The sequence below is a fragment of the Cupressus sempervirens genome, chromosome 7 (genome assembly GCF_028749045.1).
Source record: "Cupressus sempervirens isolate cs-2001-9-10 chromosome 7, ASM2874904v1, whole genome shotgun sequence".
In the NCBI taxonomy this organism is placed as follows: Eukaryota; Viridiplantae; Streptophyta; class Pinopsida; order Cupressales; family Cupressaceae; genus Cupressus; species Cupressus sempervirens.
The window spans coordinates 224,868,734-224,940,822 of NC_143124.1; the positions used below are offsets into that span (position 1 = coordinate 224,868,734).

General features: G+C 34.3%; 1 protein-coding gene across 1 annotated transcript; it reads right to left on the reverse strand.

The window, feature by feature from the left end:
* Positions 1–35,490: 35,490 nt before the first annotated feature.
* LOC149546312 (cysteine-rich receptor-like protein kinase 10) lies at positions 35,491–39,512 on the reverse strand. Its single transcript, XM_089794563.1, has 7 exons — positions 38,777–39,512; positions 37,538–37,672; positions 37,324–37,454; positions 36,726–36,933; positions 36,362–36,596; positions 35,956–36,106; positions 35,491–35,865 (listed from the first exon to the last, which is right to left on the reverse strand). Exons 1-7 carry the CDS (start codon positions 39,510–39,512, stop codon positions 35,491–35,493), a joined length of 1,971 nt encoding a protein of 656 aa, XP_089650689.1.
* Positions 39,513–72,089: the final 32,577 nt, after the last annotated feature.

The following is a 72,089-nucleotide window of genomic DNA, read 5'->3' on the forward strand; positions in this document are numbered from 1 at the left end:
ATTGCAATGTTCACATAAAATTTACTTCTAGAATCCAACTCCATAATGGTCAACCAAATTGTTTTTTTTTTAAACAAATGTAATGTTTATGATGTATTAGAAAGTAGCCGATGCAACAAAATAAAGATTAACCGATGGTCATTTAGTAGTAATTCAACCTACTCCTTCTCTAAACACCAAAAAACATTCAATTTTTCAAAATTGATTATCATCTATCATCCTAGCATAAATGTGAGTCCTAAACATGATATCCCAATGTTCAAACCAAAAACCATAATAGCAATAAATTCTAAAGATCCTACTATACTTTATATAATAAGTCAACTTATACATATCAACCCTTCTAGGTGAAGAGTTCATAATCAACCAAAATATAACGAAAATTGGAAAGAAAAAAGCATAGGAGCTATATCCCCTCTTTATTTCCTTGGTCATCCTTCATAGCTTTTTTTCCTCTTCCTTCATGGGTTTATCGAGCAAGGTCTTGAACTTGTCATTTTCTAGGAAATTATAGAGTGAGTGTGCAATCTCACTCTCCTTTCTTGCCTTTGGGTAGTCTTTGTTAACCTGCAAAAGATAAAGAGTTGTGGCCACCGAATGCATCACCTTGGCGGTGTACTCTATAATGTAGTTGAATTTTTGGTGCAGGGTCTCTTAATTTTTAGCCAAATCCTTGAAGGAGGCCTCCAACTTACTCAATTTGACTCATAGTGATGAACCAGAGGTCGTTCTTGCACAAACCTGTCTTGTTTGGTATTGAATTTCTTTTAGTGGAGGAAGGATCCCTAGTTCTTGCCTCCTTGTTTCCTCCTTTGTTTCTTTTGTTTCTCACTTGGTCTTTCCCAGACACCGTTTGGTGTCATATTGTCTGTTGCTTCTCTGGTTGTATGTTCTCAGTCCCTTATACCCTTGGTGGTCTTTTGTTGGACATTAATAGATTTATCTTATCTTATCTTATTGTCTATATCATTGCCTTGTGGGGTTCCCTCCATCTTCCTCCCACCCTTCTCCACAGTCCTCACAGGAGATGTGATATCCCCACCCACAATAAAATTATCAAGTGTTAGATTCAAACTATTTAGGGTATCAAAAACATGGGAGGGGATGGGGTTACCCTTGCTCTCAATCATAGCTAGTGTGCACCATTTTTATTTTCTTCCTCTTGATAGGTTTAGTCTTCAACAAATGTAATGTTGTTTTCAACAACCAATTGTACTTGGCAGATATGAAATGAGTGCATACAACATACAACATCATTGACATTCTATGATGCTCCATAACTCATTGATATACCTTCTAGCATATATATATGTCATCACTAAAGTGATATAGAGAATTTTATATAACAAGTTTGTGAAGTAGATAGTATTTATGTTGTTGATTCATAGATTTTTTTCATTATGGTTGCAGTCCAAGTTACAAGGGTCTAAAATTATTTAATTTATATTAAGAGCTCAATTTTACATTTTGAAAATTATACATCAAAAATTTTCTTCCACAAATAATTTAAGTAGTTGATGTTGTTCATACAGTCTTTCATATATTATGCTTAAAAGTTTACAACTAAACAATCCACTACAACAAAGAGCTCAAATTTACATTTCAAATTTTTATTAATATCCTAGATGACCTTCCTCGACTTTGTCAAATAAGTGGGTTGTGTAAAACTTGTGGACACTTATAGATGATAATTACGGTTAGTTGTCCCATTGACTTTATAAACATTTTATGCAAACTTAGAACTCAAATGAATCTGACTTTGTCGATCGAGTTGTTAGAATATGTAAATTGTCAACTCACATGCATGAAGGAATGTGTGATAACTTGACCAATAATAACGTTGCCAACCTATGCTACCTATACACTGACAACTAGACAAGTAGCCTATTTTGACTACACATGCAAGGGGGTAATAGATTAATGAAAATGAATAGAAAAAACACTATATACATCTAGCCACATTAATTATAAGCATACATAACAAACCGAGCATCAATAATCCTCAAAGTGCAACAAAAGAAATCAACTTCATTGATGTAATCTAGACATTCTAGTGCTAACATCTCTCTCTCTCAATGGGCTTTTATAGAACATATTAGGAATCTATTCTTGTTGAGGGCAGGACTATCACATCATTACAAATGAGCTCCTTAGATAAATTTGGCAGAATAGATATACCTCGGTCCTTAATTCTAAGCCAGAGAAACTCAGCTTAAATCTTTGATTCTTAACTTAAAAAGTTCACCTAAAGATTGTGTTATTGCAATTAATAATTAAAATGAACATAATAATCATCATCATCAAAAAAAAATCCAACTTCTAAACAATATAGATATTACCACAATTATTAAAACATATGATAAAAATGTGTGAGGATTATTCTCTCTCCACACATCCATACTACAATTAGAAAATAGTTACCATCACTCTTTTTTAAACATAATGGAATATAAGCTATCAAACAAACGAATTGATTGTTTTATCTTCCATGTGACATTGAACAACATTTTTTCAAACAACAAACCATCAATACGTGAAGAGGTATTAACTCATAATCCACCATTCTCTTCTATTGCCAAATTTTCTTTGTTCGGCTGTTTCACCCACTTCTTCTTTGCTTCGCTATTATGCCCACTTCTTTGTTGCTTTTATTCCACGGCAATGCTTCTATCTCTAATATCAAATTTTCTTGCCAAAAAATAATCCAAATTCTTATAAATGCTCTAATATTTGTAAAATCTTATTCATATATAAATGAAATATCATATCCAAACAATATTATTATACATTGAGAAAAATAGCGACCATACAAAGTAAAAACGTTCATCACAGCCATGTAGTATATATTTTTTAATAATATAAAGTATAAAAAATCACACAACAATTTAAAAATGATAGATTTAGAGTAAGTAAATATTTTTATATGTTGGATAGGCTTCAATTCAAAAGAAATGTCTTAAGTTTACAATATTTATTTATTTTGATAGGTAATCGAAGCCTATATTATTTATTATTTATTTTATTATTATTGTTAGATTAATTATTATTATGTGTTAATCTTGAATAGGTTTGAATCCAAACCTCTCTGATGAGAAGTTCACAATTTACCGATGCTTTGTAGGCTCTTGCCTCTTAAGTTTACAATATTAATTTCTATGAAAAAAGAATTTTTAACATTTCAGAGACTACTATAATAGTTTTATTAATAAAAATATTTTTTATTACTTCTTACATAAATATGTATGAATTCCTCAAACAGTATAACTTTAAAAAAAAAAAAAAGCTAGAACAAATAACTAAATCATTTAAACTTTCATACAAATAATAGGACTTTCAAACAATTAATATCTTATTATATAATAAAATTTATATACATAGACATGACGTTTATATATACACGATAATTTTTTTGTAATAAAGTCTACTATTTAAAATAGATTCTAGTGAGCTTCTTCTCTCAAAACAAATAGGCTACAAGTCATATGAGAAACTAAATTTGATTACATAGAATTAGTGTTGGAAAGTTTATTAGTGTTCAATTGTAATAATATAATATTAAAAAAAGTTTACCAGGCGCATTTTAAAAAAATAAAAAAAATAAAAAAAAATTTAAAATTAATAATGGATCAAATCTAATTGCACATAAGATTGTGATTTTTTGATTTTGCAACACTTGTTTTTTTTTCATGTAAAAATAAATAATTTGATGATAAATATAGTTTGGGTTTATTTTTATGGTTTAAAATATTTATTTTATTTGTATTTTATGAATTGTCATTAAATTGTTTAATGTTTTATAAGAGAAAAGTTAAAACATTTATATTAAATTTGTGATCATGTAAAAAAAAATTGTTGATATTAGACATAAGTTATGTTATTTCAAAATATTGTGTTCTGTGTTGAATTGTACACCATATAAATTAAATTTGTTTTGTGTGGTTTTAAATATTTATCTTGTTATTAATAATTTAGTGTTTATATAAAGTGAAATTAAAAGAGTTGCATAAATTTTTATTTGGATGAAGAGTATAAGATTTGTCATTTTATTATAGCAAAATACATTTGTTTATATTACCGTTCTTCAACTTAATTTACATCACTTTTTTTTGTTCTTTTAATGTGAGGTGAATCTAAAGCTATCTTAATTGCCAATTAGCACTTTTTTTTTGTGAAAAAAGAACTTGTGAACTATATTTCCAATGTCATTATTGTTGCCATCAGAAAGAGAGGATTAGTAACAAGATTAAACAATTCTATTGTACAAAAATTATAATATTTTATAAAGGTTTTTCTAAATTTAGAAATCAAACACTCTAAGTTTAGAAATCATGTAAGCAGCTATTGAGTTTTCTACATTATTAAATATGTTAATTATACATCAAATTTTATAGATATAGATTGATGGGTTAGGAAGAATATATAGAAATGAATATAATTTATAGTAGATCATTGGAAAATGACTATAACAACTAGTATATTGCATTAGAAAAGACATCCAAAGTTGGAGAACAATGTCATTACTAGCTTGGAATTAAAATAGGAGAAATAACATCCATAGGTTTGAGCAAAACAATAAATAGAATTCAAAAAAAAATGTGAAGCTCACCATCCAATGGGGAAAGGATATGTTAAAGATACATAAGACATTGTTGGTGGTGAATGGAGAAGTTGAACCTAAGAGAATCAAAATGTATGATTGTGAGGTATTTATTTTGTTGACTAATTAGTGTTAATTAATGACAAAAAAATATAATGATGACTGTAAAATGTGAATCTATATTTATTTTTTTACAACTATTTAAGTATGAATATTTGAAAGTTGGCAATTTATTATTGATTCATTTGCTTAAGTGACTTTTACAATGAATCCTAAAACAAAAATATAGAAAAAAGTTGGAAATATACTAAATGGTAGTCTTCTTGATTGTTCGAAGAAAAGCTTTGATGATAGAGTAGATAAATTTAGTAGCACCACTTTATAATTACTCTTGATTATTGGAAGTAAATATTTCCAATTAAAGTAAAGACTCAGAATGTTCTAAGGTTTGAAATGTTGCTAACATAGAAGAGTTCGTATAACGATCACCATAAAATAAAAATGTCAATATGTTTGCCAATATTTATCAAAATCTATAAAAAATAATTTTAAAAATAATCTATACACCTAACAAATGGGATATTATGTGACATTTTCTATATTATATGAGAAATAGAGAGGTGACAAGACTGATAGATATTAAAAAAGAAGAAGGAAGGGCAACATAGGGAGAGAGGCTTTGTACATACATGGATCCAAATTAAATATCAAAGTGGGGGACAACTATGAAAGGATATAAACATGAAGAAGAGATGGTGGAGACAAAGATATAACATGATAAAGATCTATGGGGTGATACATGGATAATATTTAAAAAGATATATAAAAATATGGATATATAGATAGATAAATAGATAGAGAGACAAATAGATAGATAGATAGATAGATAGATAGATAGATAGATGGATACATATATAAGATGAATGAGAAAATAGAGTAAATATAATATGGATGGAGAGAAATGAAAGGTAGAGAAAGGGCTAAGATATGATAGCGACAAGGGAGAAAGAAGTATCCTCACCAATTCAAATTATTATTTAATCTTTAAATTTTATTGATATAAAACATAATCAACCTAAATAAATAATAATTATATTTTTAATAGAAAAATAGCCTAATAAAATCAACAATAATATTATACTAGAAACATTTGTGTGATGTTTGGCAAATGAGAGCACAAGAGATAGATTAGGGTTTTGAGTGGCGATGGTGATCTGCATGTAGAAGATGAAGGGGATGAAGATCCATATGTTTCTTATTACTTTTTTCTCTACAATGGTGAATCTCTTTAGAATTATAGATGGGGGGTTTGGTTCTCTAATGCATTTCCCTTTTCAAGTTCATTCTAGGTGGGTGATGGTGATCCCTATTGTCATTTCTTGTACACCAATGGTGTAGTTTGTAGAGGAGGTTTCCCCTTTGTTTTTTGTGAAATAGGCAAGGGTTTTTATAACTTCTATAGTTTTTTCCTTGCTTCTCCATAGGTTTTGAGGGTCTAATGCTTTTTTTGTGTCTGATGCATCTGTCGATCAGGCTTTTCCCCTAGCCTATTGTGGGTATCTTTATGTTTAAAGGGTGAGGAGAGGCTCTATCTCCTTTATTTTGAATTTTGGATGCCTACCTTTTGATGCATGATGGTGACTATCTATTTTCTAGGAGAGGTGTTTGGGTTTGAGGAGAGGTTGTTGGGTTTTCGTTGCACTATGCTCATTCTTTATGGCAAGAGTGTTACTCTATGGTTGTGGTTTGGGGATTGTTTAGCCCTCTTTGAGGTTAGGAACCCTTGCTATAACATGAGGCTTTTTAAATTCTATCTGAGAGGACTATCATAGGTTTGGCTTGTATGGTTTCAAGGAGAAGGGTTCATTTCTACTGGTGATGGATGTTGTCTTTTCTAGTATGGCTCTTGCCAAGTGTCGATGGGTGCTAAGGGGGACTAGAAGCCTTTTTCTAGAGGCCTACTTGATACCCTATGGTCTTTTTATTTTTGTTTGAATAAAACCTTGGCTAAGATTTTCTCTAAGAGATATAGACATTACCCTTTGTGGGTTGCTTGCGGTTTTCTCTTATATTGCAAGGTTGTGCTTTTCAAGTTTTTGGATTTTTTTCCTTTAGTAGTGTTTGGCCACTCATGGTAATGTTGGATCCCATTTGAAGATTACTCAAATGGCACCATGAAGAATTTTAGTGGCTTCTTTGCTATCCTTCCTAGTTTCTACCTCTCAAAGATGGGAGATGTCCTTTTTATTTGATATCTTCTTGGGGGTTGTTTCTCTAGTGGTGCTCTGGTTGAAAATCTAAAGTGGGTTTTTTGTTGGGAGAATTTGGCCAAGGAAGTTTATTGGGGATGAAGAACATTTTAGGTGTTGGTCTTTTTAAATGAGAGAGATTTTTATTCTCCACTCCCTTGGTCAGAACCTAGTGGTGACCCATTTTGGAGAAAGTGTTTTTAGATCCACGAGGTTCTTTATCCTCATAGATATGGTTTGGTTTATGTTCAATTTAGAGATTTTTTTTTCTTTTTTTCCTAGTAAGGTTGTTATTAAATGACATGTTTTTTTTCTTTTTCCTTTTAATCTAGTTTTGGTGAGTGTGGAAAAATTGCAGAAGGCTATAGCATAAATCTTGGGGGAGAAGGAAAACATTCAAGAATCGGCTGCACAACCTCTCATAGCCACAATAGATCAACATAAAGAGCAAGAAACACAAGATAAAACTACTAAGCTTGATAATACAGTTATAGTCACAACATTTTTCATGGAGCCAACAAAGGAACAAATAGGACAAGATGTTCCTACTGTACAAATTCAAGGTGCACCTCCTCACATCATCATTATTGATCAAGGAAAAAGAGAAGAGGAGAAAGAAGAGGAGAAAACCCCAAAGGCATAAGAGGCAATACAAACATTGGGAAACTTACCTACCTTGGTGACTCCTACTAGGAATTCAAGCAATGATGTAGTACCATTGCAGATTTTAGCACCAGGCTCAAGCTTCACCAAGGTTGCAAGGGTACTTCACTATGGAGACCCTACACTTGATGACGAAATAGTCATACCTAGCTATGACTCTAGAACAATGAATTTAGGACAAATAAATGAAGTGCAAGAGGCAATTGAGAGAAAGAAGAAACAAGAGATACTCAGAAGTGAGTATAGATAGAAGCAAGCACTTGTGGAAATAAAAGACATATTTCTTGATGCATTCAGCTTGCAAGTACCTGATGAAACCCAACCCATCATGGAGCAATTGTCCAACATAGTGGACTAGGTATAGAATGAAGACCTTGACACTAATGTTAAATTATTAGAATGGTTAGAAAAGAAGTTTCAAATGAAAGTCAATGAAAAGATATCTAGTGAAATAGCACTTTCACAAGTAGAATTGGCCAAGAAGGTTGAAAAAGTGAAAATAGTACTTAATAATGTATTCTCATTGTACTCCAAGTTGTGTGATTCATCATATTTCACACAAGGAACTAGCCAAAGGATACTAAGCTTGGAACAAAATCTCAAGATTTCTAGCACACGGCTACTAAAAGATCTAGTTCAGAGTGAGAAGCATTTTGAAACTATGCTTCACACAAAGAAAGAATTAGCTCTATTGACAAGAGAAGAGCCCAATATTAAGGCCAAATTGATATAGAATCAATCCTCCATTACCCCACATCTGGAAGTACACCATAAGGAATAGGCTAATGCAAAAAAATGTTGTAAAGAAAGATCCTAATCTTTCTATGTCAGAAATTCCAATACATCTTGCAGCAAAGATAACCAACCAACACAAGTCATTGGAAATTTCTTTAGATAACTGGGATGCTTCTCTCAAGATGATTATAGAGGTAAATAAAACAATTTTGGTGAAGTATTCTATTCATTCTTAGAACCCTTTGACATAAGTTACAAAAAGGGGAAGATAAGCATTGTGTAAATAAAAAGGGGGAGATGTGAATAATAATGAGAGATAATACATTCTTTGATGGAAGTAATAAAGAATATCCAAAGGGGGAGATATTCAAAATGACATTTTGAGGAAGTAATAAGGGAATAAAGCCAAAAAGGATGTAAAAAGGGAAACAGATATAGAGTATAAGCAAAAATAGGGTACATAGAAATAGAGGCAAAAGAATTATAAGGCAAACAAGGTAAAGAGTATCAAATAAATCAGCATGAGACAGATTCAACACAAGAGTTTTGGTTATGAAAATGGAACATCAGCTTAGGGGCAGTTACAAGATTTTGAGGTATATAAAAATTTTGAACAAGCTTTTGAAGTCTTGTATATATGCTAAAAAAAATATGTAGTATACTCATAGACATCAAATTCATAATGTTTAGTTAAGTGTTTTTACCACTCATGTCAAAAGAGGAGATTGTTAGTCTCAAATTGGTTTTGACAAATGAGTGTCAAAACACTTAACCAATTCTCAAGATGATGTCGAATATAATACAGAAGTTGAGCTATAGTGTGTGCCGAGCTAGAAAATTCAATAGGTGCCGAGTAATCTTTAAGTGTCGAGTCACTATAGATGCCAAAAAAAGTATAAGATGCTGAGTGAAACATAATTACTATAGGAGCCGAGTGAGCTAGTTTTCCTATATGTGTTGAGCATCAACAACTAGTAAGTGTCGAGTAACACAAAATCAACATATGAGTTTGTGCTTTCACAAACTCAGATGTAAACCATTTTTGAAGCTAACATAGGATGAATCTCAAAGGATCTTGAAAATAAGATCAAATCTTTTGCATTACGTATGTAATCAACATGCAACCAATAAGAAAAATGGAGAAGGCATGCAACCAATAAGAAAAGTACAAGAATTGAGTGGGAAATGAAGATTTAATATTGGTTGTAGATTCATACCTAACCCTAAGTCTTTGAAATCTTTAAAAGGAGGATGAAACCCATTATGCCTATGCATGAGAAGTGGATGTGAGAAGTGTATGGGTCAAATTTAGTGAAGTGCAAAAGTGTGTAAAGACTTAGAGAAAAATAGAACAACATTGTAGAATCTAGTTGATCAAGAATAGAGTATCACAGTTACAAAGAGTGGCATATTAGATCAAGCAAGGATCAAAGAAGATAGAGTAGAACAAGGATTTGGAATCAACAATTGAAGATTGCAAGTTATCAAGTCAAGACTTTCTAATACTCTCTAGTAATTGTATTAGGACTGAAAATCCTATGGACTTAGGTTGGCCTAGCAGTCATTTGTAAAGCCTTTAATAGGGTGGCATTCCAAGTGAATGTACTAATGTCCTTTAACCAGGCCTACTTCTAGCAAGGTATTTAAATCCTTTAACCAAGTCACTTTTAATAGGGTGTAAAGTCTTTAATAGGATAGGAATTTCATAGGGCAGTCCATTGGAAGTGGTCAAAACTTTGTAACCTTGAACAGTTACATATCACTGTCATGATACTTTGTGGGTGTCATCCCCACCCCAATTTTACCTTCTCATTTTGGAGGGTTTCTAGGTTACCAAATCTTGTGTTATCTATTTTCATGCATGGCTTTACTTTGATATTTATTAGATGAATTAGATGCATGTGGATGATATTAGTTAAAATAATTTGAAAAAGTTAAAGTTGGGTACTTCTGATTCACTCCCACCCCTCATCACCCCCCGCCCGCCCAGAAGTAAATCTTCCCACATGTAAATTCAAACAATTGGTATTAGAGAAAAGTCCTCACAAGAAGGAACTTTACAGTTTGGAGAAAAGATCTGCAAATGGATGTTTACAAACTTGGGAAGATCATAAAGAATCAAGCAATTAATATATGATTTTCTTTACATGCTTTGGAAGAATCTAGAGAAGAAATTAGAAAATTCTTAAGGAGAAGAAGATAGATTTCCATAGCTAAGAATAATACATAGTACAAGGAGATTGACACCTCAAATCTATTTTCTAATGGAGATTCCAAAGAATTTGATGCAACAATAGCAGACTTGATGGAGAAGAATAGAGCTCAAGCAGAAGAAATCAAAACACTCAAGCTTGAAGAAGAATCACAATCCATGATGCTTTGTGAAGTGATTAAACAGAAGAAAAGAGCCATTGAAGACAAGGCTATGCTAGAAGAAGATAAGAGAAATCTTGCCAATAGACTGGAAGAAAATTCAATTGAGCTTTCAAGAATTTCTAACATGCAGCTAGACACCCTAAGTCAGATGATGAATGCACATCATGAACTGAATGTCAAGGACATTGAGATCTCTACACTGAAGATACAAACTAAACAACTACAAAATGACCTAAAAGAGAAAAAGAGATTGCAAAGAGCTTCAACAAACTTAATGAGGCCATCAAATACTTTGAGTAGCTACTTAAATCACCAAGGGCTAGCAATGATACTTTAGGACTAGGATACATCAACATTGAACAAGGAGAGTCATCCAAGACTATAGAAGAAAGGAGTAACAAAGGTAAGAACACTAAACCTACTTGTCATTTATGTGGTAAAAAGGAACATACTTCTAATGCATGCAGGGTCAAGAAAGCCCATCAACATGACAAGCCTAAGAATGCAAGTCATTGCTAGAAGTGCAAAAGGCAAGGACATCAAGCACACAACTGCAGGACTAGGACTATCAAAACACCAAAATTTGAAGGTCACTACTACAATTGCAAGAAGTATGGATATAGAGATTTTGAGTGCAGATCAAAGCCTATGTGGTTTCCAAATGAGACAGCAAGGGAAGGTAACCATGGACATCACTATAATTGGGACTACAACACTAGGTATAGCTATCATTACTGTCAGGAATATGGATACATTCCTCAAAATTGCATAACACATTTCAGAGGTAACTATTATTAGATTGTGGTGACTGATCAGGAAAGTACTGTACATACTGTACATGGTAGCCGACATGGTAGCCGACATATTATGGCCGACATATGGCCGACATGTTATAACCCTAAAGTGGTTTAATACTTGTATAAAAAGGGCTTAGGGTTGGGTATTTTTCATATATGTGGTGATACAAAATTGGTTCTTGTGGCGGTATTGAGCTGTAAGGGATTACGGATTGTAATCAGGTTGTAATCACTGGATTGTAATAAGATCGGACTTGCTGTTTAGTGGACGTAGCCCAGGGATTGGGTGAACCACGTTAAATCTTGGTGCCTTGTGTTCATTTCTATGTGTTCTATTATTTTTGTTATTGGTTATATTTGCATGTAGTTTATATTTCTATCCGTGGTTTATCCTAACAAGTGGTATCAGAGCATAGTTGTTTTTTAGTTATCCTCTGCAAGAAAGTCTCACGGTTAAGTGGGAGTCTCACAGTTGAGTGGGAGCAATGGCAGATGATGGTAAGCTGAGGGTTGATAGGTTTAATGGGCAGAACTTCCAGTTATGGAAGATGCAAATGGAAGACTATTTATATCAGAAGGATTTATGGAAGCCGTTGGAAGGAAAAGCCAAGAATCAGGGAACTATGTCAGAGGCTGAATGGGATCTTTTGGACAGAAAGGCACTCGGAAGCATTCGGTTATGCTTGGCACCATCGATGGCATTTAATATTACAAAAGCAAAGACGACAGAAGATTTGATGAAAACCCTAGCGACACTGTATGAAAAGCCCTCCGCTTCAAATAAGGTATTTCTCATGAAGCGTTTATTTAATATGAAAATGGCAGAAGGTTGATCTATTGCAAATCATTTAAATGAGTTTAATACTATTACTAGTCAATTATCTTCTGTGGGTATCAATTTTGATGAAGAAATTAGGGCTCTCTTGATTTTGTGTTCTTTGCCTGAAAGTTGGAATGGCTTGGTAATGGCGGTGAGTAATTCTGTTCCTAGATCAAGTACCCTAAAATATGATGATGTGATCAGTGTTATTTTAAGTGAGGAAACTCGTAGAAAATCCTCAGGTGGATCTACATCAGGAAGTGCTTTAAATGCACAAAGCAGGGGCAGAACGATTGAAAGAGGAAGTAACTCTAGAAATCATGGGAAATCAAGAGGAAAGTCAAAGGGGAGGAGGTCTCAATCGAGAGGACCAAATGATTGCTAGTACTGTGGGAAACCAGGGCACAAAAAGAAAGATTGCTGGACTCGAAAGAAAAATGAAGGAGATAAATCAGATGGAGACAAAGAGGCAAATGTGGTAAGTAATAAATCCAAAGAGGATGCTTTGCTTCTGTCTTTAGAGAGTGTTGATGATTCATGGGTTTTAGATTCTGGTGCTTCTTTTCATTCTACACCTCACAGAGGTTATTTCACTAATTATGTCCAAGGGGATTTTGGGCTTGTTTATTTGGGGGATAATGAACCCTGTCAGATTGTTGGAAAGGGAAAAATTAAGATTAAGTTGCAGAATGGGAATCATTGGCTACTACATGAGGTAAGACATGTTCCAAAGCTAAGTAGGAATTTAATTTCAGCAGGGCAACTCGGTGATGAGGGTTGTGTAATTACTTTTAATGATAAAAATTGGAAGGTTTCAAAAGGTTCCCTTGTAGTAGCAAAAGGTGTGAAAGTAGGCACCTTATATCTTTGTACAGGTCATATTGTTCCTTCTACTTTGATTGTTTCAAAGAAAAATGAATATTCAAGAACAATTACTGCAGTTGAGCAGGGAGAACAAATAGTTGCTGTAGATTCTGGTACAACGCTGTGGCACAATAGACTTGGGCACATGAGTGAGAAAGGTATGAAAGTACTTCATTCAAGGAAAGTTTTACCAGGTCTAAAATGTGTGAATATGGATTTCTGTGAAAGTTGTGTGTATGGAAAACAAAAGAGAGTGAGTTTTGTAAAGACAGGGAAGGAAAACAAAAAGGAGAAATTAGAGCTTGTGCATACAGATGTATGGGGACTGGCTCAGGTATCTTCCCTTGGTGGCTCTCATTATTATGTTACATTTATTGATGACGCAACTAGAAAAGTATGGGTTTATATCCTTAGACAGAAATCTGATGTATTTCAAACTTTTAAGAAATGGAAATGCTTGGTTGAAAATGAGACTGGTAAGAAATTAAAATGTCTCAGATCTGATAATGGTGGTGAGTATTGCAGTCATGAATTTGAAGATTATTGCTCCACTAATGGTATTCGTAGACAAAAAACTGTTCCAAGGACTCCATAGGAAAATGGAGTGGCTGAACACATGAACAGGACTATAATGGAGCACACAAAGAGCATGAGGTTGCATGTTGGGTTGCCCTTACACATGTGGGCAGAGGCTGTCAATACTGCAGTATATTTGATTAATAGAGGTCCCTCTACTCCTTTGGGTTGTGGTATTCCAGAGGAAGCATGGACTGGTAAGAAGGTGAGTTATTCTTTTCTCAAGACCTTCAGTTGTGAAGCTTTTGCTCATATAGACTCTGAAAATAGAACCAAGCTAGAAGCTAAATCAAAGAAATGTGTCTTTGTTGGATATGGCATTAATGAATTTGGCTATAGGCTTTGGGATTTTGAAAATCATGAAATTATAAGAAGCCGGGATGTCATATTCAATGAAAAAGTGTTGTACAAAGATCTGTTGCAACAACATGAGAAGAAAGAAGATGATTATGTAGTGCTGGATGATACTCCAAAAGCTGATGTTCCAGCCATTCCTCATGATGTGCAACAACTGCAACAACAAATACCACACACACCAGTGCATGTTAGATGGTCAACAAGGCCAATTAGACCTCCACAAAGGTTTTCTCCCTCTTTGTATTCTATTTTACTTACTGATGCTAGTGAACCTGAAAGTTATGATGAAGCTGTGCAGGTGGATACTAAGATTCAGTGGGAGTCTGCAATGAAAGATGAAATGGACTCTTTGCTGAAAAATAAGACATGGGATTTGTGCAAGTTGCCTACAGGTAAAAAGGCTTTACAGAATAAATGGGTTTACAGGTTGAAAGAAGAGGAAGGAGGTAAGACAAGATTTAAGGCCAGGTTAGTTGTAAAAGGATTTGCACAGAAAAAGGGAATTGATTTTGATGAGATATTTTCTCCTGTTGTTAAAATGACTTCTATTCGTACTATTTTAAGTCTTGTGGCTACTGAAGATTTGCATTTAGAGCAGATGGATGTTAACATAGCCTTTCTTCATGGTGATTTGGATGAAGAAATATATATGGCTCAGCCACAGGGTTTTGAGGTCAAAGGTAAGGAGAACTTAGTGTGCAAATTGAAGAAAAGTTTATATGGCCTGAAGCAAGCACCTCGGCAATGGTATCTGAAATTTGACAATTTTATGCATGAGCATGGATATAACAGGTGTCATTCAGATTACTGTGTTTATTTTAAGAGGTTGGATGATGATAGCTACATTATTTTATGTCTATATGTTGATGATATGCTTATAGCTAGGTCTAACATGCATCATATTAAGGGGCTAAAATTCCAGTTAGCACATGCATTTGCTATGAAGGATTTGAGGGCAGAAAAACAAATCCTTGGTATGAAGATTTGCAGAGATAGGAAGAATAGAACATTGATGCTATCTCAAGCTGATTATGTTGAGAAGGTGTTGCAACATTTCTCTATGGAGAATGCTAAAGCTGTCAGCACAACTTACCTGGTCATTTGAAATTGACTAAGGAGATGTGTCCCAAGACACAGGAAGAGGAGGATAAGATGTCCAAGGTACCCTATGCTTCAGCTGTAGGAAGTTTGATGTATGCTATGGTATGCACTAGGCCAGATATTGCACATGCAGTGGGAGTCGTTAGCAGGTATATGAGTCATCCAGGTTTTGAGCATTGGAATGCTGTCAAGTGGATTCTCAGATATTTGAGACGAACATCCAATAAGTGTTTACACTTTGGGGGCTCTACTACTGATTTATAAGGCTATGTTGACTCAGATTTGGCTGGGGATATTGATACCAAGCGGAGTACTACAGGTTATGTCTTTACTATTGGTGGGGCAGCCGTGAGCTGGGTTTCTAGGCTACAGAAGATTAATGTTCTCTCCACTACAGAGGCAGAGTATGTTGCTGCTACAGAGGCAGTCAAAGAGATGATATGGCTTCAGTTCTTCTTGGAAGAATTGGGACATCCTCAGAAGGATAATTTTTTGTTCACAGATAGTCAGAGTGCCATTCATCTTGGTAAGAATTCAGCTCTGCATTCTAAGACCAAACACATACAGTTGCGGTACCATTTCATTCGGTCAGTTTTGGAGGATGGACAGTTAAAGCTGGAGAAGATACATACCAATGAAACTCTAGCAGATATGTTGACAAAGGTTGTCACAAGGGAGAAGCTGAACTCCTCTTCAGCTTCAGTTGGTCTTTTAGACTAAATGAGAATAAAAGAACAGCAGAGTCCAGGGTGGTTTGCTCTAGTGGGAGCCCCATGCGGTAGTTGTATTGCTACAGGATCAGTCTCCAAGTGGGAGATTGTTGTTTAGTGTGGAGCCTAATCAGTCCCCAAGTGGGAGATTGTTAGATTGTGGTGACTGATCAGGAAAGTACTGTACATACTTCATAAATAGTGGGGTTCGGGGTTTTGGAAGTAGCCGACATGGTAGCCGACATATTATGGCCGACATATGGCCGACATGTTATAACCCTAAAGCGGTTTAATACTTGTATAAAAAGGGCTTAGGGTTGGGTATTTTTCTTATATGTGGTGATACGAAATTGGTTCTTGCGGCGGTATTGAGCTGTAAGGGATTACGGATTGTAATCAGGTTGTAATCACTGGATTGTAATAAGATCGGACTTGCTGTTTGGTGGACGTAGCCTAGGGATTGGGTGAACCACGTTAAATCTTGGTGCCTTGTGTTCATTTTTGTGTTTTCTATTATTTTTGTTATTGGTTATATTTGCATGTAGTTTATATTTCTGTCTGTGGTTTATCCTAACAACTATAGCAGATGGTTGAGCCAAACCACATGTTTTAGTTGCTTGAAGACTAGTCATATCAGTAGGAATTGCCCAACAAGGTCAAAAACACCCAACTCAAAGAACAAAAAAGCTAAAAAGAAGGTAGATGTTAAACACATCAAAGGAGAAATGAATAAGACATGGAAGAAGAAAGATGGGTGTAGCACATCAAATGAAGGGATCATCTCACCTAATAGGTCAAGTGGTCACACTTCATCAAACTAAGCAAAGAAAAGGTATGAGGGACTGATTTATAAAGCTTTATCATACATCAGTTCCTAAAAAATGCAAGTGTATAAAAGAAGAGATCGGCATGAAAAAAGATGCAAAGTTAAAATATTCAAGATTTTGCAAGTATTGTCGAGTTACCCTCAGAAGCTAAGTAAAATTCTAGTACATGCCGAGTTGATTGTCAAAACAATAGGAGCCGAATGATTAGTCAGAGCCGATTTGGTAGAGGAAGCCAAGTGAAGAAGAAATCTTAGTTGAAGCTAAGTAAAGGATACTTCTATGGAAGTCGAGTGGTGGAAAGGAAATGGAAGCTGAGTAATGTAGAATCCTTTAGAAGTTGATTGGATAGCTATAAATGCAATAAGAATTAAATGCAATGAAAATAGGGTATATTATCATGTTTTCAATCATTTTTCATTATTGTGAACAAAGAGAAAAGATGAGAAAGAGTGTAGAGCAAGTCCAAAGCAGAGAGTCTAGTGTCTAAGTAGATTTCAATAGTATTTTAGTATGATTTCATCGATCTTAAGGTATTTATGTTTGTGCCGAGTTATGTAGTTTAATATTTTCTTTGTGTTAAAACCCTAGAATTGCAAAAATGGCTTCTACCTCTAGGAAAACTCAAGAGAAGGAACCTTTTGAGGTCCATCTAGTGTCCAATGAGGTCAAACAACCTAATTTCCATCCAATACTAGAGGTAGCATATAAGAATGACCCAATTGGAGCCCTATCTATCATACCCCCAAGGTAGTTATGGTTCAAGATGTAAGAGGATGCTATAATTGCAAGATTGGAGCCATAGGTGACATGGAAATGAGGGAAGCCTATGAGAGATTGTGTGAAAATGGAGTGTTAAAGGAAGAATACTAGATTGTTGAGAAGAATAGTTTAATGCATGCGCTAGAATTCCCCACAATATTCAAGACTGAATGGATCAGACTAATGCTTAGTTGAATACATGATGGAAGCTTATGGTTGGAGGATGGTCCAATAAAAATCACAAAGAGAATTGTACATAGAGTGACAGGGTACTCAAGCCTAGATTGGTTGAAGACCCTTAGGAGTGATTCTAAGGAAGCAATTGAGAAGAATACTGGTACTAAATGGAACAAAAGAGGGATGAAAATTGATACCATTTAAGACCCTCTTGTTGATTTTTCTATCAAAGTCATTGGACATAAATTTTACCAATCCAGCAAACTCAATAGTGCGCCTTGAATTGTAGTGGATGTTGGTTATAAACTGGTAAAGAAGGATCATACCAATGATCTTGCAAAACTACAACTACAATAGATTAGTGAAAATGTAGAAGCTATTAGAAGAACCAAGGGAGCCCAATGCAAATTTTGTGCTATTTTGATTTGTATATTCTTTTATGTTTAGAATGATTTTCCTTCTTTTGGAAAAGTTGCATGGAAAAAAATAGGTCTATCATAGCTCAAGTTAATGAGTATATTGAGCAGATGGGAGCTAATTTTGAGACCTTAATGACTAGCTATTTTGAAGACTTCAAGAAGTCAATGAAGCAAAGGCTATGAATTCTAGTTTCCTTAGTAGAGAAACATGTAAATGATGTATGTTTTCTTGTAGATACTGACTATACAAACTATAAGAATTTGGCTTAGGCCAAAATTCACCCAAGAACTAAAGAACTCAACACAAGCACACAGTAGACCAAAATAGATAGAGTATGATCAGAATGATGATATTCATTCAATATGACAACTTAGACAACTTGAGAGTACACTAGGAGTGCCTGTATATAAAGGCCTCAGGAGAGCTTCTAGAATACATAGAAGTCAACATCATAATATGTCATACAACTAAGCACATATCTACTAGATATGGGTTATCCTTCATTAAGCACAAGATTAAGTACGATGATGTGAGGATAAGCCTACAATGGTTTAGCATGCAAATCAATGGTGTAGACAACATGTGCTAAATGAGGAGTGCAGATAACTGTGTTGTCAACATGACAACTCAGTGAATGATGCATACTTCTATGTTGTAGACACCATTTGCATAATTAGAGTTGTGTAACTCAATGAGAATACACAAACTCCTGAGTGTCTCACCTAAAATAATAATTAAATAATGCATTAACCTAAGTAAACTTAAGTAAGTGTAATAAGTAAATACTAGGCCATGTTAGGTACCCATGTACATAATGATATGCAATCTCTCATAAAGCAGGGAAAGAGGGAAAATCTAATGGGAAAAACTCTCCCCAAAAAGAGAGATAAAGAGGGATGCATGGATGGATGGAGTAATCAAGACCCCCCCATTACGACATACATCCAGTATATACATAAGAGAATGATGAGACGAGGAAGAGAGACAAGATGGGCTCCCCCCCCCCCAAAGAAGAATGTCGAACAGTGACTACTCTGATGACGAAGCTAATCCAAGATTTGAACTTAGGTTTGGAACATAGAGAACCTCTTGAAACTCTGCATTTTCCATCTCCATGTTTCCTTTTCTTTCAACTTCCATTTTTCTATCATTCTCCATGAAGATGTGTGGTACCTTTGAGTGATTCAATGAAGAGAAATTCTCCTTTGAAGAACCCATATGATATGAGGCACCTGAGTCAAATATCCATTCCTTTGAAGAGTTTGCATTAGCCATGAGTGCTTGCCCTTTTCCCTTGGAATTTGATGAAGACCCTTTATCCTCATAAGCATTAGGCAATGGAATATTATGTCTCTTCATGATATTGGTCAATGTATCAATCTTCTTAAGATAACACTCATGCTCTTCATGACCCAATTTCTTGCAATAAGCACACTTCTTCTTCTCCTTATTGTTGTTGTCCTTGTTAGAAGTCGAGGACTTACCTTGTTGATTAGATTGTGGTGTTGTCTTTTCTACATCCTCAGATTTTTCTTTCTTCCACTTCTTCTTACCCTTTCCTTTATTCGAAGATTGTCCAGCTGAATTTTGAGAACCATCATTGGCCACCAATGCTTTAAACTAAGGTGATTTGAGAATCCCCATTGATTTCAACTTCTTTTCTTCATCATCCAACAGTTTAGAATATTCATCAAAAGTGACTTTCTTATAGGCAAACCCTAAAGTAGTCTTTGATGTGTTAAAAGAAGATACAAATGTGGAATACTTTGATGTCAGCTTGGTATGTATGAGATAAATTAGTCTATCATCTTTGATAGAACTTCCATAATCAGTAAGCTTTTTCCTTAGTTCATTCACCTTGATGATGAAATCCTAAATTGTGTCATATGACTTAGAATCTAAGGATACAAGCTCATCTTCAATTTTGAACACATCCTCTTCAGACACTTTACCATATAGGATTTCGAGGGTATCCCAAGCTTCCTTGGATGTAGTACATTTCTTGATTTGATACATGATCTTATCATCTACCCCCAAACATATATCACCTAGGGCTTTTCTATCCATCACTACCCAAGCTGAAATATCACTTGTCGAAACATTATCACCTGCTTGTTTAGGAAGAGTACCATCTACATATTGTGAAACTCCATTATGCATTAAGTGATTCCACATTTTTATGGACCACGAAGCATTGTTATGAGGAGTTAATTAAGGGAATTTAAAGTTGCCCATAATGCAAAAAATGAAAGAAAAGTGCAGAAAAGAGAGAACACAACACCAAGAACACCCCCCCTTTTCACTAAATCAAGAAACCCCCCCAAAATATATGCTTTGGGCACTTTATCAGTAGTGCGATTACAATGGGCCACTTGCCAATTTTGGCCTTTTTGGACTTCTAATTTTTCTTGTTACAACCTCTAAATAGAGTACAAATCTGAAACTTTACAATGTGCTACAATTTTGAAGCATTACAAAGCATAGAAAGGACCTATTGCTGAAAGTGACAATTTTTTCCACACAACACTACAATTTGATACCAAATTTGGAAAGTACATGAAAAATAACACACTTTCAAAAAATATGGAACCTATTTTTGAATCCAAATGTGCCCGTAAAAAGTGTTTGAAGTTGCAAAATGTAGGATTATGCAGGTTCAATCACCAAAAAATGTAATTTTTGAACAATCTGTGCACCAAAACTAGAAACGAGCTATGCCACTAAAAAAATCTAGAAAATTTTACCCAATTTCAAAAAAATTGCACCTGATTTGGAGTCTGGATGTCCGAGTTATGGCCTCCCGAAGTTAGACTACAAAAACCAAAATCAATCTAGAGGGGTTGCATCAGTGAATGACATGATTAAATTTGATGATCATATAGCCATCACAGTAGTTATAATCTTCCCTATTTTGATGTCCAAACAAATGTCAAATTTAAGACAGCAAAAATCATGGCATTAGCAAAGATGTGTCCCCACGTGACGTGGCAACTGGCGTGGAATTTCTGTACTATACAAAATTGTACAAAAATTGATAATGTGGTAGGGTATGCAAATATTTATTGGGTGATGACTCACTGCTGACTAGATTTTGTAGGTATGGTGCTGGACATGGTAGGTAGATGCTATTCTTCTTCTATCTGCATGTAGTAATATAATTGCTCCATATGTCAAGCAAAGTTTGTTTGGTCTACGACCGGGTGGAGGTGAGGAAGGGTGACACATGTCCAGGAAGATGCAGTGGGTGGGAGACTGTGGATAGCTAGAATTTCTTGCAGTGATGGCCGGATTCAATTTGCATTCGCCGAAGACTTTTGTGAGCATGCTAGATTTATATTGCGACACCAAATTTGCTCAGTCACTGGTCTGATCTCCTTTGATGATGCCAGAATGTTTGGGAAATATCCCACATTCGTGGGAGTAATGTTGCCAAGGTGGTTAATAAGGAAACCACCATGCAAAGGAAATAAGATGTCCCATTGGCCAAAAATTAATGCAATGGGTGCTCGACAGTTGGGAATTTTGGCTTGTGGGTTTTGTGCACAATTTGCTTTCGATTTAACAATATTATGGCCGTGGATTTAATATAACCCACCTTATATGAATAAAGTACCTTGCAATAATAAAATATATCTGCTAGCCACCAAAATATAGAGTTGAGCTGGGGTGTCACTGCCCGGTTTAGCCAAAAAAAAATTCTTTGCCTAATACTAATTCTGAAAATAAAATCCAAAAATTATAGAGAAATAATAGATCCGAAAATTAATAATCAGATCAAATGAACATACACGAATTGCAAATCGGGGTCTTTGAGTTTTGATTTACAAAAGAAATTGCCTCATGATCAACTTTCACCTAATATAGGCAAATTTATTGTCAATCTTCACAAAATCGACACTCTAGACGCAACGATGAGGTCAGATCTGGCTCTAGAAACTCCCAATTTTTGTGGATCCTCCAGATTTGGGTTGAGGTGCTAAAACATGAACAGTCATGAACGGCTATGTGTAGAGAATCTCCCTTGGTTCTGATACCATGTAAGAATTTGGCTTAGGCCAAAATTCACCCAAGAACTAAAGAACTCAACACAAGCACATAGTAGACCAAAATAGATAAAGTATGATCGGAATGACAATATTCATTCAATATGATAGCTTAGCCAAATTGAGAGTACACTAGGAGTGCCTGTATATAAAGGCCTCACGAGAGCTTCTAGAATGCATAGAAGTCAACATCATGATATGTCATACAACTAGACACATGTCAACCAGATATGGATTATCCTCCATTGAGCACAGGATTAAGTGTGATGATGTGAGGATAAGCCTATAATGGTGTAGCATGCAAATTAGTGGTGTAGAAAACATGTGCTAAATGAGGGGTGCAGATAATTGTGTTGTCAACATGACAACTCAGTGAATGATGCATAGTCTTGTGTTGTAGACACCATGTGCATAATTAGAGTTGTGTAACTCAACGAGAGTACACAAACTCCTAAGTGTCTCATTTAGAATTATAATAAAATAATGCAAAATAATTAAATAATGCATTAACCTAAGTGAACTTAAGTAAGTGTAATAAGTAAATACTTATTTGCACCAACACATACATTCAAGCTGCCATACCAAGAGTGAGATGGCTAAGACATCTTGGTTATGAAATAAATATAGATGAGGCATCAACAACAATAACTACATTAATAGTAGAGGAAATAGGCAAGGATGCACTGCATTTTGGAACCTATGATGTGGTGAGATCAAAAATGGATATGGAGTTAATGATTGCCTCCACATTGAAAAAGAAGGATAAACTTGTCAAGAAATTAAAAGCCAAATTTGGTGAGGACACTACAGAAGTAGGAGGGGAAGAAGGTGAAGAAGCCGAGGATGATGAAGAGAAGCAAGGTCAAGGACCACTTGCCCTAACCCAAGGTATGAGGGGGGATCCAGAAGAGGAGGAAGTTGCTAGGTAAGAAGCACCCAAGCCTGAGCCAAAGAAAAGAAAAGCTCAAAAATAGCTAGTTGCATAGCCCAAGGGAAAGAAGAAAGCTAGAACTTAGGTAGCAAAGAAACAAGTGAAGTAGAAGGCTACAACTTAGGTAGCAAAGGAACAAGTGAAGTAGAAGGCTATAGAACAAGGAGGACCTATAGAGTAGAAGAAGAGAAGAAATTATGTTGTACCTCCTAAATTAGACGAAGAAAGGATAGAGTCTAATGAAGATCAATTTAGATTGGTAAGACGTTCTACCCAATCTAAATTGGAAAGCATTTGTAATAACATTAGAGAAAATGCAGATTTAACTAGTTTAAAGACCATAGATTTTAATAAGGTGTCAAAAGAACAACAAAATATAGCACTTGGAAGAATCCATCTACACTATGATGGCTAAGTTCAAGACCACCCCACTTGAACTAGACAGTTCAATGACTAAGGAGCTAAGTTCATTAGTTGAAAATAAATGGCATTACTATCTCAAAATGGAGAAAGAAATAAGGGAGTCAAAATTGGCTCATGTAATGCCAGACCTAACTAAAGGTCAAATGACAAAGGCTAGTAAGAAACATGGGAGCAAATTTGCACCCAAATATAGAGCCTTCAAAATTTTTCAAAACCAAATAGAAAATGTTGTACAAAAGTCCCCACAAATGTGGAAATTAATCTATGGATTGATAATAGTCAAAGAAGGGAAAGAAGACCCATTTGATGGGAGAAATGATGATGATGAAGAAGATAATGAGAAAGATGAAGAGGGAGAGAAAGAGAAAGAAGAAGAAATAGTGGAGAAGACATAGGGTGAAGAGGCAACAACTAAAGAGAAATAGCCAAACCATAGTGTCCAAGACACCCAACTGCCACCACCAAGTCCTCCACATACAACACTTGCATAACTAGTAATTATAAAGGATGTTCCTGACACTTTAGGTTAGAACATCAATCCACTCACTGTAGAGGATCTAAAAAATATCCTTCACCAAACTAAAATGAAATCACCGCTATGCACAAATGTAATTTTGGTGAGTGTGGAACAATTGTAGAAGGCTATAGCAGAAATCACAAGGGAGAAGGAAAACATTCAAGAATCACCTACACAACCTTCGACAACTACAACAGATCAACATAAAGAGCAAGAAGCACAAGATAAAACAACTAAGGTTGATAATACAGTTACAGTCACAACAATTGTTGAGGAGCCAACAAAGGAACAAATAGGACAAGATGTTCCTACTGCAAAACTTCAAGGTGCACCTCCTCACATCATCATTATTGATCAAGGCAATATAGAAGAGGAGAAGGAAGAGGAGAAACCCCCAAAGGAGCAGGAGGCAATAATGTTTTTTTAAAACTTACCTACCCTGGGGAATCCTACTAGGAAGTCAAGCACTAATGTAGTACCATTGCAGATTTCAGCACCAAGACTGAGCTCCACCAAGGTTGCAAGGGTACTTCACTATGGAGACCCTGCACTTGATGAAGATATAGTCATACCTAGCTATGACTCTAGAGTAGTGAATTTAGCACAGATAAATGAAGTTCAAGAGGCACCTGAGAGAATGAAGAAATAAGAGATAGTCATAAATGAGTATAGATAGAAGCAAGTACTTGTGGAAATCAAAGACATATTTCTTGATGCATTCAGCTTGCAAGTACCTGATGAAACCTAGCCCATCATGGAGCAATTGTCCAACATAGTGGACCAAGTATAGAATGAAGAACTTGACACTAATGTTAAATTATTAGAATGGTCAGAAAAGAAGTTTTAAATGAAAGTCAATGAAAAGATATCTAGTGAAATAGCACTTTCACAAGTAGAATTGGCTAAGAAGGTTGAAAAAGTGAAAACAATACTTGATAATGTACTCTCATTTCACTCCAAGTTGTGTGGTTCATCATATTTCACACAAGAAACTAGCCAAAGGATATTGAACTTGGAACGAAATATCAAGATTTCTAGCACATGGCTACCCAAAGATCTAGCTTAGAGTGAGAAGCATTTTGCAACTATGCTTCACAGATAGAAAGAATTAGTTGTATTCATAGCAAAAGAGGCCAATATTAAGGCCAAATTGATACAGATTTAATCCTCCATTGCCCCACATCTGGAAGTACTCCATAAGGAATAGGCCTATGCAGAAAATGTTCTACAGAAAGATCCTAATCTTTCTAGTTTAGAAGGCCTAATACATCTTGTAGCAAAGATAGCCATCTAGCACAAACCATTGGAAATTGCTTTAAATAATTGAGATGCTTCTCTCAAGATGATTATGGAGCTAAATAAAACATTTTTGGCAAAGTATTCTATTCATTCTTAGAACCTTTTGACATAAGTGTCAAAAAGGGCGAGATAAGCATTGTGTAAATACAAATGGGGAGATGTGAATAATAATGAGAGATAATACATAAAAAAGGGGAGATGTGAATAAGAGAGAGAGATAATACATTCTTTGATGGAAGTAATAAAGAATATCCAAAGGGGGAGATATTCAAATTCACATTTTGAGGAAGTAATAAGGGAATAAAGCCAAAAAGGATGTAAAAAGGGGAACAAATATAGAGTACAAGCAGAAATAGGCTACACAAAATTAGAGACAAAAGAATGATAAGGCAGACAAGGCAAAGAGTATTAGATACATCAGCATGAGACAAATTCAACACAAGAGTTTTGGTTATGAAAATGGAACATTAGCTTAGGGGGAGTTACAAGATTTTGAGGTATATGAAATTGTTGAACAAGTTTTTGAAGTCTTGTACATATGCCGAAGAAAATATGTAGTAGACTCATAGAATTCGAATTCATAATGTTTAGTTTAGTGTTTATGCGACTCATGTCAAAGGGGGAGATTGTTAGTCTCAAAATTGTTTTGACAATTGAGTCTCAACACACGTAACCAATTCTCAAAATGATGCCAAGTATAATACAGAAGTAGAGCTATAGTGTGTGCCAAGCTAGAAAATTTAGTAGATGTCAAGTAATCTTCAGGTGCCAAGTGAAGTTCATGTGCCAATTCACTATAGATGCTGATCACTACAGGTGCCAAGAAAAATATAAAAATGGTGAGTGAAATAGAATTATTATAGGAGGTGAGTGAGCTAGTTTTCCTATATGTGCCAAGCATCACCAACTAGTAAGTGACGAGTAACATAGAATCAACATATGAGTTTATGCTTTCAAAAACTCAGATGTAAACTATTTTTGAAGCCGACATAGGATGAATCCCAAAGGATCTTGAAGATAAGATTGAATCTTTTGCATTACCTAGGTAATCAGCATGTAACCAATAAGAAAAATAGAAAAGGTATGCAACCAATAAGAAAAGTGCGAGAATTGAGTGGGAAATGAAGATTTAATATTGATCATATATTCATACCTAACCCCAAGTCTTCAAAATCGTTAAAAGGAGGACAAAACCCATCATGCATATGCATGAGAAGCTGATGTGAGAAGTGTATGGGTGAACTATAGTGAACTGTAGAAGGGTGTAAAGACTTAGAGAAGAACAAAACAACATTGCATAATCTAGTTGGTCAAGAATAGAGTATCAGAGTTACAATGAGTGACATATCAGATCAAGCAAGGATTAGAGCAGACAAAGTAGAACAAGGATCTAGAATCAACAATTGAAGATTGCAAATTATGAGGTCAAGACCTTCTAATACTCTTTAGCAATTGTATTAGGACTGAAAATCCTATGGAGTTAGGTTGGCCTAGCAACCATTTATAAATCCTTTAATAGGGTGGCATTCCAAGTGAATGTACTAAAGTCCTTTAACTAGGCCTACTTTTAGTAGGGTAGTTAAATCCTTTAACAAGGCCACTTTTAATAGGGTGTAAAGTCTTTAACAAGACAGGCCTTTAATAGGGTAGACTATTGGAAGTGGTCAAAACTTTGTAACCTTGAACAATTACATATTGCTACAGTGATACTTTGTGGGTGTCATCCCCACCCTAGTTTTACCTTCTCATTTTGGAGGGTTTCTAGGTTACCAAATCTTGTTTTATCTATTTTCATGCATGTCTTTGCTTTCATATTTATTAGATGAATTAGATGCATGTGGATGATATCAGTTAAAAGTATTTGAAAAGGTTAAAGTTGGTTACTTTTGATTCAACCTCTCCTCTCAGAAGTAAATCTTCCCACTTGTAAATTCCAACATAAAGTGTGGGAGCCTTCTAAATATTCATTAATATTTTGGGTCCCTTTCAAAGCCCTTGGGCTCAGCTTTGGGAGGTTGCTTCCTTAACTTAGCTTTTGTTTGTTGTTCTTTTGTAAGGATTTTTTTATTGTAATAGGTTTCAAGGGCCCGTCAATCCCTTCCTGCTTATTTAAAAACAATAATATTATACTATTTAACTTTTGAATTGGTGTTTTAATACAGAATATTAAAATAAGAAAAATTACTGAAATCTTCTATTTACTTAACTCTTTCTACTATGTCTTTTTATTAAAGAGAAGGGAAAAGAATATCCTTAGGTATGCATTTGCAATAACTTTTGGAAACATAAAAGTTTAAAATGCTTCTTAATCCAATGTTATTGTTTCCCATATTAAATTTTTAAACATTGCACCACTCAAAATACATACTTAAAAACAAGGTGAATGAAGGTTACTATTTTAATTTAATATCCTTTAAAATGGTAAACTAAGAAATCTTAATAAATTATTAGGCAAGGAGGATATTTAAATTTGAAAGTAGTTTATTTATATATTCAAGCATCTCTATACACCTTTATATTCTCAATTGTCGGCTTCAAGGTAATGCGATCCTCTATCCTTAATAATTTTACACCTATAATCAAATCAAGCAAAGTCATGCATGCAACCAACTTCATTCATAATGGAGAGCACCATTGAAGGGGAGAGATCATCCAGAACATAATGCTATAAGATTATAAGGGTGTCACTCTGACATCTTTATAATGGAAATGTGTCTCACATAATTCACAGTATAACAAAGTAGTATCTATTATACATGCTATATGTGACAACATATGTTCCTAAGGGTCCTAGCCTAGGAACATATTTGATTTGCTCATATGGGTTGAAAGGGATCATAGGATAACCTATGACCCCTTTCATTACATTTTATGACAATATATATCCCTAGAGGACCTAGGGCCTCTAGGGACTTATTCTTATGTTCATATGGGTCCAAAGGGGTCATATAATATCCTACAACACCTTTCATTATATTTTATGAGAACATATGTCCCTAGGGGCCCTAAGACCCCTAGGAAAATATTTCTTTTTTCATCTAGATCAAAAGGGGCCACATGATAAACTATGACCCCTTTAGACAAGTTTTGTGACAAGATATATCCCTAGAGGCATGTGTCATTTGTCCATATGGGTCTAAAGGGGTCATAAGATAACCTATGACACCTTTCAAAAAAATTTGTGACAATATATATCTCTAGAGGTACTAGGACACCTAGGGACATAATTAATTTGTTCATATAGATGGAAAGGGGTCATATGATAGCCTATGACCCCTTTTAACACATTGCATGACAACATATGTCCTTAGGAGTTATAGGACCCCCAAGGACATAATTTAATTTGTTCATGTGAATCAAAACAGATCATACTAAAACCTATGACCACTTTCGACCTATTTCATGACTCCTAGGGACAAATTTAATTTGGTCATATGGGTCGAAATGGATCATGAATAACCTATGACTCTTTTCAACACATTTCATGTCAATGTATATCCATAGGGGTCCTCGTGCCCCTAGAGAAATATTTCATTTGTTCATACGGGTTGAACAGGGTTAATAACCTATGACCACTTTCGATATATTTCATGGCAACATATGTCCTTAAGGGTAATAAGATTCCTAGGGATATATTTTATTTGTTTATATGGGTTGAAAGGGGTCATAGGATAAGCTATGACCCCTTTCAACAAATTCATTGAGAACATATGTCACTAGGGATCTTAAGACCCCTAGGGACATATTTCATGTGGTCATATGGGTCAAAAGGGGTCATAAAATAATCTGACCCTGTTTGACACATTTAATGACAACATATGTGTCTAGGGGTCCTAGGATGTCTAGGGGCATGTTTTATTTGTCCATATTGGTTTACACATTTCAAGACAACATATGCTCCTAGGTGTCCTAGAACCCCTATAGACATATTTTATTTGTTCATGTGTTGGAAGGGGTCATAGGATAACCCATGACCCCTTCTGACACATTTCATGACAACATATATTATTAGGAGTCCTAGGACCCTAGGGACATGTTTCATTTGTTTATGTGGGTCAAAAGGGGTCATAGCTTTCGACACATTTCATGAGAACATATGTTCCTTAGGGTCCTAGGACCACTAGAGACATAATTCATTTGTTCATATGGGTCAAAGGATAACCAAGGACTTGTTTTAATATATTTCACAAAAACATACGTCCCTAAGGGTCCTAGGACCACTATAGACATATTTCATTTTATCATATGGGTCAAAATGGGTTTTAGGATAAAATATGACACCTTTTGACACATTACATGGAAACTTATGTGCCCAGGGGTTTTGGGAGCCCTAAGAACATATTTTATTTATTCACGTGGGTCAAAAGTGGTCCTAGAATAAACCATAACCCCTTTTGACTCATTTCATAACAAAATATGTCCCTATGGGTCTTAGGACCCCTAGGGACATATCACACATGCTTAAAAGGGTTAAAAGGGGACATAGGGAAATATGACCCCTTTCAACCTATTCAATCATAATATTTGTCAATAGGTATCTAAGGACCCCTAGGTACATATAAGCCATGTTCAAATGGGTCCAAAGAAGTCACAGGAAAAGATATGATCCCTTTAAATTTATTTAGTGACAACATATATACCTAGGTGTCCTAGGATCCCTAGGGACATGTCTTATATGTTTGAATACATTGAAAGGTATCATAGAGAAACCTATGAACTCATTTGACTCATTAAATGAAAACATATGTCCCTAGGGGTCTTAGGACCCTTACGAACATATCTCATATCTTTTAATGGTTTGAAAGGGGTTATAGGGTAACATATGATCCTCTTTAAACCATTAAATAACAACGTATTTCCCTATCAATCCTAGTACCCCTAGTGAGATATACCGTATGTTTGAATGAGTTGAAAGGAATTTTGACTCATTCAATGATAACATATGTCTCTAAAGGTCCTAGGACCCCTATGTATATATCTTATATGTTTGAATGGGTCAGAAGGGGTTATAGGGTACGCTGTAACTACTTTGGATCTTTAAGTACATAGATAATGTTGTCCAATAGGTAAAATGGGGTCATAATGCTGTCCAATAGATAATGTCTTTGAATGGATCAAAAGGGCTCATAGGGTACTCTATGAACCCTTTTGACCCTTTCAATCCTAAGATCCCCGAGGACATAGATAATGTCTTCAAGTGGGTCAAAAGGGACCATAGGTTACCCTATGAACCTTTTTGATATTTTTGAACCACTGTATTTGTGGCTAAGGGTCCTAATACTCTATAAAAAAATACATATTAAGGGTCCTGAAAAGAGGTCAAAGTAATATTATTAAAAATATAAAAATTATAGTATATATTTAAATTAATTATATTTTAATGAGGAAAAATGTGTATTTGATATATCAAATCCCTGATTTAGGCTTGGTAGTGCTTTGGATACCAAGCCTACATGGTCAATGACAAAAGTGTCCTTGACACCTTTTTTTCAACTATTTTCAAAGATATGGAAAGGGTTTATTAATAATTTTCTCATCTTCCCATGTATATAATTTCTATAAAATTATGAGTTTAGTAAATATTTTTTCTTATTTTCTAATGGAGTTAGGTATAAAGTATTGATTAACATAATGATTAAAAAATAAGTATAACTTTCAAACCCTAAAACATTTTTGAAATATTAATGATGTATAACATTCTATGCATCATCTACTAAAATAAATAAATAAATAATTTCATAAAGTTTTGAATTAGTTAAGGTGGTCAGACACAAGAACCTATTTTTTTAAAAAAATGTTTTAGTGGATAATTCATGATTAAATATTTTATCAAAATAAAAATACCCAAAAATAGGTGTCACATTTGAGCACGAGTCTTCTTCTTATATCTAGAATCTTATAAAAAGTATTATTAGTTGATTGTGATTAAGGTGGTCACACATACACCAACTTCTTATTTTTGTGTAGAAATAATGGTACAACTACATTAAAATACAAAATTTTGACCGATTGTATTAAGTTATTTATAGATAAGACCTAGTAGTTTAGAAACTACATTTCATTTTCTATAGACTCTATTCTTTTAAATTTTTAATATAAACTTTATAACTAGTTCAAAATTGCACATCAAGTTGACATATAGCTGATTTGCTAATCTTCAACTGCCAATTAATGGTATAATTTGGCATACCATGATCTTGAACATACCTAAACACTCAATAAAACTTTATTCTTATTTACAATTTTCTTTTCTAAATATTTCTGATTTTTAAAGCCATTTTAGGAAATTAGGCTGGATATGACCATGCAAGCACAGTGGTATTTGGCTGAATTTGGTCCAACCAGAACAAGTTCTATCATAGACTATTTGGTCAAAAAGTTCTATGTGTCATCTGATGTGACACTTTTTCCACAAACATTTTAGACTCTACAAAACCTTTGACTTTAGAGGACCATTTCAACATTAAAATTAGGGTTTTTAAAAAAAACCACTTGATAGAGCTCGAAATTTAAATTATATATATTTTTCAATTCTAAGTGAAGACTATGCATCATAATTACAATATATTGCAAGTAGGTATTTCAATGTTAAAAAGTCTATTCATTTAGAAAAAGATAAAAATTATTAGGTGATACCAATTTTTTTTTTTTTTAATTATCAATTCTACTTGAGGAGAGAGTCCTCTTCGATAATATATAACTTATTTATTTGATTGGTATAGATTTTCTAGAGAAAAGATGGTAGGAACAAAAATTAGTTAATTTATCAAAAGTCAAACTTTGGGTAGATATAACAAGAAAAATATACAACATTTTCAAATTTTTTTTATAGTGCTAGTTACATATGTCATCTAAAATATACTTTAAAATTAGATATAAAACATTTAGTTACATTTATTTTTGTAGTGGGAACTATAACCCCTAATTTGTTATATTTTGGAGAAACTAAAAAATGAGGATTAAAGATTTTAAAAATACCATTTAAAAAAAAATTGAACTTAAAAAAAATTGGAATAAACTTCATCCATTTATACTAATTTTATTAGTTTATGCCACCTTAAATTTCAAAATAAAAATATCACTTCTATGTCATTGAAGTTTAACACTTTATATGTTGTTAATCATTTTACTCTATTAAAGGGTGATACATGTTTATACTTTTACCCTTTTGGATTTCTTGTCATTTATAAGGGCTCTAAAAAATTTATGTTTATTATTTTTTCAAGCCCTAGAGTGGTTAGATGACAAAAAAGGTTGGGGCCTAGGGGCCATAGAAAATTTCCCTCCCATCCATCTCTACGACGGTTAAGCAGGTCATGTTTATCTTGGATAGAAATAGAATGGGCTCAACACAAAGATAAATGGTATTTTTTATAGGTAGATAATAAGTCCTTGATGAAAAAAAATTACCCTTAATTATTCTCGCTTTGACTATTGTAATAGTGGTGTCTAAGTTATGCAACAAGAAAATATGATAGTGATAGTACCATGGTTCCTAAAATATTTTAATAGAGATAACTTATAGTAATAATAGACACCAAAACTATCTTCTAAGATAAGATACTTCATTATTAAGCTAAATACCTATCTCAATAGCTCTGGAAGAAACTCATAATTGAATGAGCTTTATCTTTCTTAAAACATCTGTTAGTACTAGTCTCATCTAAGACCTTTGTAACTTTATTATGCTTTCTACCTTCTATTGATAAACTAGTGGCAGTAGAGATAAATTCTTCATTAATTTGAAAAATGATCCCATTACTGGTGACTTTCCTATCATTAAAGGAATTGATCAACTGAGAAAAAAATAAGTTCATTGTGCCCTTCCATTGGATCCAAGAAAGGAAGAAAGCCTCCCTCTTTGATGGCCATCCATCAAAAACAGTCTTTCCACATGTAGTCCTCAATTTTTTGAGGTTGAACACACACCATATCTCCTCCATCTTCAACTCTTCCTTAGATGCCTCATCAAAATATGGATTTTTGAAAGTTAGAAATATCACATTATAAGAACCCTTATTGTAGTGAGAGAAAATTGTAAGCAATCCAACATCCTTGACCTTGACACTAAAAGATGCTTTGAAGTCACCATTATTATTATTATGAAGGGTGGTAATAGATTTTTTTTTGTAATATGTAACTCAATTCCACATCCAAAAAACCTTCACCATTTCCAAATATCATCAACACATGCCTCCAAATTTTGTGAGCATTAATCTATGCCAAAAGAAAGAAATAATAGAAATGAATGTTTAAATTCTAGATCACCACCTTAATATTTATGGACATAGTAATCATGACCCAATAAATAACAAAAAAGACCACTTTCCCATCCATCATAAAACTTCTTTTCATATGAGTTCAATTTAAATTCAAAATGGCAAAGGTGCCCAAATTGAAATGCATCACCACCATTAAAATCCAATGAAACATCTAGGAAAACTTGGGAAGCATTGTTACTTGGGTATAAGTTTTCATTCCCTTTCAATAAGGGATTGAATATGCACTGGGGGGAGATTATTTATCATCATCACTTAACTAGCTAATAATACAAGCCCATACAAGGCAATAAATCTATCACCGCATTCAACTCTTTATAAGTGTGTGGTATAATGTATCTCTCTAGGTCCATGAGGAGCATCCATATGTCACCAAGTGTGTTGGAAATTGACCACCATGGTTCCATATTTCCCCTAACCATTGCCACAAAAATTTTAGTGGCATCTCCAACACAAGTGTCTTCATCCCATATTGACAACAAATTTAAGACTCTAATACAAAGCTAAGACCTCAACCACATTATTGGACATGTAGCCAAAATTTGTAGCATAGGCCATGGGTGGACTACCAATAGATTCGTTAACCACTCCTCCACCAATAGCACAACCTTATTTTGTATCACTACCAAACTTGAGTTTCAAAGGAAGATGTAGAGGTGTTAACCCTTTTGTATTCATCCTAGCTATAGTTTTATAGTTATAAAAAATCTTGAAGGAATTCAGGAGGTTCCAAGAGAAAGAAAGTTTGTCATGACCGATAGAAGGGAGGTTACGTGGAATTTTTCACTTGCTAATAACAATATTCTCTTTCATTAGATTAATGACAATGAAGGCTAAAACATTAGCCATGCAGTCTTCCTCCCTAAAGACCAAGTTATTTCTCTCCTTCCATATAGCCCAATGTATTTATGGAAGAAACATCTTCTAAAGAAATCTACTAAGGGGATGGCTAAAATAGCAGCCCCAATTTAGGATAAAGTGTTGCAAGTCATTCATAAACACCCATGAGAGGAATTTTAAAATTGTAAGTTGACAAGAGGTGGGCCTATTTTTCTTGACAAGACATACAACCAATGTATAAAAATATTTTATTTATTATCTTTGATATATTGCATATGGCATTAGTATATTAAATTTTTATATAATGCCTTACATATACTGATTTATAATAATAATAATAATAATATCAAGATAATTTTGAAGTATTTTAATGAGATATAAATATGAAGGTTACACATATTGAATTACTATTGAAATTAGTAAGAAACCTTAAAAGCATTATTTTTAGTCTGATTATGAAGGCAATTAGAGAAAATGGGATTGAAAGCTTTGGATTTAACCATGGAGATAGTTAAGCACACTCAGGCTAGAGTAAAACTTGGATGGGTGACCTCCTGGGAAGTCCGGTGCTTCACCTTTGTGAGCATCACCTAGAGCCAATGAGTGCAAAGTGTTCCATTTATTCTCATGAGAGATGGATTCATGTTGAATCACTACTCATGAAAGACAAGTCAATTAGTTCAACTCAAAATCACACAGTTAAATTCTGATAGCAATATCACAACTATTCTCTAGTTCGAAAAACTATTTTAAAAAATAGTAATAAAACTAAAACTTATAATTTTCAATAATTTTTTTCAAATTCATCAATAATAAAATAAGAATGTAAGGTTGATATTAGGAATGTTAGTATCCCTAGCTTAATTATTATTATACATTTCAACATATCTAAAATTATAAAAAATAAGACTAATAGCAATATCGTTTTTAAATCAATTTGAAAGAAAAAATAGACTCTAAGTTTAATATTTCATACTTGATTTAAACCTCACAAATATCAGTTAATTTACAAACATAATATCATTGAACAGGTCTACCTATTTCAAACTTCAAAGCCACGATACTGTTGACACATTTTCTTTTGTGCTGTTATGTATTCTCTTCTAATAAAGTAGAAAGACTAGATAGCTTTATCTAGAACCCAAATCCGTCATTGAGTCATCGTTGATGGATGGATACACAGAGGGATTCACAGAAGAATCATATGAACCTGAGATAATAAGAGAAGTTTCGCTTCCGGGAGATCGTAATTTATGTGCATGTTTTGGAACATCCTTATGTGCAACACTTGAATAAGCAGGCACTGTGATTTCTGGCAATTTTGTTATAGAAAGATTGGAAAGCATTGCATACACACTAACCATGGGTGGACGAAGTATTGCATCTTCTTGTGTACATAAAAGACCAATGTGAATGTATCTTGACACTTGTTCAGTTGAAATACTTTCGAGTATATCATTGTCAACTATATCAATAATATATCCATTACTATAATATCTCCATACCTACAAAATAAAAATAAAAATATGCATGTTTATATACAAAAATAATATAAGCTTTAAAAGATGAGCTGAATAAAAAAGGATTTATCTTACCCTATCTAAGAGGCTGCGAAATTGGGGAAATAGCTTAACGTCGGTGTTCTTTTTTCCACATATAATTTCTAAGATGACAATGCCAAAGCTATAGACATCAGCTTTAGCAGATAAATGACCTAGCATAGCATACTCTGGTGCCATATACCCACTGTACAACACAAAAAATTTGTTAATTTAAAAATCACCTTAGGCAACTGTTCCAAAACTAAATAATGTTTATTTTTATTGAAACAATTTACATAATGAAAGTAGACAATCTTTGCAAGCAATCAAATGTATATGTTTGATATATGATTATTTCAAATCATGTTCCTTAAACCGCTTGTTACGAGTCATTAATTTCTAATAATTGTTGACTAGTAATAAAGGGTTGAACTATTAAATGGAGAGCATAGATACTTACTAGGTTCCTGCAACCTTTGTGTTGACAAAAGTCTCGTCCTGACCAACCAGTCTTGCCAAGCCAAAATCTGATATCTTTGGTTCCAATTTCTCATCAAGCAAAATATTGCTCGCCTTAATATCTCTGTGAATGATCTTCAGCTGAGAATCTTCATGCAGATATAGGAGACCACGGCCTACTCCACGTATGATATTCAAACGCTTGTTCCAGTCAAGTTCTTTTCTCCGCTCTGGATCTGCACCCATACGTTAAAATAAATTACCCTAAAATAAGAACCAGTGTTTTATGACTTACAATTCACTAGCCAAGAAAGCAACAAGTAATGTATCACTTTCCTTAATAGAACTAGAATGAATAAACTCACGAAATAGTATTTTGTCAAGGCTTGTGTTAGCTAACTCATAAATAAGCAGGCGTTCTGGTCCCTCTGCGCAACATCCAAGGAGATTCACAAGATTACGATGTTGAATTTTTGCCACAAGCTTCACTTCATTTAAGAACTCCACTTTTCCTTGCGAAGATTTTAAGGAGAGCTTCTTAACTGCTATTTCTTTTCCATCTGGCATTGTACCCTAACATAGAAGAACATATAACAATTCAGTTTATACCTATCACACTTGACCACATGGAAATCTTATGTTCCATTGTCTTGGCAAAACTGTAAGAAGAAGAGTACTAAATTTTGTTATTTGGCTGAAACGGGAGAAAAGAAGTAAAAATATACTGTAGATGTAATGAGAATTCCTCCTAAACTTTATTATTGGAGCAAATCTAAATTTAAGACTACAAGAGCCTGTTAATTCAATTTTCTAGTTCTATCTAAAAGCTCTGCTCTTGAGGAAATATATGTGATCAAGAGCAAAATAATTCGCTTACACGGGCATGAAGTGTTGAACAGTAACCTTTATTAATTCAATGAAATAAATATTGTGTACCTTGTACACAGAGCCAATCAATGTTACCTTGTACACAGAGCCAAATCCTCCCTCCCCAAGTTTATTATAATCATGGAAATTTCTTGTTGCAGTCTTGATATTTTCCAAGGTAAACACCAATTCAGGCTCCTGGCTGAACATAGAGTCCATATCTACGCCTGGATTTATTCCATATTAGAAGTTAGCATTAAAGAAGAGGGCAAAAAATTAGAACTCAGAATTTGCCATGTGTATATGTTACCTCTGTTTACGATTTCTCGCTTCCCTAGTACTGTAGACTTCAGTTTTCTTCGGAGTGCAAACAGGCTCAGCAATAGCACCACCAAGAACCCGCCGAAACTACCCAAAACAATAACTATTTTACTCGAAGACTTTTCTGCAGATGAGTTTACATTGAATGTCATCTAATGCGAAACGTCTAAAGTGTCTCTATTTAAAAGATGAAAATTGTGATTTGGGTCTGAAGAATATTATTTGTTTGAATTTTTCTTTAGAAGAACACTTTCAAGAAATAAGAAAATTGTATTGATTTTTTTGGTTGATCTAATTAGAACTTCGCTTTCATATTATTTTTTCATATTTTTAATAGATTTCATATTTCTAATAGAATACTGCTGTTGATTCTTTTGTTAGATGGATGTTACTATTTCATAGAAGCAAGGTTTTCAATTAAGATTCTGAATCCACTTTAATCTCGTGTCTTGATGTAGCTGTGTGTAAAGTGATATTGGTCCTATTTTTTTAATTGTCTGTCAACTTGCACTCAGCAAGACTGGATCCCTGGTGGACTTTGTCTAAGTTATTTTATTTCACCAGAAAACCAAAAATCTTTGACAAAGTACTTAATTTTAAGGAGTGAGACCATTCCTATAGAAATCCTATAATAACACTGAAAAGTGGGAAAAAAGAAAATAAACTGAAAAAAGAGAGGCTAAAATAAGATATATGACACCAGAAAACACAGCATCGCAAATTAACTTTGCTCTTATTTTTTTCTAATTTTTTTCATTTTAAAATTTAATTCTAAATTTTATTATCAATAATTTCATTCCAAGATGCTATTTATCATGATGCTAAAACAACTAAGCAACAAAATATAATGACTACATAGCTATTACCTCTACTATTTACTCGTAGAAAGTTTAATTTATCATGTAAGACCTCTTTGAATCCTCGTCCTCTTACTTTATTTGATAATCATTTGTATCTAACAGTATTTTTCCAAAACTCTGTAGACATATTGTTTATTGCATATATTTTAATCGTTACTATAAAACTTGAACCTAATACCAGCACTGGTGCATCGAAGGTAGATGCATAATAGCTACAGGCTCTAACAGCGAAAACCCATGGTTGATTTGGGTAATTCTATTGTTGGTCATGCAGATCAACCAACCCTTTCGTAAACATTGCTACACAAAAATCAGCATAGAAGAATAATCAAATACTAGATTAGAAACAAAATTGACGTGCAAATTACTTGGTGGAGGAGGCAGCAAGGTTGAGCTATAACGTGCCATGCAACTTCCCAAGCCAGCCACAGCTCCAAGACGAGTTCCATTCTCAGTCGCACCCAGCACTTGGTTAATTGCACTGGATAAGCATGAGCTGCAGTTGCTGAGATTCTTGATATCTTTCCAGCACTGGAGGAAACCGAACGTTTGGTAGGTCATGGAGGCGTTTGTTTGTCCAGAAGAAAACAGATCAGGCGAACGAAGGGCTTCATCTGACAAGTTTTTCAGAAGCGCCTTAACTGCCGCACTAAACAAATTAGGATCGCCAAGGGCCTCGGCTTTACCGGGATCAACCTGTCCGTCGGTACTGACTTCTCCAGCGAAGGGATAATTCTCATAGCGTATGTAGCAGTTGTCCAGCCAAACCCTAGCCCCGATGGCATTCTTACAAATCTCACGGAGAGTGTTATTTGCTTCTCGTGAACAGTTAAAGCATTCTTCTCTGCTTGTGTCTCCATGACATTGGAGGAGCCCCGATGCTATGTCCGCGCCTTGGCCAGAAGTAGAGATATTGAAACCATTTGAAGATGATGTATTGTCTACTAGATTGTTTAGGACCGTGTTCAAATTGCTGCGGAATTTGGTGCTTGTATTCGTATTGCCGTTGCATATTTTCAGCAGTCCGCTGCATGTCGGCACCAGTTGGGCAATCAACAACACAGTGATGCCAAGTGAAAGCGTGTGCGGAAAATTCGCACTCATCAGTACCATCTGCTTTGCCTTGGGAATCCTCTTACAAGATAGAATTGGAAGTGTTTCTCTTCACTGATTTATATTTTTCAGAAAGCTCCCACATATCACTTTACCAAATTGAAAATTAGTCTACCTATTTAGAGCCTGTTTGGCTGTGGGAATATAAAAATGTGAATAGGAATACTTATTTTCAAATTGAAAATGGGGTTAAGTATTCCTATTCTTGTTTGGTTCACCCAAAAGACTCAAAAGTTTATATTTTATAAAATTAAAAAAATTGAAATAGGAATATGTATTCCTATTCCACCTATTTAGGTGGAATAGCAAATGCTCATTTGTGGGTTAAAATTGGAATATGTATTCCAATTTTATTCTTATTCCAATTCTGATTTCGTGCATCCAAACAGATAATTCAAAATTTTAAGAATATATATATGCCTATTCCACTTGTATTCCACTTGATTACTGTTAGGCCCCATTTAGTTGCAGGAATTGGGTGGGAATAAGAAAATTTAAATACTTGCATTCACCAATTTGACATACATTTGTAAAATACAAAATTAGAATTAGAATTCACCTATCCTAAACTCAAAAATGAGCATAGTAGAATTCCTAAAAAAAGATGGAATAAGAATAGCTTATTCTTATTCCAATTTTTAATAAACCCAATTTGATGGGTTGTCAAGTCCGTGACTTTGTTGTTTGCTTGTGTTTTGTCACTCAAATGCATTTTTGGACTATTTTCTCCATACATCATAAGATATAAATTAGGTCAACATTATTTAACATTTAATATGTGTTTTTTTAAATGACAAAAAATACTTATATCAAATTAGATATATTTTCTAAACTTTCATAAACTTATCTTTACACATAAAGCTTGTATTTAGTCTTATTATTAAAACCATGTTGAAAGATCATTTAAATATCATACTAATGATCTTGACTTATTTTTGTTGTTTATTTTGTTTAATATATTTAAAAATAAAATGATTTTAGTTTTGAATTGTATAGTTATTAAATTAATTTGATTTAATTTAGAATTAAATTTATAATATATGTCCTTTGAATTTGGATGAATTTCAAATGTTAACGTATATCTTTCACTGATAATGTCAATTTAAGAAATAAAATAAAGTCTAATTAAAATAATTTGGCTTTTTAATAAATTAATAAAAAGACATTTTTTATAAATAGAAATTTTGTTTATTTAATATTTCAAAGCTAAAAAATAATAATCTAATTATTAAAATTTTAAAACAAAACTTATTCCAATTCCTATTTCAATTGTTGCAACCAAACATAGAATATACATATTTCGACTCCTCTTCCAAGTCAACTAAACAGGTCCAAATGATATTCCAGAAATTATTTTTAAAATGTTGCATTCAACAATTCTCGTAGCCAAATGGGCCCTCAATGGATTTAATACTTTTTATAGACTAAGTCTTGTTGAATGTATGACTAACATTAAAAGGATGGTTCCCCCATTGTATCAAATTCTAATATTAAAAAGATGTTAGGATTGTGTCATAGACAGGTGGAAGGATAACCTCACTCCTTGACTCTTAGCCTAGAAACACCTATAGTTAGTGGTGTTGTTCTTATAATTTAAAACATTGCATCATTATAATAGTCTTATGATCTAAACATTTCATCATTATAATAGACTTGTGATCTAGATGTTAGCTCTTTAGAGGACAACTTAATTCACCATTCTTTTAATCGATGTTGAATGAGCTCTATCTACATAGCACCTAAATAAAGAGTTCAACACTAATATTTGACTAAATCTTTATGAAGATTTGATCATTTTATTACCTTTCATTAAATCAATAACTTCTATCTAAAATGTATATAAAATTAAAAAATAATTATAAATGAAATTTTTTCAAATCAATTCATACATTTTATTTTGAATATTTTAAACTAATATAAATAAATATTATTAAAAATGTATATTAAATTAATAAAACAAGCTATAAAACTATATATTGTATTTCGAGTTCTAAATTAATTAAAAACGTATATCTATATATATTTTAAAATAGCATAATTTGTGATAACCCAAACGCACTTTTCAAGCAATTGACAATCCACAACAATGCTTGCTTATTCAATCCATCAAAAAATTGTTACGTCATATTCATCTTTTCATTTGTCTTTTGATTCTGTCGTTTAACAGAGCAATTATTCGAGAGTAACAGTAGCCCACCATTCTTGAAATTTCATGATACATGTCCTCGCCCTTTGGATCAACAAGACATGATGAAATAGATCAGATTTTTACAGATTCTAGGTTTCACACGGTAATTTTCGTTTGCATCAATCATTTAAATACATTTTAATTTTAATTTGACTTTCTAAATTTAATTAGAAATATAGAATCGGATCCGAACGTCAATACAAACAAAAATCACTAAAAAGAAAACAATAAAAACCATTCAAATCTCGAATATAACTTATACAAAATGTTGCATCCTTATCATTTGTTTTGGAATATAAATGGCTGCCTTCCATTTTCTTTATACAGATGTTATCCTCTAAAGTTGACAGTATTGAAAAATATAATCTCTATAGATGCGTGAATTACCAAGACTAGTTGATAGGACAACCTATCAACTTGGTGGTAACTTATTATAGTTTTGAATGCAATTTAGTTTTATCAATTACTTCTAGTTGATTTTCTTCTCTATTAAAAATTCTACATAAATATATGTCCCGTGAGCTGACAATAAAATAAAAATTGAATTCTATTAATAAAACTGTTTGGCACTTTTTTCAACTCTACTAATAATCTTTAGAAATGCAAAATTCAAGCCTGTTAACAGTACTGTTTGGTTATTTTCAAATTCTTTTAATATTCATTATAAATACGCGACACTAGCTGGAAAGAAAGTGGACTTCCATTTTTTACAGAATAATGCTTGATTTTAGGGTACCTTTTAAGATAAAGGTTGTGCCATTGAAGTAATTTGTTATTCAATTACTTTTTGCAACTATAAAGTTTTCTATATTTATTGATTATTGTTTTGTAGGCTTTTAATTTTTTATACACAAAATGTAACAAACTACTTTAAAGTTACTATTGCATAAAATTCATATTATTTTCTTGCTTTTGATTTTTAATACACAAAATGAAACAAATTATTTTAGAGTTACTATTGCATAAAATTCATATTATTTTCTTCTATTGGTAGGAACTAGACCTTTGTGTCCTTGTTAAAATACTTAAGTTATTCAAATTCAAATTTAGTTACCCCCTTCCTACAGTTTCCACAGATATATCGAGAGCACCAAAAGTTAAAAAGGAGTAAGTGGAGTTCAGATTGAATTAGCACTCCACGTGAAGCAAAATAGTCATTTGCATTTGTGACAAAATAAAAATAAAAAATGTTTAGACAACAAATAGAAAAAAGGGAAGAATGTTTATTCAAGTTTGATTGTAAATTTGTGAGAAGCAATAGAGATTGTGTACAACAACAATGTGATTGTGCTTGAAATATTGCAACAAGTAGAGATTGCTCTTGACATTCATTGCAATTCTAAATGAGCATATTTCTATGAGCTCTTAAAAGCTTGAGTGTTTGGGTGTAGCTCTCTAATGTTATAAGTTAGTTTGTAGTCAATATTTTGTAAACAATAGATTTTACTTTATGAATCTATAGATTGCATTGAGTTGGCAACAACTAATTTTAGATTTGAGATGGAAAACAATAGAAAACTAGTTAGTTTTCTGAAGTCCATTTGGTGTATTTTTTTGGGAATTCCATGTAATTGGGAAAATCAAAGTTTTGTCAAATGGATTTGGCCCTTAAATCTTTGGAGTTTGGATATTTATTTTTCTAGGAGTTTTAAATTACTTATTGATGAGAATATAGTTCACGATGCAAAGGATGTAGGCACAAGTTGGAAAAATACTAATTTTTATTTTATTTTATTTATTTATTTTTGTATTTTCTATGTTTAAGTATTTTACATTTTAGATTTCTTGGTTATTAGAACACAGTTCACAAGATGTAGAGGATGTTGGCACAAGCATAAATAGAAAAATACTAAAATTTAATTTCTTGGTATTTTCTATGGTTTAATATTTCACATTTTCATAGGCTTTTGGGGTATTTTTGGGCTTTGGTGATGTTAAGAAGGTGCAATGCTTCGCTGAAACCTTTGAGCACCAAATGTAGAAATTTTGAAGATCTTTCCAAAAAAGCTAATGGTTCATGATTTCAAACTAGTGAGTACAAAGTTTTAATTTCTACAACTAGATGTAATTTTTAATATAGCTATTGGCAGATTTCGTAGTTTTTCAAATTTATTATGTAATTAAATAACTTGTGCAATTTTCATGTTTATTTCTGAGGGATAGTGATGACCCTTGGGATACATCAGATATTGTATAAACTCTTTTTTCAAATTCAATGGATCACATTTTGGCTTGCAGAAATCCGTTGTTTCTTTTCTACTATTTTCAACTAATCATATTGCTACAGGTTCTACATGAGATATTGTAGTCCAAATTTTAATTCAGATACGTGTGCATAAAAAATGGTTAGAGATGAAGGAAAGATATGGAAGTAGACATCATCTTTTAATGAACATAACTATATTATTTGGGAAAAGAAGATGAAGACCATTATTGTTCCAAATAATTTGTGAGAGCTTATTGTCAATGGATTTGTCCATGTGACAAACACATCCTAGTTTACTGCCTTTCTAAACTATCCAAATAGTTTGTTGAAGGAGTCAAGTAAAAAAGATACAAAGGTATTGATTTTGATTGAAGAATCATCAACAATGACAATTTTTTTCTAGAATAGTAGCAACTAACTATTCCAAGGAAGCTTGGGATATCCTTGAAACAAATTTTAGGAGACTAATAAAGCACATTTAGAAAATTTGAAGATGCTCTAGAGATATTTTGAGACTTCTCTCACATAGGGAAAAATAGTCTATTTCAGAATTGTACTTAAAGTCTTTGGTTTGATAAACTAGTTGAGGATGAATGGAGAAATAATCAGATCAATAACAACATGTAGGAAATTATTTTAAGGTTAGTAAACCTAGTGCTAAGTGACCAAATAAATGAGGCCATGAATGGTAAGTTCAAGGCGGAGAAGGTGAGAAAGGAAGTGTTTAGTATGAACTAGTACAAAACCCCAGGACCTGATGGGCTTCCCATGACCTTTTTTTCAAGATTTTTGGGAGAACATAAAGTACAACATTGTCCATGCTATGAATGAATTTGTGAGAATAAGAAAGTTGTTGAAGGAACTTAACGAGACATTTATAGTGTTAATACCTCACATGGATTGCCTGAAACATCTAGAAGAATCTAGACCCATAAGTCTCTACAACATGATTTATAAATTCCTCACCAAGGTTATTGTTAACCACATCAAGCCCCTTCTTGATTAGTTTATAAGCCTATACCAAAATGGTTTTTTCCATGGGTGACAGATTCTAGATGTAGTCATAACTATGCATGAGGTAATTTACTTTAAAGAGAGGACTAGGAATCCAGGTATAGCCCTAAACCTTGATATATCCAAGGCTTATGATAAGGTCAAGAAGGAATTTCTTTTTGATATTTTGGCCAACTTTAGATTTAATGATAATTTTATTAGGATTATTAGGATTTCTGATAATGCTATCAAGTTTTTGGTTCTAGTCAATGGGGCCCCAAAAATATTCTTTACTTCCTCTCAAGGTACACAGCAAGGAAACTCCCTATCCCCTTACCAATTCATCATGTGGTGGAGGTGTTGAGCAGAAATTTAATGGCCCTTGCTAATTCTAGTAGAATAAAATGCCTAAAATCTGCATCCTTGTGTCTCCCATGGGTTATCCATCAATTTGTTGATGAAACCTTCTTATTTGGCATATCTTTGGTCCATGAATCTAGAGACTGGAAAGAAATTTTGAATCAATATGAGAAGGTTTCTAGACAATGTATAAATTGTCGCATATTCAAAGTGTATTTTTTTGATATGGACTAGCCTAGGGAAAAAAGTGACCAGAATCTTGGAATGCTAGGAGGAATGTCTTTCAGATACCTATCTTGGCATCCCATTCAGTATTAATGAAGTTTCCACACAATACTAGAATGGGCTGGTTGGATGCTTTTAGAGGAAGCTTGCGAGTCGAAAAGGAAAAATCCTAAGCAATGTGGGGAAACTCGAACTTTTCTCAACCTCTTTACAAAGCATTCTAGTGTACTTCCTCTTTATTTTAGAACTCCCTAGACAATATATGGATACTCTTGAAAATCAAAAGAAATTTATTGTGGCTCAAATCTGAAGAGAAAACCAGAATGGGTTGGTGAGCTGGGAAAAAGTTTGCTAACTGAAGGCCCTGCTAGGATTGAATATTAGAAGGATAGGGCATCTAAATAAGGCCCTCCTAACCAAGATCGGTGGGAGATTGATGAACTACTCAAGTAATTCGTGCAATATTATGAAAGTCAAGTATCTTATAGGGGATTCATTCTAGCATCACCTATGGACCTATTCTCTCCCCCAGGGTTCAAAAACTTGGAACAATGTGGTGCACACTTGTAAAATTTTGAAGATGGGTACTCACTGGATGGTTGGGGATGGAAATGATATTGACTTCTAGGAAGACCAATGGATATAAGATGACCCCTCATGCACACTAGTTTCTAAACCTTGAGAGAGGCTTGTACTAGACATAATGGTACTCTAATTAGAAGCTATATCACCCTAGACAAGCAATGGAAAATATTTTATAATGAGGTGAATGTTAGGATGGAGCTGACTTTAGAGCTCCACAAAGTGTTCTAGGGCTATCTCATCCCTTCCACCTTTCTTTATGACTCTTTGGTTTTGAGACTTACCGCCTCAGGGGACTTCATGGTGAAATTTTCTTATCTTTGTTATCTTGGTGGGGATGTGGCCCTAGGAGATTGGAGGAATGTTTGGCACCCATGGGTCTTGCCAAAGAAAAATTTATTTTAGTGGAAGACCCTCCATGGTATAATTCTTACCATTGATAAACTTTTCCACACCTCCTCATTCACTACGCTTTTGTGTCAAAAGTTTGGAGGGGGATCCTCACATTATGGGAGGTCTAGTGGTGTGTCAATGAGAACTTACATCAATTTGTCAAATGGGATGGGCCCTCTAATCACCCATATCATAAAAGATTATGGAGAATAATTCACCCAATATGTTTCATAGAAATTTTGGAAGGAGTGAAATAATAGAATGTTTTGGGATAAAGCTAGTCCTAGTTCGATAGTGGTACAGTAGGTAACAAGGCTCTTAAAGGAATGTAGTGGGATCTGGTAAAGGAAAACCCCCTCAAATCCCTTGGTAAGACATGATAAGAAGTGTGTATCTACTTGGCACTTAAGCCTGATGGTGGAAAATTTTGATAACACTAAAGCTATAGCTAGGTGTGGGATGACTTAGCACTGCCCTTCTGAAGCTTAGATAAAACTTAACTTTGATGGGTTGGCCTTGGCTAGGAGAACTGCAACTAGGGGTGTTTTCCAAAATAGTATAGGGAAGCTTGTGGTTTCCTATTCTGTGAACTATGGAGGGAGGTTGAAAAATGAAGCTATAGCTCTAGCCCTCCTATGGGAAATGAGAATTGTGAGAACTAGAGGAGTTAATAAATTGATAATCAAGTGGGATTCATTTTTTTATTATCAAAGTAGTGAAAGGAGACAACTAGTGTAACTAGAAGATCAAAATGATAATTGAAGAAATCCACACTTTGATGGAGGTGTGTTAAGAGGTCCACGTGGACCACATCAACCATGAAGGAAATGGAGTTGAGAACAATTTGGTGAAATTTGGCGACAATATCAAAAAAAAATTGAATCAGAGCATGTTAGCCAAACCCCATCATCAACTGGAGTGATGGTGGAAAGAGAGCATACTTCTCACAATGCTTTATGAATCATTACAATAGGTGACACATTAATGTGAATCTGCATGGGTGGGAAAACCATCAAATTTATTATCATAAGGTTGATCTTTTGCAATGAGTTTGGGGAGATTTTCTTTTGGGATTTTCTCACTAAGAGCATTAATTATTTCTAGAAAAAGATGAGTGGGATAGATTTCATTAGAACTAAAAGAATGACTAAGAAATATAGCAAGAACAATTTTCCCAAACTTCACTCCAACTACAACTGGCGATAGTTGATTTTGAAAGGAAAGGTATTGATCACACATGCCATTGAGAGAGGGATTTTGGAAACTAGGATACCTTGTGCTCTTATGATGGGTTTTGGTTGACTTCACAATTTCAACTCACATTTGAAATCCATAACCTTTTGTAGCAATTCATTCTACAATAAGGGTATGTCAAAAGACTCTAAAAAGTTAGTGACCACACTAAACTAGTGAATATTGAGAATTATAGCATGAAGAGTGAGGCTGCATGGGTTTACTTGCACAAAGGAGGATTGATGTTGTTCATGGAAGTAATGGAAAAACATGATGATCACATGTCCACGAAATTCATTAACTCTTGGACTCATAGGAAGGTAAACATTAATGGGATGGAATTTGAAATAATGAAGGAGCTCCTCGCTAGGGTTGAAGAGTTATCCTTGGAGGGACATAATTGGTGCAAGCTAGCTAGGGTCTAACAAAGTGAGCCTGGGGAAGTTCTTTCAACCTAAACAGGATCTGGTTCACATGAGAGGGGGTTCTCTAAAGAGGATCTACTAAAGCCCTAGGATGTGGTTTGTTTCACCATTATGTGGTATATTTCTCTTGAAGACTGATTTCAGGTAGTGTACTACTACCACTTCCCCATTCTCAACCACTTTAGGAACCATGATTTGATCTCCTTTCCACATCTAATTCTGGATTCCATGGAAGACTATGTTTTTACGGCTAGGAAAAAGAGAGAGAAAGGAAAAACCTTCTATATCATCCACTAAGGCTTCATGGACAAACTTTACAAATACCACCTTGTCATAAACCCACTCCTTCTTATTTTTCCTAGCTAATATTAGTCCCCAAGTCTCCTTGGACCCTAGCCCTAGCTCAAGCTAATGGAAACTGAAAAAAACCTTGCTCTAAGATAAACATAAGTTTCATTGAGTCTATTACAAACATGAGGAAGAGAAAGGAAATTGCTAGGAGAGCTAGTAAAAGGCCTCAAATGGAAAAATTCAAACCCTCCTATGTACAATTTTAGTTCTGAGTTCACTAAGAGTGAGAAAAATCCCACCAAAAGGAAGAGGCAACACTCGGATATAGGAAAGAAGTTAGTGCCTAGCCATTCACACATCTTAAATACACTAGAATTCATCCTGTCCTAGAATAGAAATGGGGGGAGGATATCACCTCCCCCATGAAAGATGCTCTCAAAGGCGGAGGGGAAAAAGGAATACATAGCCATAGACAAAGCCAAAGAAAGGATCAACTAGAGAGGCTAGAGAGTTCAATGAAGGAGCTTATGGATAACCACATTAGCATTTCCCAAAAAATTGATACCTTGGTTGAATTTACCACAAAGGTCATGCACTCTGCTACCACCACTCTAGTTTTTGTAGGTGAAAAAAGACCAGAATGATATTGGCAAAGAGAGAGAAACTACCTACATCGTCTATAGTTTTCTAGTAGAGGATTGGCTAAAGATGTTGCTTGATAAACCAATTAAAGAGGAGGGGACAGATTTTAAGAGGGAGGAACCCAAGGAAAAGAAGAAGGACGAATGGGGAGAGAAAGCAGACAATTAGCCACTGGTTCTTTGTTTTTTAGGTTTTCTATTATGAGGCTTTTATTATGTTTATGATTATGAATAGTACTAGTAACAAAAATAAGTTTTTATGTTGCTGGTATAATCTTACATATTATATGCTTATTAAGGATAATATTGTTGATAATGGCTACTCTTTTTTGGGGATAGTCTTTATTTTATTTATTTGAAGTATAAAAATGGTATCAGTTAGATAAGTGGGAGGTGACTTCTAGCTATTCCTCTACCTTTTTGTACTTTGGCATAAGCCCCCCTTTCTTTTGGCTACTATCTAATGCTTCAAAAACTATAGAGGACAAAAGAACAATGGATAAAATTTTGAGAAGTCTCCCTAATGATTTGATAATATTGTTATTTTCATTGAGAAGACCAAGGATCTCTCAATATTGACTATTGAGAAGTTAATGATTTCTCTCCAAACATACGGGAATAACCTTAATAAGTATTCAATATCTTCCCAAGAGAGACATTTCAAAGATCAAGCTAGTGCTAGAGATATGAAGAGAGGAAGAAATAGATCTCAACAAGGCTAAAGAGAAAGAGGTCATTGAAACTTTACCAGAGGAAATGTTGTAAGATAAATCTCAACACTAGTACCTAGCTATGATGGAGCAAGTATCTTTGAGAACAACTCTACAAAATAAATAAAAATAGAAGCTCAAACAAGAGAAATGTTGAATTCTATTATTTCCATAACTTTAAGAATTATGCAAAAATATGCTAGAAGAAACAAACTTATCTGTCAACTTCAACTAATGTAAAAATGATTGAAGAAAAATAATGTGAAGTCTTCATCATGTGCAAAATTGTTGAATAAGGCATCCCTTCAATACATTATTTGGATAATGGCTCTAGTAGCCACTTGAGTGGTAGTGAATTTTTAAAAAAATTATTGTTAAAAATAAAAAAGTTTCAATTTAAAACAAAGAACAATGGAATTGTTTTAGTCATCATAAAATTATCTATTTTGGTTTCACCAAAGAATGTGAGAAGTGTACATACTAATTATTCAATTGTATATTGTCATTGATCTTACACAAATTTTGTACTCTAATTGAGAACCGCTAGTTGGAACTAAGCTTAGAAGACTCTAGTATTAGTCGATAAAAATTTCAAAAGAAGAAAAGTTCATTGATCAAGAGAAAACCAAGCTAGGTTGGTCACCTGAGGAAATCATGCGTAAATCAAGTTAGGTTGGTTATAAGAGAAGTTTTGTGTAAATTGAGACAGGTCAGTTACCAAGGATTTGAGTAGTAACCGTGTGACTCAATTCCAGACAACCTTCAATAGAATAACTTTGTTTATTATTTTGTTTGTGTAACCCAACTTAGTTGATATTAGTTTTTTATTTGTAAAGGTATTCAAGCTGACATGACATTGGATTTCATATATATATAAAATCAAGTTGTGGATTGAAATATTAAAATTATGAAAATAGAATAAGATGTGAATAAAGAAGGATATATGATTAAGGGAAGAACATCCAAGGAGCTACAAAGAATATTTTGATTATGAAGAATCTAGAGGATAAACCAGAATAATGATCTAAATTTACAATCTAGTTGCTTCATCAATCATGTAAATCATTTATACTATCTAACAATTGTAACAATAAAGAAATCTCTTGACATAGTTGACATAATAGCCATTTTTTAAATCCTCTAACAAGGTGTCATTTCTTTCTAGTTGCTTCATCAATCATGTAAATCATTTATACTTTCTAAAAATTGTAACAGTAAAGAAATCTCTTAACATAGTTGACATAATAGCCATTTTTAAAATCCTCTAACAAGGTGTCATTTCTATATTGAAATTTCTTAAGACCTGTAACAAGACCAATCCTAATAGGGTGATTCAAGTCATTTAATATGGTCACACTTAACAATTTGTATTGAATTCTTTAATAGGGTTGGCTCCTAATAGGTCTCACTTCAGAAGAGTGAAAAATTGTAACTATTTACATTGGTGGTTTTTCCAAATTGGGCTTCTACTTGGTGTCTCATGTGTTTAGGCTATTTTCTTATTGATTTATCTTTCTAAAATTAAGTTAGTAAAGGTTATTGCACATTAATATCTCAAGAATTCTTTGTTAATTGAGTTACATTGAATATCTATTTCCAACTAAGCTGTGAGTTATAAGGAAGTTTGTATTGACATCTAAGGGTTTTGGAATTTTTTAGTGGTAACTGATTCACCCCTTCCCTCTCATTTAATCCTCTTAAATTTCTAACAATTTCTATAAGAGGTGTTGGTGCTTACAAGAAAGGTTTCAAGGACCCAAGTTAAAGATAAAGATGTCTTGCAGAAGAGAGATTCCTAAATTGAACAAAGAGAACTTTGGAGCATGTCAGTAACCCATAAAGCTACATTTGGGACCCATTGGAGATATAGGCTTAAAATTATTAGAGAGAAATTATGTGACACCTTCCAATCCTTTGATTGTGGATCAAATGACAGAAAATAAGAATCACAAAACAATGATGATAGACATTGCTTCTTCTCTCAATTATTCTAAATCTGATGAAGTAAGAGATTGTCCTACTACTCATGAAATGTGGAACAAGTTGCAAAAGATCTATAGAGGAGATAATAGTGTTAGAAGAGCCAAAGAAGAAATTCTAAGAGGCCAATTTTATTAGATGAAGATGAGAGAAGATGAACACATTGCAAAATACAATGAAAGAATCAAAGAAAATGTAAGTGCAATCATATCTTTAGGAGGAACAATAGATGATGTGATAGTTGTTAGCAAGGTATTACAACCTCTTCTTCTTATTTATGCAATTAGAGTCTCATCAATTCAAGAGATGAGATGTGATCCCAAGAATTATATAACTTTGGATGCACTAGTGGGAAGGTTAACAAATTTTGAATTGGATAACTTTGATAACTACCTTCCTAGATCTTTGAACATAGAATCAACATTGAAAGCCAAACTAAATATTGGTAGAAAGGTAGCAAAATTAAAAGGAAAATAGTCTCACAGTGAAGAAGAAGAAGGATTTGATGATGATCTTGAGGCTATTGAAGCCCTACTCGCAAGAAGGTTACCAAAAGAAAATGGTAAATTTAAATGAAAAATTCCATTGATTTGTTTCTCTTATGAAGAATTTGGTAACATTTTTGCAAGGTGTCCAAAAAATTAAAGGAAGGATGACAAGGAATTCAAAAAGTTCAAAGGAAAAAAAGATTTCAAGAGCTACAAAGACTACAAAGACAAAGGTATAGATATTAAAGATCAATTAGATGATGAGGAAAATGAAAAGATGACACTTATTTCTCATGTTAGCAAGAATGACACATAGATAATTGTTAATGGATGTTCTCATCACGTGAATGGTAATAAAACTAGGTTTGAACACTTAGAGCACTATGATGGTGGAAGTGTTAAATTTGGAAACAATGAACCATGTTAAGTGAAGGGAAAAGGTTCAATTACATTAACTAATGTACTCAACTGTGATAATGCCTACTAAGTTGAAGGACTAAGAGACAATCTTCTTAGTGTGGCATAGTTGAACAACATTGGATAGAAGGTAGAATTCATCAATGGAAAGGCCATACTTCTGGATGGTAAAGGAAACATAGTTGAAATTGGAAATTAGACAAAAGGTAATCTATTCTATCTAGATCTCACTAAGAGTTCATGCTTTTTGGCACAAGTAGAGGAAAGTTGGCTAAGGCATAAAAGAATGTGTCATGTAAACTTTGATAATCTAGTTACTATAAGTAAGAATAAAAGAGGAAGAGGTATTCCAATTCTGAAGAACCCTAAAATGGTTATATCCAAACAATGTCAGAATGGAATGATTGATAAAACTAGCTTCTAAAGCAAGAATTTCAATACTGAAAAAGTCTTGGAACTAGTTCATAATGATCTTTGTGGACTAATAGCTATGTAGAGCTAAACCTGAGACAATTTTTTGTTTTGTTTGTTGACGATTATTATAGGCTGATGATAGTAATGTACTTGAAAGATAAATCTAAAGGTTTTCAAACATTCAAGTGGTATCTAGCTAGAGTTGAGAAGGAAATAGGAAAGAAGCTAAAATGTCTAAGGTCAGATAGAAGAGGAGAATTTATCTCGAATAAATTCAAAGAAATTTTCAGTGAAAGAGGAATTACAAGATAGATATTTGCACCTATTACACCTCATCAAAATGTCATTGAAAAAAGGAAGAATAGATCCATCATGGATTGTGCAAGGACACTGATGATAGAGAAAATTGTTGCAACCAAATACTGGAAGAAAGCAATCAACATGACAGTTCATACCTTGAACGATGTTCAACTAAAGAAAGGTACAAATCAAACAACCTAATATCTATTATTTCAAAGTATTTGGAATAAAATATTATATCATGATAGAAGCAAGGAAAGGAAATTTTGACATGTAGAAAGTGATGAAGGCATATTCCTAGGGTACTCCAACAAGAGAAAAGTATATACACGTTTGAATCTTGGTATTCACAATGTTATAGATATTTTACATGTAAAAATTGTTGAGTTTGTAGAAAATAATGAAGAACAAACTAGGAAAGAGCCTGAAGACTACAAAAATTTTGTTTACTTTGAGCTTGATACTTTACCAGTGGTACAAGAAAATGTAATTTGACATCAAAAAACTTCACCACCCAAGTCCCCTAAATCTCCAATTCAACTAGAGTTACAACCAATAAAACCAAAGTCACATTCTAAAGGACTCAAGTCTCAAATCAAAGAACTTGGGTTATAGAAAGAGGAACCAAAGTCACACATAGTGGGACCTAAGCCAAACTAAGAAGGAACCTATACTTTTTAGATATGTTATAAGACATTATGCTTTTGATAAAATAATTTGAGATCAAATAGGAGGAACAATGACAAGGAACAAACTAAAGGGTACATGTTTTCTTACTGAGTTTGAACCTAGAACTATTAAAGATGCCTTGAACAATGAAAATTGGATTGAGGTAATGAATGAAGAGATTGAACAAATTGAAAGGAAAAATACCTGGACTCTTGTTCCTAGACACAAGGAAAAAAAAGTAAATGGCACATAGTGGTTATTCATAAACAAGTTGAAAGAAAATGGTGAAGTATCAAGGAATAAGTGAAGACCAATTTTCTAAGGAGAAGAGACTGAGTTAAAGTAGGTCAAAATTACCACTTGGAAAGTCAAGACTGTCCTTGGGTGCATCCTCCTTGTATAGTGTGAGGGAAAGGTTGGGATGGATCACCCTCCCACTTAGGGGTGGTTGGGGTTAGGTGTAGAGGGTAAGGTTAGTAGGAGTTAGTTGTTAGTAAGGGTTAATGGATTTGGGGTTCGATGATTTGGATATGGTTGATAGGTTAGTTTTTATTTTGTATTAATTTATTTATTAAGGGTACTTAGAGTTAGTGGTTAAATTAGTAATGCCTTAGGTTAATGTAATGTTATTTTTATTTATCTATTTAAATTGTATTGTTAATGTTAGATATCTTGATTTTAGAATTTGTCTGTAGATTTAAGTGTTATTATTTTTAGTTTAAATTTATGTTTTCTAGTAGATATAGTATATTGTAGATTATTGTGTGGAATATTTTAAAGGTAAATAAAAATAATATATTGTTTTAGATTAATATAATTTAATTAAAACATATATTATTTTTGTCATGTAAGATTTAATTAATATTAGTGGCAGTTAGATAGGATGTTAGTTGGGAAGTAGAGTTAGCCTCAGGAGCTAGAGTGTCAGATAGTTCTATGGTGTATAATTGCCAAATTTAGATTGGAGACATGACCATAATGTTTGATCTATGTATTACCTCTTTATGATTGTATGATGTTGTCCTTGGAATGGATTGTCTTTATGCCCATAGCGCCTAGATGGATTGTCCACAAAAGAGGGTGGAATGTGTGGATGAATATGGGATCTCTAGGGTGATATTTGGAGTGAAGGAACCAGTATCTCTTAGTATGATTTCTGCTATGTAGCTCAGACAGTGCATGCAAAAGGGATATAATTTGTTTTCTATCACCATTACCAATAGAGAGGAGTATTTAGAGGGAGAGCCATCCCTTGATGATGTTTCAATTCTACAAAAGTTTATAGATGTATTTCCTTCAAAGTGTCCTAGTATGCCACTACCTAGAGCAATGGATTTTCACATAGATCTTGTGCTAGGATCTGAGGCAGTATCGAGAGCACCTTATAGAATGGATACTCATAAGCTTGGTGAGCTAAAGATAGAGTTGGAGGAACTCTTAAAGAAAGGGCATATTTGACCTATTATGTCACCTTTGGGTGCACTAGTGATCTTCATAAAGAAGGAAAAATCACTTAGGTTGTACATTGATTATCGATAGTTGTACAAAGTAACCATTAAAAATTGATACCTACTTATTAGGATTGATGATCTCTTCGATCAATTATAGGTTGCTTGAGTATTTTCAAAGATAGATTTGAAGTTAGGTTATCATCAATTGAAGATTGTGGATATTGATATCCCCAAGACTATATTTCGTACGAGGTATGGTCATTATGAGTTCACCATGGTGCAATTTGGCCCCACGAATACTAAAGCTATATTCATGACCCTCATGAATGGAGTATTTTGTACCTTTTTGGATAAGTTTTTGGTCATATTCCTTGATGATATTTTGATGTATTCTCATAATGAGAAGGAGCATGAAGAACACCTGAGACAAGTGTTGCAGAAGTTGAGAGAGAACCAGTTGTATGGTAACTTGTTGAAGTGTGCATTCTATAGACCTAAGATAGATTATTTGGGTCATTTTATATTAGGCAATGGAGTCTCAGCAGACAAATTTAAGATTAGGGCATCATGGATTAGCTAGTACCCACCAGTGTCACTAAAGTGAGGAGTTTTATGGGACTAGTAGGATATTACTGATGCTTTAATGTGAGACTCTCTAGATTGGTACACCCAATCACATCTCTTCAAAAAATGGAGAAGATTATGAGTGGATAGAGAAGTGTGATGGATATTTTCAAGATCTCAACAGAGCCCTCATCAGTGCACTAATCCTTGTAGTGCTAGATCCTTCTGTAGATTTGGTGGTGTGTACCGATGCATCCTTGGATGGTATAGGGGCAGTCCTTATGCAGGATGGATGAGCTATTTCCTATGAATCTAGGAACTTGAAGAATCATGAACTCAATTACCCTACTCATGACCTAGAACTTGTAGTAGTTGTTCATGCCTAAATTCTGAGGTGGAGACACTTCCTTCTAATTCATAGATTTAAACTTCATTCTAATCACCAAAGCTTGCAATACATATTCACATAGCCGAACCTTAATACTAGGCAAATAAAATGGACGGAGTTCCTTGTGAGTATGATTTTGATGATCATTACATCAAGGGAAGGAGAATGTGGTTGTAGATGCCTTAAGTAGAAGGCACCATGAGCTTTCATCTATGATTACTTGCACCAATTTGAGAGAGTGGATCCTACATCATTTGTCAACAAATGAAATTTATATAGAAGTTAGTTAGTTAGTGCATTCTTAGAGACCCTTAGAAGGGAAGTATTCAGAGTATTCATTGGAGTCTGATGGACTTTTGTGTCATAGGGGACATATTTGTGTACCTTCCATTTAGGGTTTGTGTGAGCTCATTGTACTTGAGGCTCATAGAGAACCTTATGCAATGCACACTAATGTTAAAAGAAGTTACATGCTGATCTACGGTAGTTATAGCATTGTCTAGGCATGAGAGTGAAAATTTCTATCATTGTTGCGAGATGCCTCAAATGTTAGAAGATGAAGGAAGAGTATCGTCATCCTAGTGGGTTTCTTTAGCCTCATGAGATTGTAAAGTGGAAATGGGATGCTATATCTATGGATTTTATTGTTGGTCTTTTCATTTCTTCTCACCACCATGATGCTATTTTTGTGATGGTTGACACATTGACTAACATTTCTCACTTCTTACCCATGTGTACTAAATACATAGCACGAGACATAGCTTAGGTGTTCTTGTGGAACATTGGCAAACTTCATGGCATTTCCTATAAGATCACCTTAGATAAGGACTCACTATTTACTTCATCCTTTTGAAGAGAGTTATAGTATTAGGCACTAGGATCAATTTTAGTATAGTATACAATCTTTAGAACAATGGCCAGATCGAGCAAGTGAATTAGGTATTGGAGGGCATGTTGTGTATGTACACTATGGACCATTAAGTAAAATGGGAGGAATACTTGCATCTTGTCGAATTTGCCTATAACAATGGGCATCATTCCTCCATAGGTATGCCACCTTATGAGGCCTTGAATGGAAAACCTTGTAGAATTCCCTTGAGTTGGGATAAGATCAAGGATAGAGTATCTATTGGTCACTAGTTAGTCAGAGAGATAAAAAATAATGTGACCCTAATTAGACAATGCCTTAAGAGGCACATGATAGGAAGAAGAAGTAAGTTGATGCAAAGATGATAAATCAAGAGTATAAGGTTGGAGATAGAGTCCTCTTGAGGGTGTGACCACACAAGAGTCTGATTCAATTTGGAAAGGTCTCTAAGTTGGCACCTAAGTTTGTTGGACCATTTGAGGTCCTAGAGAGGATAGGACTAGTTGCATACTGTCTATCCTTGCCACCTAGTCTATCACACATCCACAATGTGTTTCATATTTTTATACATAGAGGATACATTTATGATGAGTCTCACATTATAAATTGGAATGCCATGCAGGTGGAGTTGGATGGGTAGTTGGCACTAGAGCCTATCCATATTATTGCCCGATGGATCATAGCTCTTCAAGGCCAAGAACTGGATTAGGCTAGGGTCTAGTGGGGTTGTTATGATGAGATCAAAACTGCATGGGGCGATGTAGCATAGATGAGATCCCAATACCCATATATTTTTTATGAACTACAGGAAGAAGTTGATGCCTAGTGTGGGAGGATGTAAGGCCTCACCCTGACACATCATATTACATTTTTTCATTTTTATTTTGATACATTATGACTCGATATGTTGAGACATTGTGAAGAAGATTGGACATTATTATGTTATTTCATGTAATCTGATATTTTACTTTGAGATTCTTAATCATGTTGGTTAATATTTTATAAACATACATTTTGATGATGTAGCTTATAGTAAATCAATATAAGATTAGGAATATGATTAATACCTTAATGATGCAAATTTTAATGGTTAAGTTTATGAGCAGAAATGAGATAACAATTATTTATATGAAAGATTGATGTTTTGATTTATGTGATTTTTTTCTAGATTATTTTTAAACATATGCATGTATTTTCCTTCAACTAATGACGTGTGAAATGAGTGTGCAAAATTATTAGCTAGGAATTCTAATAGAAAATTGAAACTCAACCCTATGTATAGTTTATGAAAACTAGGGTTGAGTCTAATGAAAGATGTAGACCCTATTGTTTAATATTTTATTTGTATCATAATTTGAATGTGTGTATCATTTTGTAATCATAAAGTGTTTATTATTTTTAATAGTGATCTTATAGTGTCACTTGACACTCGTAATATGTATATGTATATCGGCATGAAAATTAGGATTAACTAAGTAACCTACTAATCTAAGACTAATTAGTTGGTAATCAAGATTAATTACCCTAATTAAGGTTTAGCAGTAAGCTTGCATTCCTAGGATTTCTAGAAATTTCAAATATTTCAAGAAAATATATGGCTTCTTAAATAGTCCTAGAGGCCAAAAATTATGAAATTCAAGTGCCTAGGGGGTGTATGTATGCGTTGGGGGCATTTTTTACCCCTCTAGACTCTTCTATTGACTTTTGTGACCTCTCAAATATGTCACTTTTACTTTAGTGTGAAAATTGGAACTTCACCATGAGTTAGAAAAGTTTATACTCCACCATAAAAGCCCTTAGTAAAGTTTGGAGTTATTACAATTTTTAGGTGGTTGAGTTAGGAACCTATTTAGTTGTAAATTTGAAGGTGGAAGAGTGTTTGCCCAATCTCTAAATTTAGAGAGTAAAGTTAGGATTGAAGGAGGAAGAAGGAGAACTCTTCTCAAATTTTAGTTTTCCATAACCATTTGTCAAGGTAGGAATCCTTCAAGTTTGTGTCTTTATCTTGTGTTTACATTGTTTAAGTAGGCTTTCTTCATGTGTGTGTTTGTATGTATAATGGAACATGTAAGGGATAGGATTGTGATGGGTTTTATTAAAATATTTTCTTGTGTGTTTTACATTTTGATTTATAAGGGAAACTATAAGAGTTGTGTTGGCATTAATCACCCTCAGATAGGGTAGAAGTGGCCATGTATAGGAGGAAGGCTTTGGTTGGACTCTAGGTAATGTAGAGTCTCTCTTCATGATGAGGAGAGGGAGATAGTAGGGTGATATGGGCCCCTAGTTGTTAGTACAAACTATTTTTATGTTTTGGAAGTTGAAAAGTGGAAGAATGGAAATTCTTGTGATTATAGCCTTAGAAGAGGCATCTATTATAGTGTTGTGATTGACTTCTCCTACCTAGAAAAATCCACCTTCTCCCTAGTCTAGTTCAATAATGAACCTATTTTGCAAACCTGGGATGGGAATATTTAGTTGGATGTGTCCTTATGTTAAATATGTTTGTCTCCTTGTTAGTTTTGGTTTCTCCATGATTACCTTGATGTGATTGGTAGATTTTGTAGTAGCTACCTTGATATGGAGCCAAGCTTGAATTCAAAGTTGTTGTTTCAATTCAAATGTATGGGAGATGTCTCCTTAGGATAATGATCTTGTTGTAAAATGTTGAAGGTGGTTGTTGGATTGAAGATCCCTATGGATAGTGGGGTGAAATCAAGAATTTTTTTAGGTGTTATGGGGTCAAATATCTCTCTCTCAGACTTTGTGGTTGACTTGATTTCCTTAGGAATCACTATGAGCCTTGTTAGTAAAATTGTTTGTTTTAGACATAAACTAGACATGTTTAGGAAATGGTGCTCTTCAAGATGGAGACCATTTGGATTGGTAATAGTATTGGTGATGGAAGGTTCCCTCTTCTTGTTAAAATTCATAGCTAAGATGGATTGAAACACCATCTTGGCAAACTCTTGACACTATAGAAAACATATGTTGATGCTTGCTAGATGGAAATTAGGGTTCTTACCTAACCGAGACCTATTAAGTTTGGAACTTATTTGGGTCAAGTTACTTAGGCTTCCTCTAAAATATTGGGAGGAGAGAGTATTTAGATGGATTAGAGACTCCTTTGGATACTGAATTTAGGTAGATGTAACCATTAGTTCCAAGGCTAAGTTGGGTTTTTATAGGATATGTATGAATGTAGGTATGAATAAACATTTATTGACTACAATGGATCTAAGATCAACATGGTGTGCTTGGACATGCAATTTTATATAAAAATATTGCACACTTTTTTCAAAATTGTAATATGTTTGGCCATCTGGTTATGGACAGCAGGAAAAGTGAGAAACTTAAATAGAAGGTCTCCTCACCTAGAGTAGTTGTGATGAAATGTTTGAAGAATTTAGATGCAAAGGAGTAGGCCAAAGTGTAAATCCCGATGATCATAGAGCTGGTGGTGGTTGACTTCTAGAGAGAAGGAGATACTCTTGAAGAAGGATGAGGAAAGAACCAAGGAAAAGGAGTTTGAGAGGGCCCTGGAGATGTAGGGTACTAGTTACTAACTCAGAAGAGAGGGTGATTGCTAACAACACCGCTATGGTAGGGGGTCAGTTAAGTTCTGAACTTGAAGAAAGGGATATTGATGTGTTACAGATCAAGCAGGTTACCAAATATTTTGTGAATGGGGGGTGGAGAGGAGAATTTCTTCTTGAACCTACTAAATGAGGAGGGATGTTGTAAGGCCACAAAACCCTATAAAATCTCTCGGGTAAAGGGGAATAGCTCACCTTCTAGTGATAGAACTCTAGTGGTTTCACTATCGAGTATTATTGAAATATATTCCCCAACCCAAAATGAAACTACTATTGATATCCTAGATAGGGATGGTTGGAATATCCCCAAGAAGAGGGAAAGGGGAGGAAACAAAGTTGATATTCATATATCAATGAAAGTGGGGAGGCCACCAACTAAAAACTTCCAACTAATGGAGACAACAAAACGTATAGCACATGAGAGGAAGTAGAAGACCTTGGTTGAGATTCAAATTCATAAAAGATAAAGATAATATCCTTGAATATGAGAGGGCTAAATAGCCCCAAGAAGAAATATCAAGTTAAACAAATGATTATGGAACTTAAGGTTGACATGATTCTTCTATAGGAAGTAAAAATGACGAAGTAGGTGTTCTCTAGAATTTTTGAATATATATGGCTAGGAGCTTAGTTCTCTTATAGTGTTGGGATGGGTGCTTCAAGTGTCATTGTGACACTTTGGAATCTAGATAGAGTGATGGGGAGAGAGGTTTTCCTAAGTCCCCATTTTCTAGTGGTCAGAATCATTGTCAAAACTTGTAACTAGAACTTATTTAATTTCTATGCATCCAATACCCATAATGGGCAGCTTCTAGTCTCAGAGGAGGCAAAAAAAATTAATTGATACCATGAGGCAAGAAAATGTTTTATAGATAGGAGACTTTAACATTCCCCTATATCCCTTAGGAAAATTGGGTGGGTTGGAGGACCTCTCTAAGAGTATGCATGACTTAGTGGGTTTTATGGGATAAAATGATTTGATAGGTGTTGATCTTCAAGGAAACCCTTTCAATTGGTTGAATAACATATTGGGGAACAATTTAAGTTAGGTTAGGCTTGATCATGCTTTCGTCTTGGCCAACTGGGACATTCTCCCACACACCTCCTTAAATTCCTACCCAAGAACCATCTCTAATCACTCGATGTTTTGTTTCTTGTGGAATTCAAATTGGTTAAACAAGAGAAGACTATTTAGGTATGAGAAAATGTGGCATTATCGCCCAATGTTTTAAGAGTGTATTGTGTGAAGGTGGAACATACTAGTCCAAGGATCAACTATGTTAAGTGTTATTAGAAAACTTGAAAGAATCTACGGAGAGGTCAAAGGATGGAACAAGACATCATTTAGCAATATCTTGATAGAAAAGAAAATAACTGAAAATAAGTTAGAATCCCTCCAAGCCATTCTGGCAAGTGATGTTTCTTCTCTAGATTATCAAAATGAGGAAAATGAATGTTAGCCTAAGTCAAAAGTGCTATTAGAATGGGAGGAAATATTCTAGAAGCAATGGTCTAGAGTTCAATTCTTAGAAGAAGGTGATAGGAAAATTTCCTTCTTCATTAGATTGACATCAAAGAGAAAAAAGAGAAACACTATCAACCTATTAGTAGACCAAAATGGATAGGAAATATTGGAGGAAGTTGAAATAAAGGAATAGACCTCTAAATATTTTTAGGAGATCTACAACCCCCCAGCAAGTCAAATTAGTATTAATACACAAGAGGATATTTTAAGCGCCATGCACCCAATTGTGAATGACTAGATGAACAATGACTTGATTGTCAAAGTTATAGAGGAGGAAGGGAGGAAAGTTGTTTTCAGTATGAACTAGTTCAAAGCACTAGGCTTGGATGGATTTCCTCATTTCTTTTAGGAATTTTTGAATATCATCAAGTATGATATTTCACATGTTGTGGGTGATTTTGTAAGAATAGGAAAGCTACTAAAGGAACTCAATCATAATTTCATAGTATTAATACCTAAGATGGAGGGAGTGAGACTTCTTGAGGAATTTAGACACATAAGCCTTTGAAATGCAATTTATAATATTGTCTCTAAGGTAATAATGAACCGTATCAAGCCCCTAGTCAACAAGTTTATATTTTCATACTAGAATGGTTTTTTCCCTAGTAGATAGTTTCTAGGATTGGTCATCACAACCCATGAGGTGGTACATTCTATGGAGAGATACTGGAACCCAAGTATGGCTGTAAAACTTGATATTTCCAAAGCCTATGATAAGATGAGGGAATTTTTATTTGATATTCTAACCAAATTAGGATTCAAAATGAAGTTTATTACTATTATCTAGGATTCTATTAATATTGTCTAGTCAATGGGGCCCCAAATGATTTGTTTACCTCCTTTCAAGGGCTTAGTCAAGGGGATCTCCTCTCTCCTTACTTATTCATCAATATTGTGGAGTTGATGGGAAGAAACTTAAAGGCATTGGTAGGAAATGGCATGATAAAAGGCATTAAACCAACCTCATCCAACCCCCTATAGGTGATCCAACAATTTATTGATGAAACCTTTCTATTTGGCCTACCTTCTATTCATAAAGCTAGAGCTTGGAAGACCTTTCTTAACTAGTATGAGAGGGTTTTGGGACAATGCATAAATGATAAATAAAGTAAAGTGTATTTCTTTAATATAGACAAGAGGAGGAAAGTTATCAAAATAATGGAATGCCAAGAGGTGTGCTTAGTAGATACCTATCTCAATCTTCCTCTCACAATAAAAGAAGCAACCACTTAATATTGGAATGGGCTACTAGAATGCTTACAAAGGAAGCTTATGGGCTAGAAAGAAAAAATCTTGAGAAAGGCAACAAAAATTAAGCTTCTCTTGACCTCTTTGCAAGCCATCCCTATCTACTTCCTTTCACTCTTTAAACTCCCAGGAAGATATAAAGAGATTATTGAAAAAAATCAAAGAAATTTCCCATGGTATGGAAGGGAGGACAAGAATGAAATAAATTTAGTTAGATGGGAGGAATTTTTACAACCTAAACCTATGGGGGGACTAAATATCAAAAGAATTGGGCATTTGGATAAGGTCCTCATGGCTAAGGCTGGTTGAAAATTGATGTGCTCTCGATGCAGTTGGTGTATTATTATCATGGCTAAATATCTTAGGGGTAAAGCATTGCACCAAAATCTTTGGACTCTGATGCTATCCTTGGGATCAAAAAATTGGAATAATATTGTGAAAACATGAAAAATGTTGAAGAAGAGTTCTCATGGGTGGTGGGGAATAGGAAAAAAATCAACTTATGGGAAGATGACTGGCTACTTGGTAGCCCCCTCATGAATACCAAGTTCCAACCTCTAAGAGATTCATCTACAAGGCTGCATGGTACTATGGTCTATAACTATATTGACCTTGAGAATGAATGGAAAAGACTTTACAATTAGGACAATTCTAGAATAAGCCTTCTTATAGAACTTCAAGAGATGTTATAGAATTATTGTATCCCCTCTATCCCATTGGAGGATTCTTTGATATGGAAACTTGCCCACTCTCGAGGGTTCATGATTAAATTTTCTTATGCTTTTTGTCTTAAGGGTGATGAATCTCTGAAGGAATTGAAAAATATTTGGCACCCCTAGATCCTACCATGGATAAATTTATTTTGGTGAATGGCTCTACATGGGGCAATCCTCACCATTGATAATCTAGAAAAGAGAGGATTCCAATTGGCTAATTGTTTTTTGTTATGTTATAATGTGGAAAAATTCATTCAACACCTCCTCATACATTGTCCCTTTGTTGTGGAAGTTTGGAGGGAGGTTCTCCCTCGTGGGAGACTTAGTTGTGCTTTAATGAGAAACTCCATCAGTTTGTTAATTAGGATGGTCCCTATAACCACCTATACCTCAAAACCTTCTAGAGAGTCATCCCCCTTATGTGACGTGGAAAATTTGGAAGTAACAAAACTATATGAATTTTCCTTAGGGAAAGATTCACCCAAGATCGTACAACTCAACATAAGAACAACTGTAGACCAAAAATGGATGTGATAAATTAATCAAAGTATGTCCTCATACATTTCTCTATTGAATGTACAAACACACTAGGAGTGCCTATATATAAAGGCCTCTTAGTAAGTGCCTAAAATGTCTCTAGAAAGAAATAGGAGATAAGATAAGCATCATGAAAACTAAGCACATGCTTTACCCAACATTCTAGATGAGTGGATAAGAATGACAAGGGTGTAGACACAATGTGCTTAATTAGTGTGCTAACTCCTATGTTGTAGACACCATGTCCATAAAAGAGGTGCAAACTCCTATGTTGTCAACATGAAAACTCACAAGAGTATGCATACTCCTAGGTGGCTTATAAATAAATAATAAAAATATGCATTAACCTAAGTAAAATTAAGTAAGTGTAAATAGTAAATACTTATTTACACCAAAAACCCCCTTAAGTGCAACTTAGGGGAATTCCCTTAAGCTTATGAGAACTAGGATGAAAAGGCATGATGGGTCCCAGCTACTAGGCCATGTTAGGTACCCATGTGCATAAAGATATGCAATCTCTCATAAAGCAAAGAAAGAGGGAAAACCTCATGGGAAAAGCCCTCCCCCAAAAAGAAAGATAAAATGGGATGTATGGATTGATGGAGTAATCAAGACACCCCCCCATCCCCTTGCATTATGACATACATCTAGCATATACAAAAGAGAAGAATGAGAAGAACAAAACCTCATATGAGGAAAAAGATGCTCCCCCCACCCTGCCCATAAGAAAAAAGAGTAAGAGAGATGAGGTAGTCCCCCTACCCCTTGAAGGAAGAATGTTGATCAGTGAAAGATGCTCGGAGGTAGAAGCTAGTCCAAGAATGCAGAATGACATTCCTCCCCTTTGGAAGAAACAAAGGAAAAGGTACAACCCTGAAGATGTATGGTTGCATTGAAACCTAATCAAAAGTCTATAGAACCTATTCTAGAACTATCTTCTCTATTGAAAAAGAGACCTCCTCCAATTCATGTACATAAGTATCCACAATTATGCCAACCTGTGAACATTGATCATGTAGAGAATGGACATTATTATCAGAGTAAGCCCTCACAATAACTATAGAAGGATCATCTTCATCAAAGAGAAGATGCAAATCATCAAGACTGTCTCCCAAGTCGATGGTATGCGATTCCATGAACAAACCTACAATGTCTGGCAAGAAGTCATCATCTAAAGCTAGAGCTGGAAGACAACATGGACCCTGCTATGCTGGACCTTTCACTGAGGTAATGTATGCATGTGGATGAGACTGATGTTGTGACCTCTCATTACAACTATCGATAGAGCCCCACATGTCCGAAGTTATTAAAGAACTATCATTAGTGTCACTATCAGTTTCCACAATATATGAAGTGAAGAGAGGAGTAGAGGACAAGCTAGGTGAACTTTCCTCAAAGTGTACATCCTTCTCCACAAAGATTTGAAGTGTCTTTGGATCCATGAGTCTATATGCCTTCATTTTGTCTTCATACCTAATGAAAGTACAAGGCTAAGGTGGCAGTGCCTTGTTACCCCTAGAAGATAGTTTTTCCCATGTTAGACAATCAAAGACTCTAAAATGACTCACGATTAGTTTTCTGTCACACCATGCCTCAAAAGGAGTCTTCCCATCTAAGGAATTATGAGGAGACCAATTAAGTATGTGAGTGGCACTGCTAATAGCTTCGAATTCTAATGAAGGATCAAGAGAGTTGGCCTTTATCATGCAACTTGCCATGGATTTGAGAATCCTAATTCTCAATACTACAACATTTGTCTTATGCAAATTGAATGGTGCTAGATTCTAAAGATCAATTCCCTCAAGCTTGCAAAAGTCCCAAAGTCATCTATCAATGTATCTATTCTCATTGTCCACTCATAGCACCTTGATGACTTTCCTAGATTTGTGTTCAACATGAGTCTTAAATTCTTGAAGTTTGTGAACCACTTCATGCATGTGATGAAGGAAGTAGACCCAAGTGAATCATGAAAAGAAATCAATGAATGTAAGGATGTAGTGGCCTTGGTTGACTAAAGTCACTACAAAGGGTCCTTCTAAAACCATGTGAGTCAATTGGAGAATAATTAGTGCTTGTAAAGACTTGCCTTTATCATACTTCTCCTTGAGATGCATATCCACTGAACATGATGAACAATCGCCCTTAGAAAAGTTGATGTTAGGTAGACCTTTGACCATGTGTTTAAAGAAAAGTTGTTGAAGGGAGTGGAAGACAAGGTAACCAAACCACTTATTCCATAATATAGATTGTGAATTAGAATGAGTCAATAAGGCTTGAGAAGGACACTTAGGAACAAAGTAGGAGAAGGAGTATTGCCTCTTTTCATCATTGAATTTTCCCACTACAACCAATGAATCATCTCTGAGACTATACACCATTACTGATTCTAGAAGGAACTGAACTTTATGACCATATCCAAGGTGAGTGATTTCATAAACTGAAAGAAGATTGGAGCTAAGGTTTGGAACATAGATAACATTTCTAAATTCCCCATTTTCCATTTCCACATGTCCTTTCCCTTCAACTTCCATTTTAGTATCATCTCCCATGAAGATGTGTGGTACCTATGACTGCTTCAATGAAGAAAAGTCTCCCTTTGAAGAACCCATATGGTAAGAGGCACCTGAGCCAAGTATCCATTCTGTGGAAGAACTTGAGTTCACCATAAGTGCTTGCACTTTTCCCTTTGAAGTGGGTCGATTAGAATCCTTGGAAGTACGTAGCACTTGAATCTTGTTCTTTCTAAGTAGATTTTCTAACTCATTGATTCTTTTAATCTTGCAATGATGCTTGTCATAATTTGGACTTTTTGCAATGTGCACAAAAAAGTTTGTCCTTCTTGTCACTGTTTACCTTCCTTTTAGAAGAAGAATTACGTTCTTCAGAGGAGGATTGTTGTGTCTCAGACTATTATTTCTACTTCTAGTGCTTCTTCTTGTTGTTTCTAGAACCTTTCCCCCCTTGACTTGATTGGTGCTCATCACTAACCACCAAGGCTTTGGTCTTTGATGTCGTCAGAAGTCCTAAATCCATCAAGTAAGTTTGTTCAACAATCAAAACCTCTACAAAAGCATCAAAAGTAGGCTTTTGGTAAGCACTTCCCATGGTCAACCTATGAGTATTGAAACTGAAACAAACAAAGCATACTTTGAAGGTAGCCTCTTCAGGAAGTGATGAATCAACTTTTCATCTTTCATGGGATTTCTACAGTCTTTATGTAGTGCCCTGTACTCATTAGCTTTGGTGATGTAATCCCAAATTGTGTTAAAGTTCTTCAAATCCAAGAGTAGTAGATCATCCTCAATCTGAAATCCCTTTTCTTCATCCACCTTACCATACAATGCTAGAAGTTTATCCCAAGCTGGTTTGGATTCTGTACAACTAGCAATGTGAAAGAATTGATCTCTATGAACACAACTCCTAATAACTCCTAAAGCCTATTGGTCTTGTTTTTTTCCATTCAAGGAGTTCTTTAGCATCAATGGGTTTTGGAATTGTACCATCAACGTATAGACTATAACCTTTTTCCATTAATCTACTCCAAGCAATATCTTTCCACGTAGAATAATTGCGTGAAGTTACAGGTGTACATTTAGGTGAACCCATGATGCAAAAATCTAAAGAGCACACAAAAGAGACACAAAAACACAATACACCTCCTCCCCCCCCCGCTTTTCACTCAATCGCTTTGGTACTTTATATGTAGTGCATGTACAATAGGCCACTTGTCAAAATGAACAAAGTGCACTTCTGATTTTGCTTGTTACAACCACCTTTTGATGCCTAAATCTAGAACTAAACATTGTAGCTCAAAGAGACAAATTTTTTGAAAAGAAATGAAAGCAATACAATGTTGAAAAGGCCCTATTTCTGAAAGTGATATTTTTGTCCACACAACCCTAGAGTCTAACTACCTATCTAGAAAGTAGACTAAAAGATGTGCACTTTCAATAAATATAGAACCTATTTTGAGTCCAAATGAGCCTGTACAAAGTGTTTCAAGTTGTCAAATGTAGGATTGGATAGGTACAATCACCAAAAGATGCAATTTCTAACAAATCCTTGCACCAAAACTAGAAAAGAACACCACCACTAGAAATTTTAAGAAATTCTACCCAAAATTAAAAAATATAACACCTGAATTAGAGTCCAAATGCTCCAGTTATGGCCTCTCAATGTTTTTCTTCCAAATAAAAAATGCATCTAAAGAGCAGTCTGGCTTGAGAAAATCGCTAGCTTAAATTTGATGATCAAATGGTTGTCACAATAGTTATAAAAGGCATAGTTTTTACAGTCAAACAACCATCAATTTTAACCTTGCAAAATGCTAATGTCAGCAAAAAAAAACATGTTTATATGAGAGCTAATGTAAACTTTATGACCTTGATGATAGGAGGACACATGTCAGTCTTCACTGCTGATGTGTATGTGGAGTAACCTGCTAACTGGGCGAAGTAACATTAGACATAGAGTGGCTAATGTGGAGGTTGAGCTGGCAGGTAGGCTTTCAAATAGATCTGCATGGTAGGTTTTCTAAGTCATCCATTGTGGCTGACATGGCAACCATGACTGGGCCTTTTTCTATGGGTTCCAAGAAGGAAGATGTTGCCAAAGGTTTCAAATAGAGGTCACTAGAAGATGGTATGGTGGGGGACAAAATTTTATTTGGCGTCACTAATTTTACTTTAAAATCCACTGCTAGAAACTCCTCTCTATTTCATCATCAAATTTGCTAAGAAGTCTACATTGTTGACAGTAAGAAGTCTACATTATTAGGTCTTTTTTTGCAATGACCTAATCTTTGCACACGTAGTTAGGGACAATTCAATTATCCCACATTGGTAATGTGATTGGGGTGACCTCTATTTAAAAATAATGTTGTAGGTTTATTTGTTGAGGAAGCCCATTGGGGAGGTAAAGGTAGGGCCAGGACCTTCTGTCGGTTATGTAATAAGGTGTCAGATTTGAATACTAAGGTGCACCATATGTGCTTAAACTGATGCAAAACCAATGAAATATTCCCATGGATATTAAAGAGTATTCCCTTGAATATTCTCTATAAAGGGTGCAAGACCAAGATCTGACAACCTGGTTATACAAAAAAAAATTCTCTATTGGCTAGCTGAAGGGAAATTTTTTTTCAAAATAATACAAATGAAAATAAAATTGTAAAGAATAAAATTACACACCTAAAAAAAATAATCAAATAGATCTACAAATGACCATACCTGAACTACAAATTGTGGCCTCCAGGTGCCGATTTGAAAAAAATATTTGCCTCATGATTGACTTTGGGCTAAGGTAGCCAAATTTATAACCAATTTTCACCAAATCACCATTTTGGATGCAATGGCGAGGTCATATCTAGCACTAGACGCTCCTAATAATAGTGGTGCTTTGAATTCAGGCTGAGGTGTTGAAGCAAGAAGATGGTCTTGAATGACTTTGTGAATAATAATTCTCCAAGAGCTCTGATACCATGTAAGAATTTTCCTAAGGGCAAGATTCACCCAAGATCGTAGAATTCAACATAAGCACAACTATAGACCAAAAATGGATATGATCAATTAATCAGATTATATCCTCATACATTGCTCTGTTCAATGTACAAGCATACTAGGAATGCCTGTATATCTCTTATATAAAGGCCTCTCAGGAAGCACCTAGAATGTCTCTAGAAAGAACCAAGAGATAAGATAAACATCATGTTAACTAAGCACATGCCTTATCCAAAATTCTAGATGAGTGGATAAGAATGAGAAGGTTGTAGACACCATGTGCTGATTTAGTGTGATACCTCCTATGTTGTAGATGCCATGTGCATAAAAGAGGTGCAAAATTTTGTGTTGTCAACATGACAACTCACAAGAGTATGCATACTCCTAGGTGGCTAATAAATAAATAATAAAAATATGCATTAACCTAGGTAAACTTAAGTAAGTGCAAATAGTAAATACTTATTACACCAACAAAAATAATTGCATATTTTGGGACAAGTTTGTACCTAGTCAGGTGGTGGCCCAACAAGTGATCAAGATATTGAAAGAATATAGTGAGATCTAGCACTAGAACCCAAACCCCTGTGGAACCTCTTGAGGGACAAAGATATGAGATGGGATACTTCTCGAGACCTAGGTCTAAAGATGGCAAGATTTGACCAGGGTTATATTTAAGAAATCGCCCCTTCAAGAAAAGATATAAAAATATAGGCAAATATTTCATTATATTGAAAAAATAAAATCTATTCACAAATCTTTTAAATTTTTTATTATAAATATTATTTACATTGGTTACTATTTTGGAATCATGATTATTGTATAGAAAGTATTGGTGAATCTCAATAATAATAGAGATTTCATTAATCAACATATAATTTTACAAATGAAAATTGAATATTTTTTACAAATTTAGGTTGCATTAAATTTAAAATTATTAGCCAATTTACCAGCCAAAAATTTCTAAATTTAGCCAATTATGAATATTAGCCACTAAAAAATACGTTGGTTGAAACTTAAGTTTCATGGGTTGGCCATTGATGGAGGATGATGGTTGGCAGTGTTATTCAGGATAATACGAGTAAGGTGGTGGTTACCTATATTGGGAACTATTGGAGGATCAATCAATGAAGTGGAAGCTTTGGCCCTACTTTGGGGAATGAGGATAGTGAGAGCTAGAAGAATAAATAAATTGGCTGTTGAGGAAGATTCTATGTTAATTATCAATGATGTGAAGGATAGAGCTAACAGATGTAACTGGAAGATAAAAGTAGCAATAGAGGAAATACAAACCCTATTAAATGGGCTACTTCAAGTCCACATAGGGAACATATATCAAGAAGTCAATAGTGTTGTGGATGACTTGACAAAAGTGGGTTATAATGTTGAAGGAATAAAGGAATGGGATGATGTGATCTAAACCCCACCATCCACACAAATGATGGTGGAAAGTGAATGTGTTCTATGTAGTGCAATTTAATGAAGTACAACAAATGGCATATTGATGTGGATGCAGTGAGTGGGAGAACCCAGTAGGGAAAAATCATGAAGTTTAGAATATTTGGAAAGATTTTGTATTAATGTAAATTTGGAGATCTGTCACCATGAGCATTAATTTCTACGATAAGAGGACAATATGTGTGGATTTAGTCAAAATAATAAATA

Excerpts from the sequence above, each read along its gene's own strand:
- LOC149546312 (XM_089794563.1), bottom strand. The coding sequence starts at position 39,512 with ATGAGTGCGAATTTTCCGCACACGCTTTCACTTGGCATCACTGTGTTG. Across the intron at positions 37,673-38,776 it reads CTTGCTGCCTCCTCCACCAA|AAAAGTCTTCGAGTAAAATA; the intron begins GTAATTTGCACG and ends ACTCATCTGCAG. Across the intron at positions 36,934-37,323 it reads GATTTGGCTCTGTGTACAAG|GGTACAATGCCAGATGGAAA; the intron begins GTAACATTGATT and ends CTTCTATGTTAG.